This window comes from Calypte anna, chromosome 1 (genome assembly GCF_003957555.1).
Source record: "Calypte anna isolate BGI_N300 chromosome 1, bCalAnn1_v1.p, whole genome shotgun sequence".
NCBI lineage: Eukaryota > Metazoa > Chordata > Aves > Apodiformes > Trochilidae > Calypte > Calypte anna.
The window spans coordinates 137,973,833-138,045,921 of record NC_044244.1 but is presented as its reverse complement, the minus strand read 5'-3'; the positions used below and the strand labels follow the sequence as shown (position 1 = coordinate 138,045,921).

At 40.0% G+C, this 72,089-nt stretch overlaps 2 protein-coding genes across 3 annotated transcripts; both read right to left on the bottom strand.

Moving 5' to 3' along the window:
* Positions 1–20,913: 20,913 nt before the first annotated feature.
* GCC2 (GRIP and coiled-coil domain containing 2) lies at positions 20,914–52,932 on the bottom strand. The gene is made up of 23 exons (XM_030448600.1): positions 52,828–52,932; positions 49,327–49,389; positions 48,597–48,681; positions 47,484–47,551; positions 46,544–46,648; positions 43,286–45,766; positions 42,529–42,598; positions 41,714–41,814; positions 41,531–41,629; positions 39,201–39,320; positions 37,651–37,815; positions 37,171–37,275; positions 36,434–36,596; positions 35,796–35,896; positions 35,588–35,665; positions 34,763–34,900; positions 32,684–32,805; positions 30,807–30,983; positions 29,138–29,355; positions 27,461–27,661; positions 26,783–26,922; positions 25,741–25,942; positions 20,914–24,662 (listed from the first exon to the last, which is right to left on the bottom strand). The coding sequence occupies exons 1-23, from the start codon at positions 52,930–52,932 to the stop codon at positions 24,592–24,594; spliced, it is 5,178 nt and encodes a 1,725-aa protein (XP_030304460.1). The 3' UTR covers positions 20,914–24,591.
* Positions 52,933–60,424: 7,492 nt separating this feature from the next.
* Positions 60,425–67,956, bottom strand: SULT1C4 (sulfotransferase family 1C member 4). 2 transcript variants are annotated; one of them, XM_008496366.2, is made up of 8 exons: positions 67,877–67,956; positions 66,718–66,895; positions 64,441–64,578; positions 63,058–63,155; positions 62,622–62,748; positions 61,515–61,609; positions 61,119–61,299; positions 60,425–60,960 (listed from the first exon to the last, which is right to left on the bottom strand). In XM_008496366.2, exons 2-8 carry the CDS (start codon positions 66,887–66,889, stop codon positions 60,848–60,850), a joined length of 924 nt encoding a protein of 307 aa, XP_008494588.1. In that variant the 5' UTR covers positions 66,890–66,895; positions 67,877–67,956; the 3' UTR covers positions 60,425–60,847. The 2 variants fall into 2 exon arrangements, with proteins under 2 accessions (XP_008494588.1, XP_030310430.1); XM_030454570.1 differs by having other exon boundaries at positions 66,817–66,895.
* Positions 67,957–72,089: the final 4,133 nt, after the last annotated feature.

Below are 72,089 nucleotides of genomic sequence, written 5' to 3'. Positions count from 1 at the left end.
AAATAAAATTATACGGCAATATAGCACAACAGCCACTTTTTAATTAAATTCGGGTCTTTTGCATTAAAAAAAAAGAAAAAAAAAAACCAATCCCAAAACACCCCAACCCAAAGCTGAAGCAGCTTTGTTTTCTGGGTATAAGTGTGACAAAAATGATACAAAATGTACTGGTGCCAGATGTAAAATCCAATCTACAACACCTTCAACTGAAGGGATGTGGCATGGAGCAGGCATGTTGTACCCACTTATCTAAGGAGCAGCTGCTCTTCTTTAGATGCAAGAAAGAACAGATTAGGAAAATAACTTCTAAGCTGAAATAACTGTTATGAGATTGACCTTTCTGTACCATTTGGACAAAACTAACTCAAAACTGCACTAGGTTTCATGTCTACATCTAAAACACAGAAGCAAGCTTTCAAAACCTACAGAATATTTTCCAAGTATTAGCGGGTGTTTTGATTCATTTGGCCATTGATGCTCCACTTGAGGACCCTTGAGTCTAAACCAAGTCCCACTAAACAGAACAATGGTATTTCAACTGACTTTGAGGAGAATTAGGAAAACTTGTAATCCACCAGCACCAAATCAGTTAATTGCCCTAGCTTCTGGCATTTATATGTTATTAGAAATGTTAAACAAGTGATCAAAAATATGGCTTGAGGTATTTGTGTTCCTAATGACATGCCAAAACAACCAAGTATTACCCTGAATTGGTGCAGAATTTTCTATTTACATGCATGCAATCTTCTGAAATTATCACAGAGCTCCAGTAATATTTTTTTTAAGTTAATGATATACTCTCTGCAAATTTTAATGGAATTTGATTCTCAGTAAGGGAAAATCAACTGTATTGCTGATGGTTAATCATTTCAACCTTTATTATAGGAGCTGGCAAAAAGAAAAAAGATAAATCAAGACAACTGTTTTACTGTTTTTAAATGAAGCTCCTTTTTTTTTTTTTTTTTTTTTTTTTTGGGGAGTTTATTTTCTCCATTAGAAGTTCTGTTCCTGTCTAAGCTACAAAACTCTCCCCTGATTGAAAACCTATTACCACAACAACAGCAACAGTCAGAGGGGTATCACAGCAAAATTGCAGGGCTTGGTCACAGATAGTTTTGTACCAGGACACACTGATACCCATTCCCAACAATCATGCCCCAAATCTTAAAGATATAGGAGTAAGGTAAGACAAAAGTGACATTTTTAGGGTTAAAGAGAAATAAAAATCATTGGGGGTGGTAAATGGTCTCAAAACCTGTTCCTCAGATATTTTCGTATCATTGTCAAGCAGCAAAAAAGGAAGCAGCCCCCACAACTTACAGTATCTTTGCAAAAGCTGCTCTAGTTAAAAAAAAAAAAAAACCAGCACTAAATGCAGCTTGTGGTACACCTCATTTCTCTCTTGACATGGAAATACAGAAAAATCCTTTTTCAATCACATTCCTGCAATTTTGAGAGGTGAACACATTTTTTCCCTGTAGAAGACACTTCTGTATTCTAAGAAAACACTTGTGTATTTCTGAGAAAAAAAAAAATGGGGCAATTTAATTCATCCTCCCAGGACTGCTGGCCTCACTTCCCTAAAGACAGAACCAAAGGGGTGATGCCAATAGTGTTTCTGCACAAAGCTCAAGAAAATCAAGCAGTAGGACATTGGCCAGCTAGCTAAAAATGACCTCAGTGTGGCTCTTCATAATTAATGAATAGGCAAACAATTCCTGACATCAGCTGCAGTTTCCTCTCTTCTTCCCCCCCCATACACAAGTTACTAGTGCAATAATTCATAGTGTGGCCTGGTGCTATGGAGGAAAAGGAAGAGAAAGCCACTTCTGTGGGTCAGGTTGATGAAGCAGGGAAGATGTTCTCTGTAAAAGCACACAGCTGTTATCACAGAAAACGGGTATTTACAGAAGGATACACCAGAACTATTAGAACATTAAACATCCTAGCATGCCACAATAAGGTAAGGCATGCTGATAAGCTAAACTAGAAAAAAAATAATTCTCCCAGTGTCAAGAGAAGACAGGAGAGGTGGCATCAGCACCTGGTGACGTTGCCAGGAGGGTTCCCCCACCCACAGCACCATGCAGGTTGCCAGCTGCTGCCTTGTGTAAGACATCCCCAGATGGTGCCACAGTTTCTCCCTGCTCCTTTCCTACTGATACGGAGCAAATTTTGCATTTCCATGCATGAAGCCCATGGGGATAGGCCTGGCTGGAGGGTCTGGAGATCCCAGCTCTCAGCTTCTCTTCAGGTATGGGCAGCAGCATCCTGGTGAGGGTCAGCTGCAACTTTCCAGTATCCAGGGAAAAAAATACCAGCAGTGACAACTTGTGAAGGCAACAGGCAGAACCACACGGCTTTCCACAGTGCTTCTGATGCTGTACTATCATCTACTGAGGTTTTAAAATGTTAGCAATTCTTCTTCATACAGTTCTTGCTTCAGAAGGAAGACTTCAGGAGAGGCATCCTGTATTTTTCTATATACCTGACCAGGCAATTGCTAGTAATATTTTGTAGACAACTTCCTATTGCCACACGTGCTTTTCTACAATGAACAGAGTAATGGAATAAGCTATGGCAGAATCACTTAGGAAAAAAAAAACAACCCCACAACAAATATCTACATTTTTTCCTGCCAACCTGTTTGGCTGGTTTAAATGTTTCACATGCCACAACATAGGTATCTCTCAAGAAAGCTTATAAAGAGAATACAGTAGTACAGATGCAGTTTAACAGCTGTGTGAGCCACGGACAATGAGAGTGAACCCAAGTCCTCTTACTGGGTATGAGTGATGTGCCAGCTCCAGGGACTTGAGTTCTTGGCTCCAGGGAAACAAAAATTTAAACTTGTAATTCGACCTGAGTTAACTCAGCAATTTAACTTAAGTGCTTTGTGTGATCAGGACCATATTGTCTCCAGACTAAATAAATTCCTCCAATTATTTTTAGATATATCCTAACGGTTATGAATTTCTGAAAAAACAAGTGTGTCCTTTCTGTAGATTTTTCATGTTCACCTTAAAAGAAGAATATTTGAGATAAATATTATAAGCTCATTGTCTTCCCTTTTTGCTAATATAAGGAAAAATGGAAAGTTTTCAGTGAATGCAGTTCTGTTAACAACCTTTGAACTCGGGCACTAATGAAACTTCACAACACAATCTGAACATTACAAGTGGATGGCACAGACACTTTTGGGGGGCTTTTTAAACTATATCAACACGAACTTGTGATGAACTTAAACATTTCCGTAGAAGGGGAACAATGTATTTTTAGCATGATGAACTAAGAACTTGCCTTCTATTTCAGGTAGACCCTGGCTCTTTTTTCATCCCTAGGACCAGCTACAAGGACACTATTATTTAAACCATGAACACAGAGTGGATCACTTAGTTTGATGGGAAAACTTTCCATCTGGAACTAAGGACCTGCACATTATGCACACACTTCCATGAAGTGATTAATGATGTGTTAGAAAATCTGGACTCAGCAGTTTTTCATTACATTCTTCCCACACTGTGGCAGAGAGAACTGGTAAATATCTGTAATGCAAACCAAACAAGAAGCACTATGCAACACAGGAGAGAAACATCCTCTGCTTAACATTAGTATCATCGACATGCTTTATGACTACAGGGGTGGGACACCAGAAAACAGTGGTGCTGTTTCAGTGCTGTGGTTCCTCCTGCAGCAGGATGGAGCCCTTCACCCCCTCACCCAAAATTCCTCCCAACACCACGGTGCCACCACCCAACTCACCCAAGTGATGGTTGTATTGGCTCTTCTGGGCATGCAGTGACTGACAACCCAACATCTCCCCCTTCATTTCCTTTCTGTGGACTCTGGTGCTCATTTTTGTTGTATGCATGGAAGTAACAGGGCTGCACATTTTAAACTGTGCTTTTATGGACTTCAGAGAAAATCCATTATGTCAATCAAACCACTACACAGCTACTCAGCCACATGGTATCAAAATCCAGCAGGTAATACTAAACCAGTTTTACCTCAAATGTTGCAAAATGCTTATATTCTAAATCTGCCTGCCTTGGGAATCTGTCCAAGCTGAAACTGAACTGAAAAGACACAGATACCATGCAACAGCATCAAACTCCTTGAATGTCTTTCTTAAATACCGGTTCACAAAGCCATCTGTAAATTAATAAATATCCCAAGGTGAACAGGAAGCTTTCTCATGAAACCTGAGCAATAACACACTATTGTTCCTGGATCCTCTGCCATTTTATCATGTTCTATTAATCTTCCCAGGTGTTATGTCAAGGATCTTCTTAACTGTACTGTTTACCCATCTCTGCAAGGTAATAATAAAAATATTGATTTTCACATTTGTGACTCAGATTCTACATAAGAAATCCAAATTATTGCCCCTTGCAGTATATCAGCTGAGCAATTGCAAGCACAAAAGACCTTCACCCACATCAAAATGAAGCAGTGCCATTAATACATGACACTTAAAATAGCATTTATTTTCTCTGTACTTTTCAAAACAAAGCCCTGTTCCAGCAGTGGATTTAATGAAGTCTGAGTCTGAAGAGCAGTGTCTGTGGAGTTTGCCTCGGATGTGAGCCAACACCAAGGAACATTCTGCCTTCCCCTGAGAACAGTGCTGGGATCTGTACTGACCCAGCCAGAACCCTTCACAAGGGACACCACCATCACTGTTGAAAACCCTCAGACCTTGTCCAGGTCCCACTGAGAAGGTCAGGAACACCGTTCCTATCCTACAGGAAAGAAAACAGAGCTTTTAGTCTCAGACAAAGATTGGATACTCTGACCTTTGGGATTACCAGCAGTTTCTTATTTCCCCCCCCCAGTTTCACCTGATTACAAAGCTATAGCACAACTCATCTCCCAGCCACACTCCGAAGTTAAACCCAGCCTAGGAACAGATGGCTTCATGTCACCACCTGAAGACATCCAGCTCCCAGCATGGCATAGAGAAAGGTTAAATGATGCAATTTGATGAGGGACGTCATTCTGGATGCCTGAGGGAGAAGGGGAGCCTTTTCACGTTGAAAAAAAAGAGAAATTGTAACTGCTGTAGATTTCAACAGAGAGGAATTCATCCCAGGGCTACATGCCCATCAGTTTCCCCCAGAGACTGTCCTGGCTCTATAGGTATCTTTTTTTTTATTTTTTTTTTTTAATGTGAACCTGAAAGAGTTCTTCAGTGTCTGAATGAGCAGGAAATCAGCCAAAAGAATGAGCCCAAACAGCCTTTATATTATTGCAAGCACTTAACAATAAGCTTCTGTTCTTTGATATAATTATAGGAATCACACTTCTTTGACGCATGATGGCAAACGGGCAAGCTGAAGGGGCAAAAGGAGGTAGATTTTTTTCCGGGAGATAAGTACTTCTGTAAATAACACCTACCCTGAGGACCATATTTATAAAACTGTTTCAGCAAGCAAGACTTTTGAAAGTCCACTGTAATCTACTGATGAGAAAAGATCAAAGAAACTAACAGGAAGGCCAGGATGCAATCAAAATATTTGATCAGTGAGAGGTTCCTTATCCGAATCATAAACTCCAGGGTGTTTCAGTGGGAGCTGGAAGAGGAGAAGCTGCTGTGAACACCCAGAAGCAGATGGAGCCCTTTGAGGGGAGCTTCCCCTTATGCCCTGCTGACATCCCCCTCAACCCTCCCTGCCATTTGCAGTGCAGCTATGTGAAACAACCAAGGGTGGAAATTTAATTTGTTCTCCCAAACCCTACCACCTCCCCCACCAAAGTTAAATATTTGGCCTTTGGTTAAACAAAATGGATTTTTTTTTTTTCCTTTTAAAATCAAGTCTCACGATCCCCGTGTGACCCTGGTGGGAAGACAGTGGGAGGAAGGAGACCCCACTGCAGTCCCAGAGCACTGTCAGAGCCCATTGAGCATCAGCTCACTGAAGAGTAGAGATGGTTATAATGAGATTTTAATAACTTCCTTTTCCTTTTTTTCTTTAAAGAACAAGAAAAGAACTACTGAGAGTTTCCTCCTCACACCTTTGTTTTTAAAAAAACATACTTGACAAACATTAAGGATCTACATATTTGGATGCAACTCATATTAAACAACCACTTTGGTGGTTTAATTTTTGAAAGAAATAGCAAATAAATTCTCACTTTCTCTAAAGCCTTTACGTTTACTTGTTAGTGTACTCCCTCGATTATTTGCACATTTTCCTAGGCTTTTCTGACAGCAATATATAGATATCCTTGTAACCAGAGAAGTATGGGAAACTCTGTAAACATCTGACTGAGTACAAACACTTAAAGCTCAGATGCTCTAATAAAAAACAAGAACTTCTATGAAACAAACATTTCCAGATGGTTTAACATAATTTTATACATAGAAGGAGAGATTTATATAAGATGTGACTCAGGCATTGAAAGCCAAAAGAATGTTCTCATTTCCTGAAGCTGGCTAACAAAAAAAAAAAAAAAAAAAGGAAAAAATGTGAATGAAGGAACAAAGATTTCAGAAGTCAGCTTTTCTTTTTAACAGCAGCAGCTTTAAAATGATTGCTTTTAATTCCCTTCTCATGTAGTCAGACTATTGCCTCTCTCTTGCAATTGCATATACTTACATAAAGAAAAAGCATATATCTTTGTGGGATGCTTCAAGAACCAGAAATGTGGCATTCAAGAGGTTTCTGCCCTTCTCCTTTCAGCCCTAGTGAAGCTCACCAGCAGCTCCCACCAAACCCCCAAGCAGCTTGCCTTGTCTTTGAGTACAGCACTTGAGAAACCCAAGCAAGCAGCCACGTGTGCAGGGTCTGACCCTCAGTTATGTCTCTGTACAGTGGGACTCTGCCCACAAGACTTCATGGGCACAACTCTTGCCCCATTTTTTTCCCCTCAAGTGGGTCTGAACAGCACCCAGTTCCTCTGAGACCTGAAAGCAAGGGGTGAAGCAAGGCCCTGGGCACCTTCAGATCATAAGGTCATCTCATGACAACAAGATTTAAACAGGTATCAAAGTGTCACTCTTCTCCGTGCCTTCTCCAACCATAACCTACATGTCACAGGGATGGCACACAGGATTTCCTTTCTTCACATCTCTGAAGGCAAACTTCTGCAAGCAAGTTAGTTCTGTGATAGCTACAAGAAACTCATGGCTGAGGGTGGTTCCCCTTCAGGCAGGGCTGTAAGAGGAAACGAGCTGCAGAAAGAACATACTCAAACATGCTTTCAACAGCAGCAAGCAAAATTACCCAGGCAATCCTCCTTGAACAACTCACAGGCAAGCAATCCCTCTTTCAGTGCAACAGGGCATGGCCATGCCCTTCCTGACATCAGCAAACACTTCTCCCTCTTTCTTTAGATCCAAACACCTCACTGCAGGACTTAGCACTGCTCTCCGAGGCCACAGCTACACAGTCTAGTCCCAAATCCACTCGTGTGCCAAAATGGGTATTTCTACCTTTCCCACATCCCTTCCCCTCCCAACAATCACCATCACTCACACCGTCAAAGGGATTGATTCAGATTATCACAAATGCTGTATGTCTAACAATTCCACTTGCCATGGGTTTTCAGCTGGCTCAGCTTCCTGGTGCCAGTAGGAGAGATATGGGGCAGGAGCGTGCAGGTCACCCTGGTCAGCTGCAGCACAACCATAGCCTTTATTAAAATGTCTCTGTAACTGCTGCCTGCAGGAAAAGCAGCTGCCTTGGCACAGCCCAGAGATGCTGTGTTCTGCTTTGTGACACTGGCCAGAGCAGGGTCTAGGAGATGATAACCGCTGGGTGAAGCTCAGCCCACTTACCACCAGACCCTGGCAAAAAAAAAAAAAAAATTACTTACTCTGGCACAAACATTGGTCTTCCTGCCACAAAACACAAGCCAGGCCTGCTACCAGTGCAGTTCAGAAGCACACAGTGTTTATCTGCAAAGCTGCACACCAAAAATACACTCCTATCAGCAAGCGTTTCCTCACAACAGAGGATTTACCAAAACTGGAGGGTTCTGCAAGTGAAGGCTGCCTGTGCTGATTCAGCCCTGTATCTGCAGGGGCTGCCTTCCCCTGACAGAGCTGGCTGCCTCCCATGCCAACCTGTATTTTTCATCCTCAAACCAGAGGTGGAACACATCAGGAGACATGGAAGGAGGACTCAGGGATGCTGTGGCTCTGACATCCAGTCCCTTGTCCTCAGTAACCCAAGCCAAGCCCCTGCAAAGAGTCCTTACAAAGCATCAAAGACCCCTTTGCCCCTCCTAGGGCAAATTTGAAACTATTTCTCTGAGGTTTTCTCTCCCCACATCAATCCCACAGCTGTTACACATAAGCCTGGGGTCTGGACATGAGCCACCCTGCCATGTTCTTGCCTCCCAAATATTTGCTGGCATTACTGCATTGCTTTGCTGTGGTCTTTTCCAGTGTCCCAAACTACACTGAAACAATATATTAATGCAGAGAACTCTTGTAATTTTGAGCTCAGCAGCATCCCCAAACTGCTCAGGCCACCCAGGAAACTTTAATGAAATCACTAAGTTGCCTTAGTTTCTCAGATTATCCACACCAACTCCCAATCCATGACGTCAGAAATAAACCCCAAAGTTTTAACTCTGCTGTTGTCATCAGTTTAGCTTTTACTCAATCAAAAGGCCATCCATCAATGTGTTCTCAGTTCTTCAAACTATTTAATGCAAGCAGTGATTGAAGCAACATTAAATGTGCCAGGTGACTTAGGATTCACTTCCTTATCTAATTCTGTATAAGTGGCTGATGGGTTTTTTTTAATGAGTTAAAAAGTAGTGAAAAAAAAGGATGAAGAGATCTGAATTCAAGAACTTCTGTTTTAAAATATAAGGAAAGGCAATCAGCATGAAAAATACAGAGCATAAAACCTCATCCTGGGTGCAGGCCTTGTTGTAACAGTTATTTTTCACACACCCTAGGATACTCCAGACCCTGCCATTTTTGCACAGGAGTGTGGTTTCTTGATGCAAACAAGAGGTCCACCTTGCCCATAAACAGTTTTTCACAGGCCACACCATTAGCTTCTGTCTCATGGACCTCACCAATGGTCTCCAGGCACTGAGACAAATTCTTCAAACTGTTTCACATACAGGGCCACCAAGGTACACAAAACGAAACAAGGTAATTACAGTGTATTGCCTTCTTTCTTTCCCCTCCTGTCTTCTCAAAAAAACCACATGTATGCATTTTCATAAAGATTTGGACACGTCAGGAAGTGAAATACTTGAAATAATTGCAAAGGAGTGTCCTAATTTGAAGAAAAATATTAACCCCAGGGCACAGACCTCTGCTGTGTTTTCTCTGTCAAATTGAATTAGGACCTTCCCATCCCTCTTCCACCCTTTCTGCCCCAGCACCAGCCTCAATGATCACAAGCTGTAAGGGTGATGTGCACTATAACACATCGCTAGAACAACAAGGGCAGCAGATCACATATGTGGCTGTTTGATTCATCCTATAGACAATTTATACAAGGGAAGGCTTTGGCTATCAAAACTTGGCTGTCAGTTTGATTTTCCCTGTCATCATCATCAGCCATCATGGAAAATCCTGATGTAAATAATCTCCACACAAATAATCAAGCTGCTTTTAGCACAGCTAATAGTTAAAGCCTCCCTATATTGAAAAGTAATAAGAGACTGCATTATGCTACAGAGTAAAAAAAACCTTTAAACTGTGCTTTGGAATAGAACAAGAGCACAGATGAATCAGGATGTCTAACCTAACACACTTAGCAGGAAGCCACAATTGCAGGAGCTGAAAAGCCTGCCTTAAGTGCTTCAGTAACAAACATTTTATTGCACTTGAAAAAGAATTTGTTAACAATGCAAACCATCCTTCGTGTATTGTGGCCATTAATGGTTCCCCTGCAGTAACTGTATGGAGCCAGATCTAAAAAAAAAAGACCTGTGGGTTACAACTGAGATTTAACTGCAGTACCACATTTACCTTCTTACTTACAGAGTGAGTATATTTACTCTGTATCAGAGTATATAGACAGTACTATCAGGCAGTAACACTAAGTGCCTAGTTTTGAGCTTCTCAGACTACAGTGGACTAAGAGCTGTGAATCCTATGCTAATTTTTCAAATGTAATTATGCTTAAAATAAAGATGAGCTTGCTTTGTTCAGTATTTTACTGTATGCTGGCCTATATTTATTAGTACAAAAAAAAACTTTGTCTGTGCTAGGAAACTACAAAGATAATAATGGTTCAGAACTGCAAGCTGATGTTTTGCTGCCCACAAAACTGCAAGGACACTTTACAAAGCAAGCAGACATGTAGACAGCGAGCTACCAGTCCCAAGCAGCACACCCAGCAATCCTGAATGACAAGACACTACCCAGCATTGCCCCAGCTACAGGGAACACTGCACTCCCCTCCCAGCCCAAACCCCTGACTTCTGGGGCAGAGGCTGATGCTGAAAGCGAGACGGCTTTGCCTCCAGTAACAGGCGTTCAGGTTACAGCACCAGCCTTCGAGTTCCTTTCATTGCAAAACAAAAGCCACAGCAATGACTCGAGCTCAAAAAGTCTCCATGAAGTGGAGGGAAAAATAAAAAAATTAAAAAGAAAGAATAGCATTTCCTGGGACAAAAACAAATTGCATGTGCGTACCTGCTGCCCAGGAGTCTGCTGCCCTGCCATGCACTGAATGTGAAGAGAGACCTCAAGTTGTTGTTCCCTTTTTTGTTTTCTTCCCCAAACTGACGTTCTTTTAACTCCCTAAATCAGAGCAAAATGTCAAGATCCCAGATCCCTTGACAGCACCATATATTTTGTTAAAAAGTGGGTCTGGATGAAGAAATTGCATTTTTGTTGTCTTTTTTCCTCCCCCAAAGAATCAAAGCAAGACAATGCACCAATTGTTAATCTCCTCCCCCCATATTTTACCAGATGAAAACATATCTTACACAAACCTTGCTCTTTCAATTTATTTTTACACTAATGGACTGGAATCATCTACAGAAAACCCCCTTTGGCCAGAAGCCCCACAACTGTTTCTCACAAAGGAGCTGACCCACAGTCTCTCCCTCCCAGGCAAGAAGCACTCCCGGCCAGTATATCCCTCCAGCTGTGCTTCTGCAGGCATCAACTGCATAGCACCTTCACCTCCTTAACTCCAGTGTAGCCCAGTGTCCTAGATACAACAATTCACCTCAAAAAAAAATTGGGGAAAAAAGGCATGGAGGGGGACTGGACTATTTAAGCAAGGGGCCCCACATCCAGTTCTTGCTAGGCAAGCAGTTCATATTCAAAGCCTGTCAGCAGCAGGATGTCAGACTGACCCTCAGCCACAGCAGGATTTGCTCAGCTGGGAGACAGCGTGGCTTGTCCCCACTGCCAGGGAAGGATGCTCCAGCTGCTGGCCATACCCCAGGATGGGTGCTCTCCTGTCACCACTTCCCTGGATATGTTGGCAGAACGACCAGGTGTGCTTTGGGATGAAGAGGCTTCCTCCCAGACAGCGCTGAGTGAGGTGGGGTCCCACCAGAATGTTCTTCCTGCTTCACCTCAGCAAGTTTCTGCAAGTGTGTGCTTTCGCCTGACATTGTCCCAAAATTTCTCGCTGTGCAAGGGGTGCAGCCTTGATCATATCCTGGGAAGCGTGTAGCAGCAGGGCAGCTGGCCCGCTCCCTGACAACTTCAGCAGAACAGATGCCAAATATGCAATTGCTCTATTTACTCGGAGAGGCAGGCTCCACGCCGGAGACAAAGCACCTGTGCAGGGCTGCACAACAAGCAGATCCTCACAGTCACCAGAAACTGAGGCTCACAGTACAAATCCTGACAGCTCGGCCACTTCTGGCAGTGCAGGAAGAAACCTGACCTTGCAAGCACCCCATCACCCGCTAGGAAAGCAAACGGCGGCTGGCACAACTACGTTTAAAATAGTTACCTTAACACACGCAGACAACTGAATGTCGCTACCACGCTTTCCTCAACACGTGGCTGCCCCGCAGCTACAGCTGGTCAAGGCTGGAGAGATCCCAATGCCTTCCCTCCCTTGCTCGAGGGATACTGGGACGCCGAGCCCAGGAGCGGAGCTGGTTCTGCAGCCTCCCGGGCCGAACACCGGCACAGGGTGCTACCAGGATCGCCCCGAGGCGGCTTGGCTTCCCCGCTGCCACAGCTTTTCTCCAAAGGCGTGGTGCAGAGCCGGAGGAATTCGCGGTAGCAATCAGGCGCGGGAAAGATAAGGCGGTCTTTAGCCAGGCTGAAGAGTGAGCTCCAGCAGCCGTCCTGAACCTGCAGCCCAAGCCCAGCATAAAATCGCCCTTTTCCCTTCCCACAAGCCCAGGTTTTAGCATATTAGCGCAGCGCTTTTCAAGTGCTTTAATATGGGGACGTTTCTTCCCAAGAAGCAGCGACGGCGGGCGCGGCTTTGAAATGCCAGGCAATTAGTAGCATAGTTTTTGCTTTCCCTAACCCGCCCCCATTAACCCGTCCCTATTAACCCGTCCCTAAGGTACGACCACTCATTAATTATGGGATCTGCATAAAACTACACGAATCTCACCACATCAGTACTCGGGGTTGTTTAATACCACACCTTTAACACAATCGCCTCCTCCGGGGAAGGACACCTTTTTAACGCCAAGGGCATTAAACCACGTTCAAAACGCGTTACACCGGAGTTTTGCTTATTATTCCCAGTTTGCAGTTGACCAAGCCCCACAGGCCACCCCACCGCTCCCTGCATCATCGCAGCCCCGCAGGGATGCGCCGGGAGAAGGGAAAACTCCGCCGCACCCCCGGCTGCGGCCCCGGCTCTGCCCGCCCGCGCTCCCACCGGAGAGACGCGGAAAAGTTCCCGTACGAAGCGGAAACTTTCCGAAGCGATTGGAAGGCAAGGCTGCAAGCCCCCGGCCTCCTCGCCGGGACCCCGGCACCAGCCCGCCCAAGGGAATCCCCCCTCCCGTCCTTCAGCGTGTTTCCCACCCTCCGGGACCGCAGGGCTGACGCCGGTGCCCGGCGGAGCAGGAGGGCAACGCCTCCCCCGGGGGTACCGCTGGAGGGTCCAAGCAAGCGGGCAGCAGCCGGTGACAGCGGCCCGGCCGCGCCGCGCTCACACAAAGCACCGCCCTCGGCAGCCGCCCGCCGTGGGAGGCGGGAGGTGGGACGAGACGGGACGGGGCGGGCGGCCCCCGCGCTTCTCCTACCTGTTACAGGTCATCCCCGCCGCCGCCGCCACCCCCAGCATCCCGCCAGAGTCCGCTGCCTGTCCGGACCGCCCAGCTGCCCGCCCGCCGCCGCTGCCGACGGGAGGGGCCGGGCCGGGGCGGCCGTAATGGCGCTGGGCGGCCGCACCGCCACCACCCGCACCCGCCGCCGCCGCCAGGGGGCGCGCTCCCCACGCGCCGCCCGTGCCGCCGCCGGCCCCGGCGCCTTGAGCCGCAGGCGGGCCCCGCCCTCCCCCGCAACTCCCCCTTTCGCCCTCTCCGCCCGGGAGAGGCCCCCGGGTTGGCCCGGACGGTGCTGGGGTTCCCCAGATACTCTGCTCCCCCGGCCGGTAAAGGTCGGGAAGTCCCCGCCGAACGCTGGGGATAATTCAGTTGTTGTTTGTTTGTTTGTTTGTTTGTTTAGGGGGAGGTTTGTTGCGGGGAAAGTTTTGCTTCATTTCTTAGCAGAATCACAGGATGGTTGAGGTTGGCAGGAGCCTCTGGAGGTCACATCTTGGGCAGCCTTTCTGCTCAAGCACAGACACCATGAGCCAGTTGCCCAGGACCATGTTGGCATGGCTTTCAAATAGCTTCAAGGCTGGAGATTCCAGAACATCACTGGGCAACCTGTGCCAGTGGTCAGTCACCCTCACTGTAAAAAAAGTGTTTCCTGATGTCCAGAGGCAACCTCCTGTGTTTCAAGTTCTGTCCTCTGCCTCTGGCCCTGTCGCTGGGCACCACTGGAAAGAGCTTGGCTCTGTTCTATTTACACCCTCCCTTTTTGTAAGATCACAGAATCATAGAATTGGCTGGGTTGGAAGGGACCTCAGGGATCATCGAGTCCAACCCTTGATCCACCATTGCAGTTGCTAGACCATGGCACTGAGTGCCACATCCAGTCTCTAAATGTTTATATTACTTGGTAAAACCCCCCCTGAGCCTTTTCTGTTCCAGGCTGGAGAATCCCAGCTCTCTCAGCCTGTCTTTAGGAGACATGCTCCAGTCATGCAACATGCTTTAGGCCTCTTAGTGGCCATTTATTGGGCTCTCTCCAGCATGGCCATGTGTATTGTACTGGGGAGCCCAGACCTGGGCCCAGTTCCCCCCCACCCCGGCACCAGGGTAGTTGCACCTTTGATCAGCCCCACAGGCGATGGGCACACGGCTGGAGGAGCGGGCACAGTCGGAAAGCCTTGCAGGGTCCCTGCAGAGCCTCTGTTGCTGTTCTGTGCTGTTCTGGTTTGTTCTTTTCCAGGACAGAACGTCGCTGCTGAAGTGATTGCAAGTGTTTTAAATATTTCTTACATGTGGTTGCATAGCACAGCGGTGTTTCTGGCAAGAGAGCTGTTGCCTCGCCTTAAGGCATCAAATACTTCTAGGTGAGTGTTTGCCTGCAGCAAGATTCCATTTTTTAAATCAACGTTCTTTAAAAATTTGGGAGTATTAATTACATAGTCACGTGAGAAAAGGCCAGCACCTCGCTAAGGTTACCTTCAGCTACCTGCTTTAGAAAGTAAAGACAAACAAGTAACCTTCAACATGAGAGCTGCCAAACCTGAAGGCAGAGGCCACACTTCCCTTGGAGAGAAACAATCTCACTCCAAACCAGGCAAGTTTCAGAGACCTGCAGATGAATGAAAAGAGCAGTGTAGAACATGCAGGATTTATTAAGCAATCTGTATCACTGCCTGTTGCCATTCATAATATCTGAACAAGGAAGGGGCATGGTGAAATGAAAATGCAAATATTTGGCTGCCAGGATTAATGAGGTCTTTGCGGCTCCAAGACAATGTGTTCAAGGAATATGTGTAACCAGTGAAAATACAAGTGAACACACATCAGAAAGTAACTTGAACTACATGTATGTGGAGTACATCTACTTTGGTAACCATAAAGATGGGGAAAAGAATGTAAGCTTTCAAGAATACAATTAACAAAAGATTATTGATCATTACACCCCAAGCGTGGTTCTGAACAGAACCAGAACTATAAAAACACAGAGACATCAGAGTTGGCTTTTTGATTGTTTGTTTGCTCCTTGGCACAGTTCGGGTTTGCTTGCTAAGTTTAGGAATCCACATAGCAAAATTTTAGCATCACAGGGAATATGTTTCTGTACAAGTAGGGAAAGAAGAGGAAGAGGAAAAAGATGGCAAAAGATGGCATTGCCAGGAAAAGGAGAGGTAATCTCTCCACTTCTCAAATCTCTCCACTCTTCTCAGTGCTGGTGAGGTTACAACTGGGGTGCTGGGGCCAGGTCTGGGCTCCCCAATGCGATACACATGGCCATACTGGAGACAGCCCAATAAATGGCCACTAAGAGAATGTTGCACGACTGGAGCATGTCTGCTGGAAGTCCAGCCTGGAACAGAAAAGGCTCAGGGGGATTTTTACCAATGAATATAAACATCTTACAAAAAGGGAGGGTGTAAATAGAACAGAGCCAAGCTCTTTTCAGTGGTGCCCAGTGACAGGGCCAGAGGCAGGGGACAGAACTTGAAACACAGGAGGTTGCCTCTGGACATCAGGAAACACTTTTTTTACAGTGAGGGTGACTGACCACTGGCACAGGTTGCCCAGTGATGTTCTGGAATCTCCAGCCTTGAAGCTATTTGAAAGCCATGCCAACATGGTCCTGGGCAACTGGCTCATGGTGTCTGTGCTTGAGCAGAAAGGCTGCCCAAGATGTGACCTCCAGAGGCTCCTGCCAACCTCAACCATTCTGTGATTCTGCTAAGAATTCCCCTGCAACAAACCTCCCCCTAAACAAACAAACAAAAGCAACCAAAAAAACCACACACCCACAAAAACCCCCTAAAACCCCCACTCATTTTAATGAGTCTGTCAGCAGAGCTTCCTTATATCATCTAAATAAGTAAGTATTCATTTTGTGCCAGTAGAAGGTTATAGTACCCTTTTGTTCTTTTCTAATCAACTTTGGGCAGTCTGCCATTACTTGTAGGCAGCTTCATGAATGTCTTTAATTAACCTCAGTTTGTTTGCAAGGATTTGGGATCTCTCCCACTGCCCACTCTGGGGAGCTGTACCAGACACTTGCCCCTGGCTGCTGGGACCAGCCAAAGAGCAGCACCTCTGCCCAGCACAGCCTGGAACAGGGGAATGGTGGCTGAGCAGATGTGTAACTACCAGGGCAGCAAGCTCCAAAACAGTAAACTCTGGAAATAATTAACAGGCAGAGCTTGCCAGTGAGCACAGCCATTGCAGTCCTTCTTTTGGAGAGGGAACATTAATAGATTTAATGCCAAGTGAATTGCACTGCGTGCAGTTTTCCAGTGCTTTTAAAGATGACATTCCGAGAGCCTAGCTAGCAATATAATCTCAGAGTAGCCAAGGCATTCATACAGAACAGGAGAGCCTCCACCAAACATGTACATATGCCAAGACCTAAGTACTAGCAGCTTTTGGAAGTGCCATACCAAGAAAAGGCAGGAATTCAGTTTCACAGATTGTGTCCCTAGGCTCTGCATGCTTTGCAACAACTTTGTGCCTTGGCTTTGAAGTCTGATATAATTTTCTGTTGTGTCCTGCTGTACAACAGAAATAACAATTCTTAACTGCTATTAATTCTCAATTACACAGAGCATGCTGGCATTGTAATCAACTTGTACAATTCAGTCGAGAATACTAAGGCAAATAATTTAGTAGGATTCCCAAACACACACTGCAGACTCAAGAGAAAAATAAGGTCACTCTTTCCAGTCCAGTGTAATGAAAGGCTACAATAATTTCCTTCCTATGCAGTTTTTAAAGAATATGGCGATCTGCCTACTTCGTTCTGCTTGCAAATCCATCACAAAGTTAAATATTCTACTGCTATACTGCTAATGTATTTGGCATCAGGAGGGGAAGTGCCATTATCCTCAGCAGGCAAGCAAGGAAACACAGACAGAGAAATCGAAATTAAATCCACAAAGGAAGCATGTGGCAAAGCAGGTACTCTGGACTCTGTCTCCAGACCAGCACAATAATCACAAAATTAGCTTTTTTAATTTCTTCCTTCCATCTTTCCCTGCGCTTTTAAGTAGTCATATGCTTTTGGTGTTCTTTTTCCAGAGCACTTTTAAGTCTTCCATCCGTGTTGAAACACCAACACACAGATCTTCAGCTGGCAGTGTTAGAAGTGCCAGTGTAGAACCTTTTTACCTGTTCAGAGCAATAGACATCAAAAGCTTTGTTGACACCGACAAGGCCATTATTTTAGGCTGGGGGAAGAAATGCAAAAGGGGTAGAAATGCAAAAGGAAGGGATAATGGGGAGACAAACAAGAAAAAAGCTGCTTGATGAAAGAATTTGACTGCCTGTCCCTGATCACCAATGTCACCATTTTTACATCACCTTTTTTTTAATTTCCAGAAAAAGTCTTTTACAGCTTTTCCATACTGATATGAACAGACTTGAGTAAATAACTTTCACCTGTGGTATTTGCTATAGCTTTTGTTGCCTCCCAGAACTTCATGCAACAGCAGATGGTGTGTACTTCCTCATGTTGTTATGATTGCTGAGTGTCTGTTAATATAGCAGCCCTGGGGTTGTGTACTGTAAGATAATAAATTGATTTCAACTGTAAACTGTGTCAGTGTTCCTCATGTCATACCTCCAAAGCTATGCAGTTAAAGCAATAGCAAACGCATCCTTAACCATTTAAATATGGATGATTTTTGAACAGTGTCCAGCTAAGCATCCCCAGCAAAACCTTTAGTGAATTCACAAGTAACAAATTATTTAGGTTTAACGCTCTTGATCACCATTAATAATTTTTCAAAATTCAGCTGTAGAAACAAATAAATGGTGACCACTATTTGATCTCCATGAAAAACTTTGCTATTATGGAGACATTGGAATGATCACTAAAATGAGTCTGTAAAAAGTATATACTTTAAAAAAAAAATACCAAAGTCAAATTTCTGCTTCATGCATTTTAGACATGCTAAGTGTATTTGGCTTCACCTTGTCTTGGGAGATGGAAGGAGACTGTGCAAGAGCAGGGATGCAAGTGTTATATATCAGTCTCAAAACCCTACAAAATTGATCATGAAGATTTCATATTTAGCAGCATAAATTTCTGTGTCATGACAAGGTCAGTAATTGGACAGACACACTTATGTAAGCACCATAAAACAGGTACTTTGAAAAGTAACAGTGACTTTTGGAAATCATGGTATTATTCTTAGGTTTTTATTTAAGCTTGTACTCTTCTTGCACGTAACTGAGGAGTATGGAGATTTGTCCACAGCAATGTTTATTGTTAGTGATACTTTAAAAAACAAAAAAAAAGTTCAGGGTGGCTATTCCAAACTGAAAGCTTAAGTCTACATCAATAGATAAATCCATAAAAAGAGTTAGTGCACAGGAATCCTGTTTATCAAACTATTCTTATTATGGTCTACCTACTGTATGAACAAACAAACAAACAAACAAACCAACCCACCACAGAAACCTCACTCCTTGAGCCACCCCAAATTTCTAACCCACCCACCCAAAATGGTTTTTCAAAGTGATCACTTTGGATTTTCAAAGTGCAGAATCTATGGAACAAATCTGAGAGCAAATCCTGCTGACAAACCCATCCTTCTCTTATGTAGACCTTCTTTTAGCACAAGCATTCCTAGCTATAGCAAAATCGGTAGTATCACCATTAAAAAAATATAATAAATCACTGGTCAGTAACAATAATCTGATAAAACAATGGAAAATTCCTTGTTTATTGTTTTGTATGGTTTGGGGAAATTTTTGCTAATTCCAATATTCTGAGGTCCTCCAAAGAGGGAAGTGTAGCTCAGTCAAGCAGCAGAAGTCAGGCAAATACCTTGGGATAACTGAAGGGGGGAAACAAGAAGCCGGAGCCCAAAGAAATTTAAGTTCATCATTTAAAATTTTAAGCCTTTTGTCACTGTAATTTCCATCCATCTTTGCAGAATGTCACAAAACTTATTGTCCTCTTTTCTGTGTTTTCTGAAAATACTCCTCCTCCTGTAAGAAAAGTATGACATATCCACTATCACCCACTGCTCTGCAAACAACTGGTTTAACCCGTTTCTAAGAGAAGAAGAGAAATGCTAGTTAGGGCAGGGACAGGGAGCCACCACATCAACAACAGGAGCTGGTTTTAGGTTTTTATTCCCTCCAGATACTTCTCTCTGCACTCTTCTGGAGGCCACCCGTCTGCTCCCCTGCAAGGCTTGGCTGCAGCTACAGGTTTAAGTAAATGGTGTGAGTACTTTCAAGAGGAACACTGAATAGTCTGTATAAATATTTGGCTGCTAAAAGCCAGAACGATAAGATTGGCTGTCTCCCTTGGCAAAAGTAATGCCAAGCATCAGGAACTTAACTCTCCAAAGGGGAGTAATGACATAAAAAGAGTACTTAGGTAAAAGCCTTTTTTCTGGAGTTCTGTAATTATTTCCATGGTTTTTACTTTTGAACATTCTGCGTGCTGCAAAGGGCAAGAGATCCAAGAACTAAGACATATTTCCACTCCAGAAATGCTCTGAGTGTTCTCAGAACAAGCTTCGATTTTCAAGCAATTAAGCTTCCAGACAAAACAATAAAACACCCTTAAATCCTATACTCCTATACAGCTGCTAGCCAATGCCTATCAATTTAAAACACTTTGCAAAGGCCATTACCAGAGGACTGGGACTGTGTCCATGCCCAAAATAGCACAGGGGCTTTTTTGTTTCTTTGTTTTTTTGGTTGTTTTGGTTTTTTTTTACACTGATTACTGTTACCTTGCAGTTTGAAGAAGCCTGCAGGCATTCAACTGACAGCAAAAGGAATACATGATTTGCTAATATCCAGGTGGATTTACTTATTGGAGCAGTAACTGATGAGCACTTTTCCACTTTATGGTCCTTGGTCCCCATTATTCAGTCCAACCTGGACCGTCACAGTGAGCTGGGGGAACACAGGATAGGAAGGAAGCTCTTGGAATGAGGACACTTTCTCATCCTTGCAAGACAATATGATAAATGTTAGATCAAGTTCAGTTAGAAAAGCAGTCAGGTTATTCCCCTTCCCATAAGCATAGACACATTCATGTGAAAGCTGTTAGACGATTTAAATACCACAATTTCTTTTTTGACTGTTTTATAGCCATTTGTTTTGTCAACTTCTCACCTTATGATCCCCCTTCTGACCCCATGTCTGTATATAAGCATAGCCTAGCAACAAATGAATGGCAAAAAGATAACCACACCAAGCTCTCACTTAAAACAGTCAATCAGTCAATCAAACAAACCCCCTCTTCCTCCATACAGCATCTATTTTTTGCACTACAAGTGTGCAGATACAGAAAAATTATCACAGGGATTAGGGAAGAGGTAGCCAAAAGCTGAGTGCCCATTTGTAAGGTGGATAGTGCTTAGAATAAAAAATAAGAAGTGCAATTTTTCTAAAAAGCACATTAATACCTTCTCCATCACTCCTTCACATCAGATAATGTCAGATTGTTGGTGACAATCTATTTGAAGTAATTTAATTTAGCTTTTTCTTTTCTCTCTAAAAACCACATAAACCAATTTCTTTTCCTTTTCCATTCATCCAGAAGGATCCATCACTGTCATTGTCTTCCATCACTGTCTGCATTGTCATGCAGTAAAGATTGCAGCTACTATACCAAACCCATCCAATCTTCTCTTTAACGGCACAGTAAACATTCCCCTGTTTTTTACCTTGCACTGGAGTAGCATTTTTTTAGGTAAGACCAGACATACAAGGACAAAGAAAAGCACAGTATTGGGTAAAAGTGATTTTTATTCAAGTGATGGCCTCAAGAAAAGGCCTAAGACATATTTCCAACCAAAAAATTTCTCTATTTAGACTAGCAATTCTGAAATTACTGTAACAAATATATTTTTACCTCTTCATACATTTGGTTCCTCAACTTGTGGGTGGTAACTTCTATTTGCAAGGCTCCTAAGGGAGGTATTTTCACAGTACCAGGAACAGTAGAACTAGCAGGGTAGAACTGGTGCACTGGGCAAAGCCAAGGCATGTGCCAAATGAAGCAGAGGCAGTAAAGTTGCCTTCAAAAACACAGAATAAACTAACAGAGAGTTTTTTAATAATCCCTCACAAATCCAGGATATATTGGCAGTTATCAAAGAAAAAAGAAGCAGGGTGATAACCAGAGGAAGGCTTAAATTCAGAAAATAATCTAACAATGTATACACTCAATTATGTTTTGGGGAAAAAGGGCCACAAAATTAAAAAACCAACTCTGCTCTCCCATGCATCACTTCTAACATGGTTTCCCCTTGTCTATGCTGAATCCCAGAACCCACTGGCCATACCTAAACTGCAGCCTGACAAACTCTGGCCTTTCTGTCTTTCAAATGGAACACATTCTGCTTATACAGATGCATCTCCCTCCTGGGTAAAGGGAAGACAGATGGCACATGACTTGTTTCCAGTATGGCCAGTACAGGTAATTACAAATGCAGGTACAGTGCACACACAGGTCTGTGTACTCAAAATCATTCCCATTATTTGCTTTTAATTAATATATACTCTACACAGCGACAAGAGAGTTGTTTTTGGGGTTGTTTTTAATTATGCCCTTCTCAGGATTGGGTTGAAGGGAAGGTGATAGAAGAGTAAAATTTGGTCCTAAGCTTGTAAACACTTCGGGCAGGGGTTACATTTTCTGGGAAACATCCTAACAAAATATGGGACTGTAAAGAACCCGAAACAAACAAAAGAACCTGAAAGGAAAGTAAGCACAGTACTCTTCCAAAAAGAACACCATAGTATATCAAGATGCAGCACTACTAGTTACAATTTTATATTGCTTTTTGAAAGCAAATCCCAGCTACAGTGCTGCACATTACAAATGCAAATATATGGCATATAAAAAGTTTTCTATGCCAAGTAATCCTGCTTCCAGTCCACATTCTTCTATGCCATTTACTGCAAGTGCATATTAAACTTTGATAAATTTGTTTACAGACAGTTTATTGCCACAAAAGTAAGTTCTGACAATCTTAGCAACAGAACAAAGCTTAATAGCAGTTATTAAAATATCTTTACATTAATTAAGATCTTAATCTTTCACTGTAAAAAAAAATATATATATCTATATAGTAATGCAAGAGGTGACCACTACATTCATAAGTACAATTCTTGAGTTTAACAAAAAACAGTGACCATGCAACTCAGACCTAAATAAGTCAATAAGCAACTGGCATTTAGTATAGCCAGTGATATATGTTACTTGCACACATTTATTCACAGCTTACAATGTTAAATCTACAGTTCTGAAATATGTGTATTTGGAAACTAGCTTGTCACAGCTCTTGAGATAGCTGAGCAGACATGCAGAATAGACTAAATCATGTCAGCTGCAAAGGGAGCTCAAACTAAGAAAGGCAAAGTCCGTACCCTTGCACTCACATGCTTCCATTGTTGAAGTCACAGCAGGAGAGTGACTTGTACTTATTTTCATGCATATTTGAGATCTCTACTGTCTCTCTGTTTTGGCATTCTGTTGAGCACCACTAAGCAAACCAGCTGCAAATAAGGAGTTAGAATTTAGCATCCAAGATGTGGAGCAAATCATAAACACTGAAGACATGGTAACAGTTTCAAAAGCAAATGCAAGAAAACCTAAACGTAGCCTTATGTTTACTATCTACATTTCCAAAGTACTGATACTTAAAAGACTCATCCCCACACTACCATTTATTGGTTCAGTGACCCCTAAGGAGTGTTTTCACTAGCAACACAAACTGTAAAGATTCCAGTTAGAACACACACTGATTGAAAAAAAAAAAAAAAAAAAGAAAAAAAAGAAAAAAAAAAAGTGCTTAAGGCTTTGGAAGTAAAGTATCTAAATAAAGCCTGTTGGCTTTGTTGATTCTGAACAGAAATATAAGCAAGAAAAAAAAAGTAATTAAAAAAATCAACCAAAAGCACAGTTACTGAACAATTTGTTCTTAATCTGTGCTGCCTTTCTGCTGCTTTTATGTCCAGATTTATGAATAAGGTAATATTAAAGGAATGCCTATAGTTTCCTCAGGGGCTTAAATAAGAAAGACAGGAAAGTAAGAATACAAGTAAGAATACTACTTCATACTGGTATCTACACCAGGGGATGATTCAGTGTAAAACAGCAGAGAGAGCAAGAAAACACTGAGAAAAAGATGGAAAGGGTCTTCTTGAAAGGTAACCAGGGTTTAAAAACATGTGCATTCATTTTAATAACTTACAAATAAATTAAGATGATCAAAGACAACATAAACTAGAAAGGAGTAAAAGAAGAAGGAGTTGTGTTGGTAACAGAGGAAGTTATTCTATGGCAGAGAAGTATTTTGCCTGGAAAAAGCCCCAAACATTCAACAACCTGGAACAGACATCATCTTGTCTGTGCATAAGATTTGTGCAAATGACATGTGCAAAAACCAAGAAGTGAGAGAAGAGTACATCTTCAGTCATCAGAACATTTAAAAGATGCATCTATGGACAAAGGTTCTGTCCTTTTTTCTCACAAGTTACTGTCAGGAGTCTGACATACAGACTCAGATTCTTTAGTGTCTTCAGTATGACTGAGTAGCCTTTTCATGTAAGTACAGGCATCACAACAGTATTGAAACATTTCTTCCTAGTCTTGAACACAAACTTAGAACCTCAAGGTAAAAAGCCATAGCTCAAGGTCTTTCTCCCAAAGCTACAGCTCACACAGCTGATTCTTGATGTACTATCCCAAGATTTCCATAGATGCCACTAATACAGTGGCACTAATACAGTAATAGAGATACTACAGTACTGTGCCCTAGATGTGCCAAGCATTATACTTCATATAGTTTTAGGCCCCCTCTACATTTTGTGGACCACTGCCTTCATATTTTCAATCCAGCTTTTGCAACTAAAAAAAGAAAAAAAACCTAAAAATGTAGTCAAGTCAAAGCAGAAAATGCCATTTCTGTTTCTTACTGATCTTACATTTTCGAAGTATCACCAGAGAAGAAATAACTTCCTCAACTTGCAGAGAACCACTCCAACCATATAAATTAGTCAGCTGACAAAAATATGTGAAACAAACTGTAAACACTTCAAAATGCTTGAAGGCTGAAGTCTAGTTATTCCAGTTACTATATTAGATCAAGTTTTTATATCAATATCAAATGTGCCAAAGGTTCAAATTCTGTTTCCAAGCAATTCACAATTAATTTGTCATTTCTCATTATACTTCTGATCATCAGCTTTTAACACTTACAAGAGGATTAAGTTCTCTGCCGCCAAAGCACATTATAGGACAGTTTTTCAGATACTGAGGACTTCTTCCTTAAAAGAATGTAAAAAGCTGAAAATAACACACATAAATAAAAACCTGTAGTTCAATGCTACAACACCAACAGATTGTTCTTCCATATTAATATTTCCTTTTTTTGCCAGTGTGGAATGTGTTTCAAGATCTCATCGCAGTCCTGACCAGCTCTGAAGGTAGGAAGCCCACCCAGAGGCCCGGGAGGTACTATCTTCCTCACCTGAAGGAGGAAGGAAAAAACAAACTGAATTTAATGTTAAACACTGCATAATGTTATTAAATTAACTACTTTCCCCTCCTGCCTCTGTCCTCTTTACTCTCTGTCATTCAGAAGTACTCACCCTCAAGGTGCAAGAGATGGTGATGGACTCTATCACTAAGTCCACTTTACTTCTTTAAAAGAAGCCATTTATCACCTTTCTTCAGAAAAATCCAGTGTTCACGAGAGTGTCAGAACAACATAAAAATGCTGTGGACTTAACTTACATCTCATCTTTCCAAACGCAAAGACTGCCACTGAATGCAATACTTTTCAACTCTCTTTATTCATGTGATTTTGTTCAGAAGTTTTAAGTGCTTATACACACACACACACACACACTACTTACTCTTTATATTAATTTAAAAATAAAGTATAGGTGAGTTGCTAATGAAGTACAAGAAGCTGTAAGTCATTATTGAGAACTGACAAACACTCAAACAGAGCATTTGAAACGAAGCCAGAACATGGTTATACAGCCAGTTCTTGGGTTAATTTCTTGCAAAGGCTTAACTCTTTTCCTTTCCTTCCCTAGTTCCTCTATCTCTTAAACAAAAAGCTTGTTTCCTTGAAAAATTTTTAAAGTTAATATATTGAAACAAGTTGTTAGATCTGCAATATAGCCTCGAAAGGACAACTTTACTTACCTTTTTAGAACATTTGCTATGGAATTTGCTATTAATTTATAGTAACTGCTATTTTCAAGGTAATTTTGACAGAAATCTTTACTCAAAACATGAACACATAAAATTATTGCAACTTATCATCTTCCTAAAATGACAATGTTTCAGAAGAAATGAAAAATTTACCTTAATTTTATTTATACTAGGGAATATTTATTTTGTTTAAAAAAACCTGAATATTAACTTCCCAATAGAGCAGAATGGTTTTATTGCCAGCTGAATGGTATTATGCTGCTAAGCTTTGTTTTTTCTCAGAATCTACAGAAAGGAAAGCACAGAATTCTAATTGCCTTTATTTCCACTTTCTCTCTCTCTCTTTTTTTTTTTTTTTTAACTATGTTTTGAACACCACCTACCTTGGGCAATTGCAACTAGCTTCCCCTTCTCTTCAGGGCTGAGCTGCAACATGGTGTCTATTACCGGGAGAAGCCTTTCTTTCTCACTTCCTGATTTTAGAAATATGAATTGCAATAGAACATTCTTCAGGTATTCTAGATTGGCCACAGACTTTTCTCTCTCTTGATTTCTTTCCAATCTTCTTATTTCACTCTTAAGAAGCTGTAGAAGAGGAAAAAAAATGCAATATTGTTTGCTTTGAACAGAAGTAATTTTAAGAGCTAAAAAGTGAATTAGCCAGCTTGCTTTGAAAACAATAAGGTGTGGATAGCAACATATTATGGACAAAAATCCAGTGTGAACATGTGATAACCCTGTCTAAGAATAACTTTTAACTTGATATAAAATAACTTTTTCTTATAAAATCTGTGCAGCAGTTAGAATTAAATGTAGCACTAACTATTCTGTTTCAGGTGATTAAGAGTTGAACAGTTAATTAAGCATCACTATGGATCAAATTATTGCTCATTAAGACACATGTTATTAAAAGATAGTTTAGCAGGTTTAGACAACATTTTTTTTTTCTCCAGAAAAGGAGATAGGATCAAATCAAACCAAACTCTATTAGTACACGTAACTCTAAACATGCATCTTCTTTTAACTTAAGACAGCTAAAAGAGGTTACAGGAAGAGAAACCAGACAATGCTTCCCTTGGGATTTAAAGGTTTTATCTAAGTGAAAACAGCGAAGGCTGTTTTGTTTACTAACCATTCTAAACTTTTGAGGTTGTTTCTATAGCAGGTTTTACTTTCCCCACCCCCTGCCTAGAAACTGGGGGGGGGGGAAAAAAAACCCAGACTCAAACACCACCCTGTAAAAACCTGATATCAACTCTGGAAGCACTAATTAGTCCTCTGAAATAAAGGCCCTTCCAAATTAAGTTTTGCATCACTCTAATTTACACTGGAATTTTCTGGAACATTTTTGGTGTTAAACATTTGATCTAGGAAATAGACCAAAGGAATTAGAGTTGCTCCCACATTTTCTGCATGTCTGCTGACCTTTATTTGTTCCATTAGGATTGCATTGGTTGCTTCTGAGTCACGAAGTAATTCATTCAAGTGATCAACACTTTTTGCTGTTGTGTTTAGTTTCTGAATCAGTTCATCCTTGGTGAGTTCTGTTTGCCACTGAGATGGTTCTGCAATTAATAGGAAAAGAAAACTGAGAGAAGGAAAAAGCACTTCTACCTACTTTAGACTAACTTAACATTAGGACCTGACTAATATAGTTTTTTAGAAACAAGACCTACACCAATTCCAAATGAAAAATTAACAGGCTCCACTGCTGCTGCTGCATGCTTGTTTTGTGATATGTTTTTGTACATATATTAGAAGGGAAATGGCAAATCAATTTTAATTATGTCAAGATACATGGTTTTAATTTAGCCCTTGTTCCCTACCCATAATAGAGATTTTCAACAGTTCTCCACAAAGTGTTCAGTACACTTTTAGAACACAATTAAATGCTATCATGCATTTTTCTACTTTTTTGGGACTCTTCGACCATGGCTCTTCATTTTGGCTTTCCCTTTCCTAAAATAACCCAACTAGGAATAAATTCCTGTTCTAATAAGCCACATTAAGACGAACAGACATTTTATCCTTCTGTTCATTAGAGTAAAATCAGCTACTAGTCCAGTGGGTTAAGTGTTCCAAAAAGTGACTTTCACTACCTACCAAGTTTTCCTTCTGTTTCTGGGGAGTTCAGAAGTTGTTCCAAGGATGGTACACAAGTGACAGCTGAAGAGACAGACTCTGTGTCTGTCGTTTCCATGCCTTCTCCCTCTTCCCTAGCTACTGTGTGCACATCAAGAACAGGAAGGTCAGCAGTTCGCCGTTCTCTTAAGTTCTTTGTTGCTGGATTTGAAACAGCTGGACCTGAAAGATACTTACTGATGTTTGTCATCAGAATGTAAGTGACAAGAATATTTCATAGCTGTGACTGTCTCACATTGGAGAACAGCACATAAAATAATCTTCAAAAAGCAGGGGGAGGGAAGCTGAAGAAAAAGGAGAAAGTCAGATACAAACACAACATTTATAATAGAAAAATAGCCTTTCTGCTCCAAATAACCCTTCCAATCAAAGCCTCTTTCTAAATCCAAACTTGATTTGCATTTTTTTCATGCAACACTTCCTGAAAATGTTGTAGCTATGACAAAACTGTCAAATATTTTAAATTCAAAACAATTGAAAATTCCTTGTTTATTGTTTTGCATGGTTATGGGGAAATTTTTGTTAATTCCAGTATTCTGAGGTCCTCCAAAGAGGGAAGTGTAGCTCAGTCAAGCAGCAGAAGTCAGGCAAATAGCTTTTCTCTCAACCTGTCCTGTGGGAGGTGTAAATTGTTCTCTTTTAATACTGTGCACACTAACCTGCTACTTCATTACCATAAGGAAAGAGTAACTCTTTAAAGTCTTGGTGCTCCTTGGCAAATGTTGAACTACATCCTAATTTGTAACTTGACAAATATTAAAATAGCATTTGAGCTTGAACACAGTAAAATCTAAATTAGAAGAGGGGTGAAATAGTAGGTATAATCAATAACAAACATTGTTAAATCACCTTTCAATATACTTTTCCTTAGCTTTACCCCTCATACTGGAAGCAGAGGTCCAGTATGCTCCAAAATCCAAGACAAGCTGATATAAAGAACATTGAGTACTTACAAAATAATTTCCCTCCATCTGTGTGACATGCAGGTACTGCAGAAGAAGTAACAGTGATGCAGTTTTGAAAACAAAACAGAAGAGTTCCAGAGGGAAGGGGCCTACAAGGATCATATAATCCAACTGCCTGACCACTTCAGGGCTGACCAAAAGTTAATCCATGTTGTTAAGGGCCCAAATGCCTCTTAAACACTGACAGCCTTGGAGAAGCCTGTTTCAGAGTTAGACCACTATTTTGGTAAAGAAATACTTCCAGTCTGAATGATTTCCATGTGTCCTATCACCAGATATCAGGGAAAAGACCTCAGCACCTCCATCTCCACTTCCCCTCTCCAGGAAGCTGGAGAGTAAGCAATGAGGTCACCCCTCAGCTGCTTTTTCTCCAAACTAGAAAAACACTGAGTCCTCAGATGTTCCTCACAGGACATTCTTTGCAGCCTTTTCACCAGCTTTGTTGACCTCTTCTGGATGCATTCAAGTACCTTATGATTCTGAAGGGACAGTAATAACAATGACTTGTTCCTTAATTGGTATCAGTGGATTGATGTAGTAAGCTCTAGATTTTCCAAAAACAAGTTCTTGGTGTATTACGGAATCACACATTATAAGCATGTTTTAGACTCAGACTCAGGTACACAGATTTCTATCTAACCCAATAAAACTTTGTATTAGGACTGAAAGTTACCTCTGGTGCTTGGTTCACTCTTCAGTTGGAAGAGCTGAGCTTCTACTCTGGACAGTTGCTGCTGAAGTGTCTCTACTGTCTTCCTGTGCTCTTCCTGCAGGTTCCTGACTTGATCTCTGAAATTGTTCCGGAGAGCTTCATTCTGGGCTGTCAGCTGACTCAATGCCTGGGCATGCTCTGTTTTCATAACCATGTTCTCAGATTGTATTGTGCAGAGCCTGTAAAGAGCAAACACACACAACATAAGAAATTAACAGCAAAACACTATCAAAAACACATTTCCAAATTTTTAGAGTTTAAAGCAGTTTTCAGTTTTCATGTGTTTGATTACCTTAGAATGACCATGCAACTTTCACATTTAAATTCCTCTTTTTAAAGGGAAAATATAAGTTACACTTATTACCTATCACACAAATACTCTCTGCTATATAAACTCTCGATTTCTATTTCAAAAAACAAAATTCAGATATCTTTGAAGAAAAAAACCAAACAACTTCTAGAGACACTACGGTCTAAATATTCTTAGATTCTAGAGTTACAACTTGACTGATAATAGTGTCATACAGGGCATATAACTTACCTTATATTCCACTTAACATTTATTTACCAAACACTTATGCAGGACTTCTTAAAATGTTAAGTTTCTAAGAAGCCAAATTTAAATTTTTTAAGATTCAACTTTCAGTGCAAAAGAGGGTAGAAGACCTTCACTTTTAGCAAGAAAAATGTCAGTAACACTTGTATTGTACTTGGTTTGTAGTTAACTCCAGAGACAAAAGAAATTTCTCAAGCAATTGAATGAATCCATGTATGGAAAGACACACATAGGACTTGTCCTTGTAAGCATACAAATTTAAATATAGCAAGAGGAATAAAGAGCTACTCTCTCTGGGTACACAGGAACTTACTGTGATACAGCTTGTTTCCAGAAAAAGTAGGACAACATAATTTAGTTGGATTACAATAAATCATTGCATGACTTTCAGGAACAGATACACAGATAGAGACAAGAAGTCAACATTTGCTAATATTAAGCTGTCATTTCTAATTAATATTTTCATGTGAAATTCTCTGCACCCTAAGCAGAGGAAAAAAGGCAAGGAAGCTGTTTTTTAAGAGGTCAGGTATTAAATGTGTATGCAATTGTTTCAAGAAGCAATAGAGATTAAGCAGATTCCTTTCATTTTGAAGGAAATACCAAATTAACATTGTGGCAGGCATAGAATTAAACCCTAGTACTTTTTATAAGGAAGGAACTTGGTAGATGCAGGACTAGATTTTTTGTCAGTGACATTCTTAGCTCTGCATTTATCTACCTTATTTTTCTAACACAAAACATGTATGAAATTTAGTTGAAAAGTGGAATACAAATGCACTGCTAATAATTTGACTTAAAAATAGTCAACATGCTTAAGAAATGTTAATTTTTATATCAGGTAGAATGCTTGTAGAAATCTCACTCAGTTCCATGATTGGCTACTACATGATTTTCATTGCAGAAACTACTGATAGCTGATGACAACTAGCAAACAATCAATTAGAAAATTCCTTTAACTTCATCAACTGCTGTGTCCTTTCTTTGGAAAGTAGAGATACAGGCCACTGTATTCCCAGCATTTAAATTTCACATGAAATGAAGTATCTACAACTATTCATCATCAGACCATACTTCTCACGGAGTTCTGCTTCTTTTGCAACAGTCTCTTGCAGCATCTTATTGTGTCTTTCCAGCAAGGTGTCGTGTTCAGACTGCAGTGCCTGGAGTTCAGAGGCATTCAGCTGTGAATTATGCTGAGCATCTTGCAGTTTAACTTTAAGTTGATCTATCACTGTTTTTAACTGTTCTCTATAAGGGAAAAAAAGAAGAAACAAACAAACAGAAATTTACAAATAATTATTTCAGAACCTATATTGTACCTACATTTTGGATATCTAACCCAAATTCTTTATTTAATAATTAAATCAATAGAGCACCATCACCAAAATAATCTTAAAATGCAACTGCAGGAGAAACAATGAGGAAAGTTCTGACTGGTTTTCAATATAGGTACAAAGAAGCTTATCACATTCCATCTGAACTGCTGCTGGGAATGTAACTATTGGGGCAGAGTGCAGCTGTTACTGCTTTCTACTTCAAGCTGGTTTGGAGGAACAAGACAGAAAGAGAATAATAAGTGGGACACAGATTGGAGAAACAGTTTCTTAAATACAGGAATATAAATACAGGAGACAAGTGGTTGGAGGAAATTTTGAGCAAAGGATTAGAGAGCAACACCAATCCATAAAAGCAGATAAACTCTGTTGGTCAGAAAATAAATCAAAATCAGAGATACTAGGAGGAAAAAATCTGAAGTCACACACATTCTCCTTTTATGCTTTCTGTATTTATATATGCAGACATCACTGTTATCACATTAATTCTGTATCTGATTAACCCTTAGAGTTAATGTAAATAATTTCTTTGAAAACTGCTCATCATCTGTTTATTGCTTGATTACTTGTCCACTTTGTTTCCAAAGGTGACCCTCATTCACAAAAACCTAGTAATACCAGAACTTCCTAAAATTCTGCAAAAAAAAGAGACAAAGAAATGCAAGTAGTAGTAGTACTTGTAGCTCGCTTGCTTCAAAGAAAAGAAAGGGTGGATGTATTTAAAAAACTGCGAAGTTCTCTAACACAGCGCAAGTCTCCCTCTAGCGGACTGTCCCGCGCAATTGCAGGTACTGTTCTAAGATCTGTGTAGATCTGTGTCAGAAGTGCCCCGTCATCTCGCACAAACACCCGGTCAGACACAAAGGACAATTATAGATAAATTATAAAAATAACTTACAGAAAATAATCTACTTTTACAGTGGGTTCAGGTATTTTCTGAAGTGAATCTGAATTTACCTGGTTTTTGACTATACTTATATTTGATTTTCAGGGAATTTCCAGCAGTGTAACTTTTTCGCAGTGCATTTCCTCATGTAACAGCTGGCAAGACATCAGTATTTTATGAATCTGCTGGCTGAATTGCCAGCCAGAAATTTAGCCACACTAAGCCACTCTTTCCTAAGAAAGTTCAAAGTGAGCTCCGCTGAACAGTACCAATCTGCTTGTTTAAGTTGGAAGTAGCACGTTGCTGCTATAATCAATGTCAGAAAAAATTATGTCAACTCTACACAGATGATGCTGGTAAACTGCTCATAAGAATAATGAGAATCCTCTTAACACCTTACTTCTTCCTGACTATAACAGGTGATTACACAAAAGCACATAAAAAAAAACTAACAACAAATCAACATAGTACCTTCATTGTACAAATTGATGATCTTTCTTCTGTTCGGAGCCACAGTAAGATTACAGATCAGATTAAGTTTATAGAAATAAAGAGTTGTGTTTTTTTTTAACTGAAGTGACTGGAAAGCGAACTGCCTCCCCCTCTGATATTTTCATTATTTAAGCAAACATCTAGATAGTGGAATGCACTTGTTTAATCAGCAAAGGCAAGCACAGCAACCAGACCATCAGTATTTTTCTGTATACATATGAAAAATTTAGGTTTACCTTTCTTGTTTGGCTCCTTCAGATTCTGTCTGAGCAGCAGATTTATTCTTCTGCTGTTTTAGAACATTATGAACACGGACTTTGTAGCTCTCGAATTCAGATGTAACAGATGCTTGTTCAGCCTAACACAGAGAAAACAACCACTTAATAAATTATGCTATCAACTATCACTGCCTTGTATCTCTATAATGAAATGCAGCTTACATTGGAGAAAAAAAAGAACCACCTGTTGCATTTTCTTTTAAAGGGATAATCAGAACTGTGACTACCATAACATCACATTTTTTAGGCTTGAATTGAATATCATATAATATGGACCTGATTTTCAACACACCAGTATTAAAGAAAAGAAAGAATACTTGCAAATTCAAAATCTGCATTCAGATATTCACAAGGAAGGGGTTCTATCAAAACAGCTTTTAATGAAGGCAAAGGTGAAAAAAGGGGATAATTCTGTTTTCTTTTAATACTAGTCAGGTGACAAAAATTTAATATGCCTTGAAGTCATGCGTAATTTTAGGGGGTTGAGTGAGTTTTGTAATGGTGACATGTGGCACAAGATACAATATTCTAGTTGACCATAAAGGTACTTTGTTTGCCTGCTTTTCTAAATTCAGGTGATACACAAGTTTCTGTGGACATCCAGAAAACCACCACATGACACAGTAGCTTCCTCCTTGACTGTACACTATACAGCAAGAATTACTGCCACCCTTCAAGAAATCATGTTGTGTATTTTTCTAAGAAAACAGAGATACAGGTTTTCATTGTTGAACTTAGGAGAAGCTCACAGACTCATTAGTCATCCTTGAAATAGCTGAGTGCTCTCATCTTCAAGAGGAGGATTTTAGAAAGTTTGTCTTCAGCTGAACATTGCACAATGCTAACACTGTCTAGCCACTGCTCTGTTTTTTCTGGAGTCTGTAAGATTTGTGGGCATTTTCTTTAAATTAAACCTTTTTTTAAATTAATCTTTAAATTAATCTATTCTTCCAGTCAAACTATGTGACTAGAATATCCCTAAGTCCTCAGGTACACAGGACTTATATGTTAGCTTGACTCCCTGCTTTGGTGTACACCATTCCTTTAGACAGAATTTTCCTTTGTTAATGACCTTGTAATAATGCCTATTTCTAAGATGTAGGGCACCTGAAGAAGAAGGCTAATCTTCCAACAGCTTCAAGCCATGCCATCATGGAAGGTCTACAGCCTCTCTTGTTTCACAATATCAAACAGCATGCCACCATACAGGAGTACCTTAATTACTCAGTTATGAAGAAAGCATTTCTCAAACCCTGATCAGAATCTACCAGGTTGCAAGCCTCCTGTAGCAGCAACCACAACGTTTGTCCATTTCTGAGAGGCTGCGTTCAACTCGTCTGCAGGATGCATGCCCATCATACTGAAGTGGCTCCAGTGTGCAGTAATCTCCATAAAGACAGTTTGAACAGTCCTACTATATCCTGATCTGTTTGCCTCCAATGCAAACACTAGATTCCAGAACATCTAACACAGTGCCAAACGGACAATAACCCAGAAATAATGAAAAACTCAGCAACAGTGTCAGTAGTTTCACATGGAGCTTGTCTGCCAATGAAGAAGCTGCTCATAAAGCAGTATATTAAAAGATGCCAATATATATTTTCACAGTGTGGTTTTTTTGTTTGTTTGGGTTTGCTTATTTTTTGCGTTTCGTTTTGTTGTTTGCTTTTTTTTAAATAATATCTGTGTTAAGTGAATTTACATAGATTTCAGTCCTTTTTTTGTTTGTTCTTCTCCTCTTTTCTTCTGAGAATTCTTTTTCCCAGAGCGTATACTTGCTGATCATCTTAAATAAACTCAAGACTCCCCAGTACCACCACAAGATTTTCCCTACTAGAACCACAAGTGATACATGACAACCAGGACAGTCTGGTTTGTCCTCTGCAACACCGCCCAAATACATCAAACACTGGAGTAATTCCCAGTCCTTGACAGAGAAAAAGAGAAGAATGAAAGTCCTGCAAAACATTTTGAAAAAAACAGGTAAGAGTGTAGTAAATCTCCTTTCTTAAGTCTGAGTACTAGGTACTAGAGTACCTGGGCTGCTCTGCACTCTTCCTGCAAGGTTGCAATTTTTTGCTGGTAAGCACTCAAGGTACGCTGGTGTTGCTCTGAAGAAGTTCGCAGCTGTTCCTGAACTTTGTGCTTTTCTGACGTTAGCACAGCCACTTGGATCTGAAAAAGTTAGTAGAAAAAGCTTGACTATGTCAGTGTTTTTTTCTTCCCTCTCCAAGGGGACATAACACAGAGAACACAGGATTCTGCCGCAGTAATTCCTCCACAGAAATGTTGAATATAGAATTAAAATCCAATAAAACAGAATAAAAATAGACACAGGTTACCATGCACTTGATTAAAAGTAAAAAAAAAAAAAGTTATTTAAAGAGAATTGAAGATAAAATTACAGCCATGGGGTGGCAGCATTTAGGGAAGCCAACCCCTCTCCATTCCCTCCTACTTCTCATTACATTTGATTCCTGTTCTGCTGAATAAACAGAATTTATACAGATGGACAATGCTTAAGGTTTCTGCAGGCCTTTTTTGTGTTCTTCTGTTTTTTAAATTGAGCAACTTCCATTTTAAAAGAAATTATTTTAAAACATATCCCAGCTACAAGCTTTAAACTACAAGGTCCTCTCTTTAAGTGGGAAAGGAAAGAAGAATGAAGTGTAAACCCATTTAAAGAACATCACAGGGGAAATATTAGGGGAAAACAGCAAACAGACAAAACTCATTTATGAAAAAGAACCAGTAACTTAGTAATAAAAATAATACCTTCCAATTCTTTGGCCTGTATTCCATCCACCTAATACAAAAATTAAATAAGAAACTTTATGATAATAAAGAACTATAGATTCTTGCCTTATACGCTTCCACTTGTTGTTGACTGGCTTCAAGTTCCCCTTTCAGTGATGCCTGCAACATTAGATGGTCATTTTCCTGCATGAAAAAATAATGAGGTTATTAAAAAACCCTCAAACCCCAGCAACTTAATAATGCAGCTACCAGTATGGTTTTTTTATAAGTTAGGTTAAAAATGGAATGCTCAGTCATTAACATCTGGACTTACAGCTTGTTTTGAATCAGCCAGTTCTTTTTTTGTTTTCACCAGGAGCTGTTTAATCTTGGCATTTCTTTCCTCATCCTGTTGCATAGTTGACTGAAGTGACTCTAATGAAGAAAATAGCAGCTAAATGCAAAGGAAACTTCCCCTCCTATATTTACTTAAAATATTGGAAAATATTTAAGCCAATTCTGACAAATTTCGTAAGAGTTGCAAACAAGTAGCTTACAGCAAGTTTAGTATCACATTTCCAAACATCACAAAGATCTTAAAATAAATGTAATTGTTTTAAGATGTACACTTAAGGATAGGAAGAAATTAGTTTTTAACCATATGATAACTAACAAATTTGTATGGGTGTGGTATGTCAGAATAAGAATTCCTGTCAGTCACTGACTTTCAAAACTTAGGATTAAATTAATCAGATAAGAAATAACAATTCCAGTCATGCAATCAAGCTCTTATGTGCTGAATACCAGATCAAGTGACTGATAACTCAGTAATTCCTTTATGGAAAAGTAACTTTGACTATGTAACTACTTGTAAACCTTACTCTCACTCATTGACTTGAGTTGTTTCTGAATTGTGTTTTTTACCATTACTAGCTATACCACAGTGACTCTCACTGTTTATAGTTTACTCACTTATTTCTTCCAGCAGGGTCTCTTGCTTCTGTTTCTGAATTGCTGTTTCTTGCTCAAGATCTTCTATTTTGATGTCTTTATCAGTAATCTTCTGATTAAGTTCTTTTACTAGTCTTTCATAATCAGCTATTTCCATATCCATCAGTGTACTTTTCTGAGCATCCTGCAAGTTACACACAATGAATTTACAGCTTACAACCTGCCTTACTGCTATGAATTATTTTATTCTATTATACTGAGAAACTATATTGCCCAGCCAACAAAAACTTTGTAACTGTCCACAAACAACACCCATCCATCAGGTTTCTACATCTTCAGCAGATAATCTGTCTTCAAACAAGAATCTGTTTTTCAAACAGGAGCTTTGAAAAACCTGTTGCTAATTTTAACAGTTTTACCAGTAGGCATTTAGCATATATTAGTTTCTATCATTTTCAGTCTAAGGGCAGCTTCTGAACTGTGCACCATACAAGTACTCCAGACACCTGAATTCTGTGTCTGTTTCTATTTATGACAGGCCACATATTCCAAGATAAAACAAACAAGCAATAAAAAACTCTAAACCCCAAAGTACAGATCAGCTCTGCAAACCCAAAGCCTGGGGTAAAAGTCCTTATGTTTTCCCTTTTGCAAATGTTGGGCTTTAAAATCCAAAAAAACCCCGGAAGCATTCAAAAAAGCAAACCAGGTCAAAAAGTTGGCAGTTTTCTAAGCACTACCATGAATGGCAACTCTACCTTTCTGGCCAGCTCTAGTTCTTGCATTGTTTTCTGCAGATGTTTCTTTTCCTTCTGAAGTTGCATCTGAAGCTCCTCCATTTCTCGGAGAGCACCACTATGTTCCTGAAATTTAAATATTTCTCAATTATGCAGCCCAATTTTGCAATAGATGGCAGCATCTATTTACACTTAAAGACACACTTAGGCTGTACAAAGATAATTGATTCATTTTTTAGGAAATCACTGGGAATGAAAGAAAAACCGAGAAGATAATGAACTGTTTTTCACATTCTCAAACAATCCTCTATCTGCTCTGAGTGACAGCCTTGCAAAGTTCTTTCAATGAACAAACTAAGCCTTCAAAAAAGACCTAGTTAAGTAGCATGAAGAGAAAGTATGGAATCTTTACTATAAAAACACAGTTTACAAAGGCGTAATAGAAGTCATGCCCTGTGAGAGTACTGCTTCAGCCCACTTGTCATCTCTACAGAGTACTACCTTTGTTTTCTGTTCTTTTAGAAGCTTTTCAGCTTCCAGTTCTTTGTCAGCCTTTGCCTTGGCTCTTTGTAAGTCCAGTAGCTGTGTTTCCAGCAGCTTAGCATTGTGTTGCAGTGTTTCAACACGAGCCAGGAGGTCTTCATTAGCAGAGTGTAACTGATCATGCTGAAATGATCACAGTGGAAAGATAAAAACATAAGCTGAATTCATGTGTGACTTTGACAGATAAGATATTGTCTATATGTGAAAAGCAAACAGCAATGTTCATCCAACTCCCTTACAAACAGCACTATTACAGAAGAGCCTTGTTCACCTTGGTTGTTTTAAACCAGATTAAGAAATAAGCTAAATTAAAGTCACTAGCACAATTTTATTATTTTTGGCAGAGCTTATTGGGCCAGTTTCCTGTGTGATAGCTAGAATTACAAGAAATCTGAAAAAAAAAACCCAATATTTATGCTTTCTGCAAGAATCACCTTCTTCCCACAATAATTTGCAGAGTATCTGCCCAACTTCAGATACAGCTGCTACATTTTTAAATAAAGGATCATTCTATTCATGCCTAAAAAAAGGCTTAACTGCAGTACCACCAAGCCTTCAATGAGATAGTATGAGTACACAGTAAGAACTCCTCCTGTACCTGGACTATTTTTACAATTATTTAAACATTTTTAAACTTAACATCTTCAGCATTTTATCTCTCTGTTAGGCAGATCAGGAATGAATTATAAGTGAAAGCAGTTGCTAATTACCTAAGCAGTGTTTTAATTTACAAAATACTTCATAACAAACATTTTTTCCTAAACTCAGTGCCTGCATATACAACAGAACATATGCTACTATGTCTCATTTCTTCCTGTGCTATTCACTGCTAGCTTCTGTTTATGAGGAATCAGTGGCCAAGGTGGATCTTCAAGGTAACTATGTATGGGTCCTTGGAGTTTAAATCCAAAACCTCAACCCCACTGCAGTTAGCTTTGCAAAAATGTGTCCCACAGCTGTTTAATTACCAGCTTAGACTCTTCGGAATGCCACTACAGTACTCTATAATGCATCCAAAAGTCTCATTCTCGTGAAAGATACAACAAATAGTAATTATTTCAGTATGTTTAAACACTCTGTTGATTAACATTTTGTCTAATAAACACAAGGGAAAAAAAGGACCAGCTTAAAGGTTCCTGTTCTTCATGAGAAGGGTAGGTGTGAAATCAGAGAAATAGTGCAAGTCTGAAACTTTCTTTATATATCTGGTACATTCAGCAGAGTTGTATGTCCAAAGCAAGCCAGAGGTGAATGTCTGTTTTCTGTGTATTGACATGGGGTAAACTGAACCTTTTCTACTGAGAAAGCCAAACATTCTAGGTACAATTACAGGTAAGATACCAGGTGTTGGAAAAAAAGCCCCTGCATTTCAGCACCTCTGCATTTCAATTCACCATCCAAAATGCACTTAGGTTATGAAGCTATCTATGGTAACAATCACTTGAATTTACACTCAGCAGGTAAAATAATTTTTAGTGTAATTACTCAGGCACACATACAGAACTGACCTGCTGGGATGATGCCTGTAGCTGTCTTGTGAGCTCCTCTATCTGATGTTCAAGATTATTTGCTCTGTCTTTTTCAGAATCCAGTTGTTCACCTTGTTTATCATATTCCACCAAAAGATTCTTAACACATACAAACACAAAACCATAATATTTTACAATACAGATTGCATAAGCATATTCTACACCTCAGATGCTAACTTTTTTTCCTAGTATTTCAGCATACAAGTTGTCTTAATGCAACATCAGAAAATATCACAATAACATTTAAGCCATTGCTCCATTACAAACTCTGGGAGAAACACTTTGCAGTTTACAAAATTCTAGAATAAATCAGCTTGGAAGACATCAAGAGGTCTACATTTAACCTCCTGTTTAAAAGCAGGGTCAGTCATATGATCAGACCAGGTTGCTCAGAGCTTTGTACTGCCAAGTATTTCCAAAGACCTGCCTCCAAGGATGGAGATGACATGACACCTCTGGAGAAGCTGTTCCAAAGCTCAACCACCCTCATATAGTAAAAATGTTTACCCATGTATCCAGCTAGAATCTCTAATTTCAGTTTAGGAATACTGCCTCTCATCTTGCACTGCCATTAATAACTTGACTCTACTTCCTTAATAACAATTTTGTAGGTTCTGGAAGGCTGGTATCAGGTCCTCTTCAAGTCTTCTCCAGGCTGAGCAATTCTCTGCCTTATATATCACTTATTCCAGTCCCTCGACTATCCTGCTCAGCTTTCACTGAAGTAAGTTCAGGCTATCAATGTCTTCATTGTATTTGTAGGGAGGAGAAGGACAAGACTGATTGCAATACTCTCCATGATGTCATACAATCATTTAGGTAGGAGAAGACCCAAGATCATTGCGTCCAACCATTAACACTGCCAAGTCCCACTAAACCACATCCCCAAGTGTCACATCTACACATCTTTTAAATATGCCCAGGGATGATAACTCAACCACTTCCACTGGTAGACTGTTCCAGTGCTTGATAACCCTTTTGGTGAAGAACTTCTTTGTAATATCCAATCTAAACCTCCCCTCATACAACTTGAGGCCATTTCCTCTTGTCCTCTCACTAGTTACTGGGAAGAAGACCAACCCTTAGCTCACTACAATCTCCTTTCAGGTAGCTGTACAAAGTGATAAGGTCTCCCCTGAGCTTCCTCTCCTCCAGGCTAAACAACCTCAGTTCCCTCAGTCACTCCTTGTAAGGCTTGGTCTCTACACCTTTCAACTTCATAAGAGCGTGGACCGAAGAGATATAATCACTTCCCTAGACCTACCAGCTATATTACTGTTCTCGAAGTCCAGGATGCTGTGGACAATTCTGGTACTATAACAGAGTTTCTGCATTTCTAGCTCACTCCCTACCAAAATCCTGAAACTCTTTTCAGCAGCAACACAGTTCCCAGCTTGTATCAAGGAGCTTCTTGCTCCCACGTGAAGAACTTTACATCTGCCTTTGTACCATCACCTGCAACTCTGAATGGAATCTCTGCCCTCAAGTCCACTGAGTGTTTACAATTAGTAATTATCAGAGTACTTCATGAATGTGTATACCACCTTCTTCAGGTCTATTAAACAGGACAGGTCTCAGCACAGACTCCATTTGATATTAGCACCCAGTACAAGCCATTAATTGGTACTCTCTGAACCAAACCATGCACCTTTTTAAAATTTATTTTTCGAAGTACTTATTCAGCTGTTTACCAATTTAGATTATCATGTCCTAGTTTGGACACAAGAGTACTGTGCGTACTGTGAGAGAGCATCAAAAGCTTTCCTAAAGTAAAGATAAGTGACATCACTGTTCTCATCTCACCCATAACACCAGCTGCTTTATCATGACAGGCAATCAGATTAATTGGATACAATTTACCCTTGCTGAATCCATGCTGACTGTCCCCAGTCACCAGCTTCTGCTACATGTGCCCAGAGGTGTGCTCCAAGAGGACCCACTGCCAGAGCATTGTCAGTTTATGTCTTTATCACTTAAGAACTTTCTAACTGATCTCAAATATAATGTACTTTGAAAAACTCATAAGGATTTTATGGTTTGGTTGATCAACATGTTGTTTGATGTGTATGATGATAGATATGAAAGGTTTAAAAATACCATCCAGTAGAAAGGATGTACCTTGTTTTCTTCTGACAGCAGCCACACAGTCCTGTTACTAGAACCTTACATTTCTTAATTTGTACTCAACTGCACTGACACAATCATTTTGCCTAACATACTTGTGCAAGTAAATAGCAATATATATTCAGGCTAGGCTTCAAAAGCAAAGTATTTTCTGACAGCTTTTGTAAATACAGTACTACTCTCACCTTATAGCTTTCAGCTCCTTGAATGACATCTTTCATTGAAGCAGACAACTGATCTTTTTCTGATCGAACCAACTCCAATTCTTCCCTCAGAGCCTGTGTCTTATTAAACAGAAACGTGTGTTATTAAAACAGAACTCCCCCCCTGCAGAATGTTCTTTTTGTATAAGGAAGCAGTCAGGGTACCTCTTTTCGGCTGGCATCTAATTCTTTCTTTGCTTTCACAGCAACCACCTTAATTTTATTTAGCTTCTCTCCTTTTTCTGCAGATTCTTTTTCCAGCATTTCTACAAACAAATAAATAAGAAAGTGAAAAAATACACCTTCCCTCTACCTCAAGAAATGAAATGAAATGAAATCAGAACACAAATACCAGCATGACTTGGAATAAAAAATATAAAGCATGGGCAGATGTTGAAATGTTTCATTCATTTAAATATTAAAATTTAATTTGAAGCTAGAACATCCAGCCATACAGACAGCTTAGGGACAATCTTCCCTTGTTTCAGAGATTTCCATTACAGTTAATGGTTAAAAGCCATATTTCTGTCTACTTCTACATACAGCTGTGACAAGTCAGAACCATTTTCTTTTTAATGGGTTGAAATAACTCCAATGAGGCCACTGTTGTTTTGGAAAAGGGTTGTTTTCTTCCCCCTCTTTGGGAATTCTAGGGATTTGTATTGAAACAATTATTTCCCATAGTTTAAAAAAAGAAAAAAAAAAAAAAAAAAAAAGGGTGAAACCCACTGAAACCCACTAGACTGTTCCTAGCCAAATGTACACAGGAATTAAAAAACTAAGAAATATCAAACGATAACTGACTTAAGACTGCTAACACTTTTTTAAATCCCTAGTGGAAGGAATACGAAGTTGCATTGGTATTTACTTCATCACCTTCCTTTGCTTGTAAGAAATATGGGACAGTCACACAGAGAAAGAAAAACTAAATTCAAAAAACCTTTAACTGTTTATATAAGAGAGAATTGAGAGAGAAATACCAATTTTTTCTTGAAGCTCTGCTACTGAAGACTGTTGATCGGTTTTCTCAGTCAATGTCACCATCGAAATCTGCATTATAAACAAAGATACAAGAAATATTACAAAAATTTCTTTGTGTTATCTTTTTTTACCCTATACACCTCAAAAAATGTCAGCTAAAGCTGAGCTGCACCTGTGTTCTTACTATGAAGAAAGTTTTTATGTACAATTTCATATCAGCTTGGTAACTGAAAAGTATACTTAATTTTAAAAGGAAAACATTCCAGCCTTTTAACAGCTGTTTTTTACCCTGTCCAAGGACAAAAAAAAGGGAAACAATTTTTTCTGCAGCTGTTAAGTTTTATATAACCAAGAATCACTATGACCTGAAGTTAGAAATAGCTAAGACAGAACAAGCAGTTTTGTTTGAAGTGGATATCATAGAAAGTTAGGAGTTAGAAATTATGAGGTCAGTAAGTCCATAAAGTTAAATCATCACTTGGAGGGGTATTACTAGGAAGAGAGGGTCAAAAAAACCAAATTCTGTCAAAATAGGACTATGACTGGTTTTGTTTGGTTTTTGTTTCTTTTTTCCCTAGGGAGGAAACAGGGAATTGTGAGGTGCTAGGGAACTCAGAAGCATATGCTTTCTTGAAAGAAAACTCACTTTGAGGCCAAGGAAAAAAGAAAAAAAGAGAGAATTGAAAGTATTTTTTGAACCTTAATTCTGAAGACTTTAGAGGTTTAAGTCTGTATACTTCAATAACAAAATATAACCTTTAGAGAACTCAGTTCGTCTTTCACATTTCTAAGTTCAGTTTCCTTTTGTTCCAGAATGAAATTTAAGTTGCCTTGTTTTTCTGATCCTTTTTGCTGGTCCTGTATTTGGCTTTCATAAGTAGCAAGTTTTTGAGTGATCTCTTTAATATTGGCTAAAAGATCTTGATTTTCAGTCATTGTTTTTTCACTGGCATTCTTCAGCTCCTGGATATCACGCTGGAGCGCTTCTTTTTCAGCCAACACTCCTTCCAATTCTTCTCTTAAGAGATCCTTTTCCTTTTCAAAGTGGTATCTATGTTCTGTGTATTGAGATGCATTTTCTTCCACTAGTCTCTCAACTTCCTGCTGCAAATGAAGAACTTCCTCCTTGTTCTGCACAGCAAGGCACTGCTCTTCTTTTATTTTTGCCAAGCACTCATTTGCCATCTGTAACAAGTCCAGAGAATCATATTCTTCCTGAGCACCTGAAACACTGGATCCCACTTGCTCAAGTAAGTGGCACAGCTGAGTTCTTACAAGGGATCTGTGCGCTTGTTCATCTTCAAGTAATGCTGATACATGGTCTTTTTCTGCAGCCATCAATTGTAGCTTCTTTTCCAAGTTTTCAAATTGCTCTTTCAACACTAGCAAACCATCTTTTTCAGCTGTCATCTTTTTCAGCTCTTGACTTAATTCACCTTTTTCCTGAATTATTTTATTGTTTTCTTCACGAAGAGTATATGCTTCAGAGGAAAGGTTCTCCCTTTCACGCACTAGAGATTCAATCTGGTTTTCCAGTAGATCTAGTGTTTGAACATTTTCACTCTTCCTAGTTAAAGCTTCATTCAGTCTTTCTGTTAATTCCTCCACCTTTTTCTTCAGGTCACTATTGTCCTGGTTAGCAACATTTACCTCTTGCTGAAGTTCTTTAACTTTTCCTTCTTCTCGCATGCATCTTTCCTGAAGTGTTTCTCTCTCTTCACTCAAACATTTTACTTGGTTTAAGATCTCCTTGTTTTGATCAGTAAGAGCAATGATCTTGTCTTCCAGTTCTTTCATAGCAGTCTCTTTTTGGTCCATGGAGCTTGTTATAGTGTTATTCTCCTCCTGAAGACTAACAATTTTACATTTAAGTTCTTCTAACTCTAGCTGGTTAGCTGACAACTTCTCTGTTTCTTTCTGGAGGCGATTCACAGTTTCAAGAAGAACATCCTTTTCATTGAAAGCAGCCCGGAGTTTTTGTTGCAATTCGCTGACGTCAGAAGCTTGCTGTTGTCTCATTGATTCTAACTCCTGGCTGATTTTTCCAGCAGATTCCCCTAACTCAGTCTGTAGAGTTTCCATTGTTTCTCTCAGGCTGTTGTAATTGGACACTGCTTCTTCTTTCTCCTGAGTTAGCGTTTCAAGTTGTTCTCGAAGTTCCTGAATTTCAAAAACTAATGCTACCTTTTCTTTTTCAGAATCTGATAATAACGTTTCATTTAGTTCTGAAATTTCTCTCTGATGTTGCTCTTTCAGTGTTTCAGTCTCTATCTTATGTGCTTTTATAGCAGTTTCACAGTGCTGCCTTGCTGCTTGAAGCTCTGATTTTAGTTTTTCAATTACACAACAGTAATCTTCTTTACTAAGCTGCAATTCATTTATCTTAAAATCCAAGTCTTCCCGCTCATGAAAATACTCATCCTTTACACGATGCATTTCCTCTTCCAGTTTTAGTTTAACATTACTCATGTAAGTTAACTCATCTTTTAATATACTATGTTGGGATTGGAGCTCTTCCAAACTATGCTCCAGATGCCTGATCTTTTCTTCCATTTTTGCTTCTACACAAAGCTCTTCTTGTGTATCTACAATATCCATTTTGTTTCCCACATTTTTATTCAAGACTTCTCTCAACTGAGCCAAGTCATATTCACGCTGGTCAGTATGAGCACACATCTCATCCTTTGCCTTTTTTTCTCTTATTAATCTCTCTTCTGCCAAACTGTGCTGTAACTGATTTATCTGATTTTGCTTTTCTTCATTTTCTTTAGATGATAGCTCAATCCGATGCATCAGCTCTGACACCTCTTCCTGATGGGCACTTTTTAATTTTTTCAGCTCTTCATTCAGATTTTTTATTTCATTATGGTAAGACTGGGAGTTGCTGTCAATAGTTTCTTGTAAATTTGCCACTTCTTTGCTTTTGTCATCATTCACAGTTTCCAGCTGCTTGCTCAAACAGAGAATTTGCTCCTCATAAGTAGATTTAATTCTTTGGACATCATCTTGCAATCTTTTTACTTCTTTTTGACTATCACTATGACATTCAACCTGTTCCACCAGCTCCATCTGTTTCTTCACTTGTTCCTCTAATTCTGTTTTCAGCTTTGTTAATTCCTCATTATGTTTGCATTGTGCATTTGCTAATTCACTCTTTAGAGCTCTTATTTCTTCCAGACAGTCAATACTCGTTTGCTCCAGTTGCTTCTGCAATTCTTCAGTCTTAGCCACTGCATCCTAATAAAATAAGCAAATTATTAAATACTGGTAATTCAGCACACAAAATTTCCAAATAAATAGTTTATAATAATTGTTTATAATTATATAATTGTTTACAATTATTGTTTATAATAATTACAAGATTTAGGAACCCTCAATTAAAAAACTACAGCGTTTTTAAAACACCTATGATGACAACTCACTTCAGAAGATGCTGCAGAGAATACCAAAACATTTACAGAATGAGAAAGGAAAACTAAGTTTTAAATCACATTTACCACCATAATTTCACAAAATGGTCATGACAGACTTCAGCTTTAGCAGCTATTCTGGTAATGTATTACAGACCAAATTACTTCTAGTGTATCCAGTTCAAGTATTTGAATACAGCAATGCTCATCAATTGCAAGCAAATCACTCTTCACAGATAAAGTGATATAAAACAGTTGTGGCTGACAGGCTCCTCCCTGAGAATATCTGAATACAAACCTCCTACAACCCATGGAAAAACAGAGCTGACTGATGGAACCCATCACATATGTAGGCTACTAATGCAGACTGTTCTTTGTGAACAGCTGTGCATCTATCTGGTGCATCTCTATTTATTGTTAGTCCTACAAAACCATAAATTAAAGGGTACAGAGAAAATATGCTTCAAATATTGAAGCCTTTTTAAAGGTAAAGCACAACACAGATAAGTGAAGAAAAACATTAAAATCAGAGTGAAATATACAACAAGCAAAACTAGAAAATAAATGTAATTCTGATTTTTTTTAGTAACGGTCATTTCAGTACCTCTGCTTCTTGCTTTCTTTGAGTGTTCTCTTTTTTCAGAGCAATGCACTGCTGCTGACTTTCAGCTTTTTCCAGAAGCACAACATCCAGTCTTTCTGTGAGAGCCTAATTTTAAGGGAGAAAGATCACTGAAAGAAGTGGTTTTGTTGTTTGTTTTTTTTTAACAATAGAAGCCTGAGTGATTTTTTGAAAACTGTAGGAACTCACAGTCATGGTCATGACTTTTTTTTTCAATTAAACAGATCAAGTGATTTGAAAAGTTACTTTTAGCCCAAGTACGACAGATATGGAATAGGTAAATTATAACAATGATGTTGGATGATAGATTCTGTTCAAAATCGTATCAGATAATTTTTATCACCAGGTGGTGGAGGTGGAGAGCAGCTGCACCTCAACAGAAAAGAAATCTCCATCCATATTATTAAAAACAATTTTCAAGTTGATAAAATCCTTCAATTTCACAAGCAGTCTATGACCCTTACTTTGAGAAAAACAGATGCTCTTGCCACTTAGAAAAAAAAACAGTTACTTGCCTAAAAGCATTTATTGGGATATACAACTTTAACTAGTGTTTCTGATCTCATCAAATGACTGCCTCAGAAGTTCTTTAAATGGCTGAAGTCTTTCCTCAGTGGTCACTTTAAAATAAGCAAAAGCTTGTCTAACTGGCTTAAAGCTGGTTACCACACAGGAAAAAAAACAAATCTTGAAACAGTACTAGTCTGTACTGTTCCTCACAGAACTAGTATTGTTTTCTGAGAGTGGGAGTAAGGATGTGGGGGGAGGAGAAAAAAAGAGATTTTAGGAAGTGTCTTGAATTCCCAAAATTTATTACATTCAATTTGAATAACAGTTTAAAAACTAGTTTGTATTTACAAGATTATTCTGTAGATTTAGATAACATTATGTAATACCTTAGAAACCCACTATGTGTTCCTACCTGAATAATATCATCAGCTCCTCCAGTAGCTGCTTTAGATCTGAGCTCTTCAATTTCTTTCTCTAGTTCTTAAAAAGTAAAGAAATTTCACAGCATGAATTGATGTTCCATCACAGTAGCAAGTTACTAGTAAATCCAGTGCCTAACAACACTCCTAATCAATCAGAGATCCCTTTTACTTCATTGTTTTTCTTCACTGCTGAATGATAGAGAGGCTTAACGGAAAGAGAACAAACATTTAGTACTACGTCTCCTGTCCTGACAATTAGCATGGCCTCCTGAGGAAGGAAAGCTTCCTTATTTGGATGGAGGGACAACAATTCTTCTGATGATTGTTTTACCTTCTATTTCATGTTCAATTTAAGCCAGAGAAAAGAGATTCAGTTCCTATTGGTTCTCTAAAAATAGGCAGCAGGTAGAAGAATATTTTATGAGTAACCCCACTAAGAAATGCCTAGTGCAGCCCATCCCTACTGTTAGTGTTTCACTGGGCAGCTACCAGCATGAGCATAAGTAACTCCAAACAAGGAGAAGTGACATCGGTCCAAGTAGTGGGCCACTGGATGAAAAGGGAAAACAGAGAGGAGAGGGACAGTGCATGAGAGTGCAGATCTACACATGATACTTTTAGGTGATTAACACAAAATTTTGTTTGGTATATTTTGCAATTTCTTGTTAAAGAAGCAAAAGTTCTATTAAAAAGTAGTTAACTGCTTTAAAGAAGCCATTGCACAGTATACTAGTTAGGTAAAATCAAAGCTATTGCCTCTCCCATCTGCTTCCCAAAAAGCAACAGGTATCCCTGCAACTGATACAGGGAACAGACAATGTCAAAACCTACTCCAACTCTTACACATATTGCATTGTTCTACCACACCATACTGCCAGATTAAAAGTAATACCTGACAAAAGCAATGCTTCTTTTTCTTCCCTTCTTTGCTCTACGGACTTCAGTCCTTATCCTCCCACATAAAATAGTGACAAAACAGAAAAAAAAATCTAGGATATTTGCCTAGAATTCAAACCTACCTAGCAAAAAATATTAGTGATATTAGCAAAGATCAGATAGTGCCAAGCATTAAGGCAGAAACTGTTCTCTTTCCAGTAAGGTACCTGTACATCTTGACTTCACTTTCTGTATAAGCATCACTTGCTTTTTTGCAAACTTGATGAGATCTTCTTTGGGCAACATGTCCAGCTGTAAAACAGTACATATTAGAGAAGCCAGCTTCCTCGAACTCAGAGGTAAACAGAAAACATAGCATTTTAGCACCTGACTTGCAAGAAGCTAAATTTTAGGACAAGAAACTGTCTTACCACACAGTTTCAAGAACAGTAACAGTCCAATTTATTAATGTTCTGTTAGCCAACTCTGATATTTTCAGCACAGTAATAGAAACTATTCGTAATTCTGTACTTTTCCAAAATCATTCCAGAGCACACAACTGGGCAGTACCAGTTAGAACGGAAACTTCAGCTGGGAAGGGTTATATTTCAGTAATATAATATGACTAATGTTTTGAAAATAGCATGTTGACCTAATATTGACATTGTTTAAATTTACTGCCAACATATGCAAGGAAGTATTCTATAAGAAACAGACTACTGCCAAAGCTGGATGCTACTATTATTTTATCAAATATTACAACAGGAAGTGAAATAGGAAACTTTGTCCCCCTTATGTTTTCCAGAACACCTTAGCCTAGTGTTCCTAAGTAACTTTTTCAATAAGTCCAGAAACAGGAGATTGTTTAAAAATACCTTCATATTAGTCACAGGTTGTATGCTAAGCTGTAACCCTTTCTAAGATTGCTATTCAAACAGATTTGTGACAACTGCTTACCTTTGATTTCCCTGATCCTGGTGTAACAGAAGACGCCACCATCTCTTGTCCAGCATCTTGAACCTACAGCAAAATAAAGCACAGTCTGTAGTAACTGGACTTTTTAATGCAAAACTACCAAAGGAACCAATTGAAAGCCTAAAAGCACTGGGAATAAACAAATACAGTGAGAGCTCAAGAAAAAAAAATAATTTAGGACTACTTGGAAGGGTAATTGAAAAAAACTGATAAAGATCTATCTGGGTAAGTGCAATACAACAGAATAGAAAACTCCTGACTTCTAAACCTAAACAGTACGATCTTATGATTCTGTTACTCAGACATCTAGAGTTGATATACAACTGAAAACATTTTATTTACAAGAGGTTACACAGGCATAACTCACTATCTTGTTCTTAAATAAAAAACCCAAAACATTTAGTAGGCATAAAACAACCATCTTGTAGGGGAGTAGAAGTTAAATCAAAATTTGGGAACTTTTTAAGGACACAGGAGCCTCAACTTTTTTTTCCTTTCTTAAACACACTTGTTATGGCTAGAGTTGTTGGCCTAACAAATCTATTTGAAAAGATTGCCAAGTCCAGGCTCTTTATAAAAAAATGTAACCCTTTCCACCCCTTTTTTTAAAAAAAACCCAACAGCACTTTAATTGCTGGCACTTGAATTTCCAATGTATTTTAAAAGGCCCTGCAAATCCTGGACTCCCTGTTCCTAACACACATGCATAAAGCCATCTACTGTAAAGCTCCACAGACCAAATCTGGCAGACTCTGTATTACTTTACTGTGGTTTATATGAGATGAACTTGCCTACGCTGGACAACATGAAGAAACATACTGAACTAAAATGGGGCAAAGGAAACCAGAACAGGCACGTCCAACACATTAAGGGTAGCATTTCCAAGCTTTGACCTTCACTCTGCTCTTTCCTTCATACTATCACACGTGTGTAAAAGTTAAGAAGCATACATATAAATATTTGTATTTTTATATATAGAAGTGCTTGCATATGTATGTATGCATGCAAACATACATTCAATTTTATTTTGCTATGTTCTTCATTCTGAGAAAACCTCCTCATAAAAGAAATGAAGGAAAAAACCCAAACCTAGATCTAAACACTACTAGAATGGAGAATCATTAACAATTTAAGAGACAGCAGCTGATACAGATAATAAGAAAGGCCATCATTAGACATTAATTCAACTACAGAGCAGGGACAGAGGCAGATAGTTCTCTCTCTCTCCCCCAGGAGAGGCTGCATCTGGAATATTGTATTCTGGGCCCCTCAGTTCCAGAAGGACAGGGAACTGCTTGAGAGAGTCCTGCACAGAGCCACAAAGATGACGAAGAGAATGGAACATCTCCCTTATGAGGAAAGGCTGAGGGAGCTGGGGCTCTTCTGCTTGGAGGAGACTGAGGGGTGACCTCATTAATGTTTATAAATATGTAAAGGGTGAATGTGAGAATAATGGAGCCAGGCTCTTCTCAGTGATGACCAATGATAGGACAAGGGGTAATGGATGCAAGTTGGAGCACAGGAGGTTCTGTGTAAACATAAAAAAAAAAGCTTTTTTCACCGTGAGGATGACAGAACACCTGAACAGGCTGCTCAGAAGAGGTTGTAGGGTCTCCTTCTCTGCAGACACTCAAAACCCACCTGGAAGTGTTCCTGTATGACCTACATTAGGTGATCCTGCTCTGGCAGAGGGGTTGGACTAGATGATCTCTCAAGATCCCTTCCAACCCCTAACATTCTGTGATTCTGTCACCTCCATATCACACAGGTCAGGTTTTTTTTAGATAGCAAAAGCAAACTTATCAGAAGATAACGTGTTTGTTAAACGTAAAAACATTAAAAAAAAACACTATGAAATTTCAATTTCAGACTTTCTTCATACACTAAACTTCATCAACGCCTACATCCTTAATATTTCAGCACTGCAACTAGCAAAACACTTACTACAAGCAGCATTCTTACAGTGTAATTATGTACAACAAAGTGCATGTGCTGTTTAGAAAATGATAGCACATGTCTCTCCAGACTACAGTAAGGTCAGCTGAACACCTTACTTTCACTGTCCTTTAAACGAATATGCAAAGAGGAAGAATCATTTAAGACACTGACTCCAGTTTTGCTGTTCTAGTAACAGAAACCAGAAGCTGTTCATGTGGACTGATTCATGTGTTTGAATTGGAAAAGTAACAAGGAAGCTGAGTTACTAAAACCCCTTAACTTTTCAGCAATCAGTTGCATCCAAGCAGTGCACCAGCAGATGGTAAGTACACTTCTAAGCACAATCCTGAATCCTGCAAAGATTCTCAAGTTTCTATAGCACCGCTCTGAAACTGGGGTACACTTCCATCCTTTACTCGTATAATTGATTTTTTTTAAAAAACTACTTCACCTACACTAAGGTGCTCCAAACCACAGTTTAACATGTTCCGTGCATTTTAATTACTATCTATCCCTTACTTTTTCTTTTTTAGAAAGTCTGACATATAGATGCAACACATTCATTAGACTGACGTGTGGCAATAGTGACCATTGTGAAGTGATTTTCTGAGGAGTGTGCACCTTTTAGACATCACCAACTCACATCAAATTAACTTAAACCGCAACTTGAGTTGTGATCACTTCAGCAGAGGCTCAGAAACTACCAGGAGAGCTAATTTACTGTATGAATTTTAAACTCTTCAATGTTGTCTTTGGATTTGCCTTGGTGGTTACAAAAGCTACACCAGATACATACACTTCAGTGACTTTATTTGCAGCTGTTGGCCAGTGTTTCATAATACTATTAACACATCAGATCATCTAAGTAGAAAAAGAATGCTTGTTCACACATGAGCAGTTTGAAAGGGTAACCACTGAACACATTCCCTGTAAGCCATGACTGCTTGTTCCCTTGACTCAGCACTGGCTGTTCTTCCCCCTACAAGCAGGATGACATCCCAACCTTCTACCAGGAGGCCCTAAACCACCCTTGAAGTCCGCACGGGCGCTCACACTGCCGCAGGGCGAAAAACAGATCACCCATTTCCAACCCCCACACAGACACGGCGCGGCAGGCCCCGCGCCGCACACCCCCAGCCCCCATCAGAGCGGCAGCCCACGGGTGCTACGACACCCCCGGGGGAAGGCGGAGAGGAGGCGAACGGGTGCTCAGCGGGCCCTGAGGCGAGCGGCGCCGCCGGCCAGGCAAGACAGCCCCGGGCGCTGCCAGCCACCCACCAACGGCCGCCAACGACCACCAACGGCCGCCGGGGGCGTGCACGATGGCGGCTGGGGGAGAGGGGGAAAGGAGAGAGGGGGTGACGTGTGCGGGCCTTGCGGGAGGGGCAGGAGGCTGGCGCGCAGCCCAAGGTCACGCATCCCCCCCCGCTCTCACTTCCGCGATGGACTCCCCCGAACAGCTCCGCACCAACCCCCTAACCACCCCCTCTACCCCCCCCCCCCCCCCCGGCTTCCCTTCTCCAGCCGCGCCGCCTGCCCCGTTACCTCCATGGCGGAGCCGGTTGGCTGCAGGGGCGGGGAGATCGCGGCGGCACCGCAGCCGCTGTCACCGCCGTTACATCCTCCCCAACCCACTTCCGCCTCCGTCATCCCCGCACGCCCGGTCACGCAGCGCAGCGCAGCCCCTCCCCGAACCGGCCTGAGGAGGGGAGAACCGGGCGGGACACGCCCCCAGCACGTGGCGCCGGCAGTTTCAAGCCTGAGTGGCGCGTGGGGTGCGGGTGGGTGGGTGTTTGTCCCTATGGAGCTGATGTCGCTTGACGGGGTTTCTGCTGTGGCCGTGCTGGTTCGGCGGCACATCCGGCCTGAACAGGGGGCTGAAGGCAGGAGGTGTAGGTAGCGAGACCGCCCGCACGCTCTGTCCGTCTGATACAAAGTAGCACAGGGGATGGGAAACGGCCGCAACGCGACTGCAACCCGGTCTTTCCTGTTCTGAAGGGCTCCGAGGGGTGGGCGCTGCTGCCGGGGCACCTAAAAGTGTGCGTGTGTGTGTGTGTGTGTGTGTGGGCGGCTGTTTTTAGGCAAACCTGGCTCTCTGTCACCTTGAGGAGGGTATGTGCTCAGACAGATACTGAAGGATTTAGGGGACAGAGTGGCTGAGAGCAGCCAGGCAGAAAGGGACCTGGGAGTCTGGATTGACAGGAAGCTGAACATGAGCCAGCAGTGTGCCCAGGTGGCCAAGAAAGCCAATGGCATCCTGGGCTGGCCCAGGAACAGCGTGGCCAGCAGGTCCAGGGAAGGGATTCTGCCCATGTGCTCAGCCCTGGTGAGGCCACAGCTTGAGTCCTGTGTCCAGTTCTGGGCCCCTCAGCCCCTCAGGAAGGAGATCGAGGTGCTGGAACAGGTCCAGAGAAGAGCAAGGAGGCTGTGAAGGGATCCAGCACAAGTCCTGTGAGGAAGGGCTGAGGGAGCTGGGGGTGTTCAGCCTGGAGAAGAGGAGGCTCACGGGAGACCTCATCACTCTCTACAACTCCCTGAAAGGAGGGGGTAGCTAGGGGGGGTCGATTTCTTCTCCCAGGCAACTCTCAGCAAGACAAGAGGGCATGGTCTTAAGTTGTGCCAGGGGAGGTTTAGGTTGGATATTAGAAAGAATTTCTTTACGGAGAGGGTGATCAGGCATTGGAATGGGCTGCCCAGGGAAGTAGTGGATTCTCCGTTCCTGGAGATATTTAAAAAGAGACTGGATGTGGCACTCAGTGTCATGGTCTGGTAACCGGAAGGGTAGTGGATCAAGGGTTGGACTTGATGATCTCAGAGGTCCCTTCCAACCCAGCCAATTCTATGATTCTATGAATCTGTGGTCTCACTGGAAGCAGAGTGATCATTTGTCAAAGGTCAGCCATGAAGGAGCATACCAGTCCTTCAAAATGCACCGGGTATTGTGCCTTGTAGTTGTGTTAATGTGCCATTTTTATGGCTATTTAGATAGGTGTTTAAGGGTAGAAATACCTACTTCAAAATGTGCAGATTTTTTATTGTGATCTTGCAGGTACTTTGATAGTGCCTGAATTAGTGTTGACATTTCATTATAAGTAATTGGTGTATTAATCTATTTACAGCTCACTGGAGAAATACTGAATAACTGAATTAATTATGGTGTCATGAGAGAATATCCATTATTTTAATAAAAAGAGTGTCGTATTCATCAAAATGTTGCTCTCTGAATAGTAATTTGTATTTTTCCAAGTCTGCTTATTGTCAGTCTTTCAAAATTAAAATGACAAATCATGGCAACAGGCAGAAAGAAATTGCTTCCTTTTTTCCCCCTCCCCCTCCGCATGCATTACTATACATTATATATAGTATATTTTAATACCTGCAGGTACACAACTGCAGCAGGAGAAAATGGTTCCATGCTCTTACAAGGGATGCTTGCAAAGAAGACCTCTCTAACCAAACCACAAGAAGTTGGTTTTCCATTACTTCTCTTCTTACACTTTTTAGAAGCCCCACAGGGTGCTAAACTGATTAAATCTTCCTTACCCCACCCTCTTTAGCAGACTCTGAAATGGAGACCTACGCCTGCACTGCTGTGCTCTAACATGGGGGTTTTGCACAGCTTCAAGAAGAGCCTTTCTAGATAGAGCCCTTCCACTAACATCCTGTGGCAAAAGCTTTTCACCCTAAACTGTGCTGTCCTGTCTTGTCCTTCCAGTCTCCAGTTATGTTGGACATCTGGAGAGAACACTATAGGAAAGCTGCTTTTTAATTTTTATTAAAAAAACCCAAACCAACAAACAACAAAAAAACCCCAACAAAAACAAAGTTTCGTGTAATTTTTTTCTTTCCTCCTATCCCCCCAAAAACACATATTGTGATCCCACTCTTGGTTCATCTCAGTATTCTGTGAGGAAATTGATTTTGGAGGCTGTCCAAGGCAGATACACAAAGGGTTTTCAGGTGTATGTGTACAGAAGACAGTGAGCTACCAGCGGCTCATTCAGCAGGGGCTTTCTGAAGACTGATCCTGTCTGGAGAGCATGCAGTCCTGGAGAGAGCTCCCTGCTCCTCTGGGCTACGTATTTGACAGTGACAGACAGTTCTACCCTTCCACCCCCATTCATTTAGGGAAACAGAATTTAGGTGTAATATACAAACAGGAGCGTCTTGGCAGTCTTTCATTCTGGTCTTGAATTGCAAAGCATCCTGATGAGTGAATGGTCGAAGCGTTAAGGAAGTTTCTAGAATAACAAGAAGAAAAAAGGTTGAGGACTTTTGGGTGTTGGTCACAGAATCAGAGAATTGTCATGGTTGGAAAAGACCTCTAAGATCACATTCAGCCTTCGATATTTCCCCCAGTAAAATAAGTAAAATATATTTATGAATATATCACAATGCCCCTAGACCATGTCCCGAAATGCCTCATCTACACGGTTTTAAAATACTTCCAGGGATGGTGATTCCACCACCTCCATGGGCAGCCCATTCTAACTTCTCTCAGTAAGGAAATTCTTCCTCATACCAGTCTAAACCTCCGCTGGTGCAACTTCAGCCCATTTCCTCCAGTCCTATCATTATTTACTTGTGAGAGGAGGCCAACACCCACCTCTCTACAACCTCCTTCAAGGTAGTTGTAGAGAGCAATATGGTCTCCTCTCAGCCTGTTACAATAAAGTACAAGTTGCTCCATATTTTGTGGGGAAAATATGTTTATTTGCACCTTCAATAATCTTACATAATTTTCTTAAATTCTTTATGAGTTATATGCCCTACCTATCCAGAAGGAGCCAGTAACATGATATGTATTGCATGCAAGTAATCTAAGACAAGTGAGCAAAACAAGAATAATTTGTGTGCTCCAAATATTTTACAATTTTATTATCTTTGTAAAAGATAATGAGTTTGTCTTATTAACTAGCATTGTTTATGCAAAGCAAGATTACCAAGACATTTACCAGATGTGTTGGGACAGAGCATAACAAACTTTAAATTCCATTCACTGAGAAGCTGAGTTCCAAAAGACTGTAATTAACCCATACATCAAGGCAGGGTACAAATTCTTGTTCACTATCTTTTGACTTATTAGACCTGTAAGAATTTTCTGAAGAGCACGGAATGAAAAAATTCCTGTAATTCTGCAACTATGGAATGTGTTTCCAGCACACAAGAGTTGATGCTTCAAATACTTGCCACAGTAGAATCTGCCTTTCCAAAAGTTTCTGTAGGTCATGACCTCTTTTGTTTGTGAACCATGCCAGTCAGCATTCTTGCTTTGGGCTACTTTTAGGGCTTTTCTCCATGCCAAATCAGCGTAAAGGAAGGCAGGGTATGCATTTACAGCATGTTAACTATTCTCCTTTGGAAACTTAAAATATTCTCTCTGCCCTGTGCAAATGAACTGTAAATCATTTGCCCGTCTATGGCCATTTTATTGGGTTGGTTTTGGGTTCAGTACATTCTAACTGGAGTGGAATGTTAAAGGCTATAGAAAAAGTTAAGAAAGCGTTAAAGAGGAGGCTAATCTGAATGCTTATATGAGTAAGTAGGATGCAAGGGCAGAACTATCCTATGTTTTTATGTCAAAACTAGTTTGTGTGTGAAATATTTGGTTAGGTACTGAGAAATTGTATATGTATTCTTTAATTCTGGTCTTTAATTACAATAGGAAACAGAAAGGGAAGAAACTTGGTGTTCTGTTACTTGTCGGCATACCCCACCAAGACTGTTGAAAGAGAAGTGTGAAACTGAAACAAGGAAACTATCATTTTGTTTGAGCTGGCAGGGTTGGGCCTCCCTAAGGCCCAACTATTCCATTGTTAACAGGACATGAAAGCCCCATTAACCACACAGAGATAGCAGCAGAGAGTGAGGAGTTATAGGTACAGTAACAAGTTACTGCAAATCATGAGGCCCACTAATAACATTTTAAAAACTATTAGTTTAGATGTCTAGCCTAAGACTCTACCCATGCCTATATTGCCAGTACCAAAGCAGGACTCAGTGGGGCTTGCTTTTGACATAATCCCTCTGTCTCTGGGGTCATGGTAGGTGGCTCTATTTCAACTGTGAGCCTCCACACAGTCCTAAAGGGGTCCTACACTGCTAATAAATAACAACTTGCAGCAGGCTATGCCAAAGCCTTTTTTGCAAAATAATCCAAGAGTAATTTGCCTCTTCAACATGAACCACAGGACACTGCTGTGTGGCAGCATTCCTGATCCACCTACACAGTGGATTGGTCTGGAGGGCAAGTGGAGCCTTTGTATCCAGCCTAAGCCCACGGCTTTAGGTCTGGCAGCAGTTTGGTTGCATCCTATGAGTATGAAGGGTTTAACTTTCTCTCTCAGTGTGCCTCTAGTTCACCTACAGTCTACAATGGGTCAGGGCTTGCATCACTCATTGAGGATGTTTGTGATATGGAAGTTTCTGTCCAGGCTTGAAATATAATGTTAACACACCTCTGGTGGATTCCAGATTTAATAATTAACCTTGTTGTAAAGATAAGGCTCTTTGTGATTGTGTTGACATAAATCATTATGAAAAACATGTAGCATATATTATGGGGTAGGATACCCATATCCTGTATGGACAGGACAAATGACACAAGAACTCTTTCCCATTTATGGTCTGTTTCCTAACTGGAGAAACACTGACTTTCAATCCAAGCCTGAAGCAGATTATTTACAGTAAAATAAGAGAAAAGAAAAGCAGTGTCTATCTGTGCTTAAATGCTAGCTAAGAACAGCTCCCTTCCCTTTGTCTATCTTTATTGTTGTGAAACTTGGTGCTTCTTCCACTCTGTTTTTATAATGGTTACATTCCACGTGAAATGGTTCCCTTAGTTGCTAGTCAGACAAGCTGAAGGATGATTGTGACTACCCTAGAATTAACATAGCAGTTCCTGTTAAAAAGTCTGTATTGAAGCTGGAATCTTGTCATTCCTCTGGGGGGATTTGTTTTGGTTGTTGTTAATGCAGAACTACAAACAGGCATGGAAACAGTCAACATTTATTTATCAACATTGATATTCAAAAATTTGTTAGAGATCAATAACAAAGTTTCTCAAATATCAAAACTCTGCAGGTGCACTTCATTGTAAAAGAAGGGACATGAAGCACTGAAGATATTGCACCTGTGTAAGAAAATTGGTAAAGTCATGCATCTGTGTGACTGGATGAAAATAAAAGCAGAGATGTATATTCAGGCCATACGTCTCATAGAGCTTTCTATGGAGCTCTATCACCAATGTAAACAAACCCACTTGTTTGTACCAGAAGCTTGACAATATTTTGCATTTATGTGAACTAATTCAGCTGAACATGTACAGTCTCATTCTTCAGGTGCTCGTTGGTTTACATTATGCAAAAATAAATCAAACCTCTTATCAACTTACTATTAGTCAACAAGCTCTGTATGCAAACAACTTTAAGCTCTTCTCTACACAACAACTGATAAAACTAAAGGACTGCACTCTGACATGTGCTGATTCTTATCTGCTTTTCAGATCTGTTTTTCAGATCAGCTGAGTTGTAGCTGGGTCAAGAGTTACCTAAGTCAGTGAGAGCAAAGGTGACTTTCCCAATGTGGTACGAGCCCCTTGTTCTATGGTGCCTCTACCCTTGCAGTGACTGTGTAGCTCCCTTTCAGACCAGGCTTCATCCACCATCAGCATTTAGCACTTCTGACAGATTCAGATATTTCAAAGGAGGAGCAAATCAGTCATCTGAGTGACCTTTTGTGCAGCACCACTTATAAAATGTCACCAAGCAGCTGAGTTAAGCATGTTTTCCATTTACTGATGGCTCTTATGACACTGAATGAGGATTAGATTGACAAACTGAGCTGACTCATGTGGTTTCAAGGAGCAACCTAAGAGGATGAAAACTTGTCAGACAGCAGGCAACACCTTTTCCTCATACTGGCAATAGTAAGATAGCAAATCAGTAATCATAAACAAAAACCAAAGAAGTAGCAGAAATCTCCCCAGACTGATAGTTAGCCTTGCTGTGATGAACAGCAGCACCTCTGCCAGATTGTTTTTTCCTCAGATAGTGGGTTTACTGAGACATTCTTTGTGGACAGGACCTTTAGGTCTGTTGATCTAAAGCCCTTCAATTGCCTAGGTTTACACTAGTGTAGCAGAGGGATGTTTCTGGTCTCAGTGTTACCTGCAGGTTTTGGGGGAAACTCAATGGGTCAGAAATGGACAATATAACTGCTACATTTAACAAGAAGCTTTTAGTTTGTTTTCAAACTTGAGGGAAGATACTGCTGGCTTTTAGAAAAATACATTCATTTAAGATATATGGATTAAATTGGCAGCCTGAAATGGACTGTGTATGTTGACAGCTCCTATTGCTAAGTCCTTGGAATTCTCCACAGGTCAAGGAGAAAACAGTCACAGCAAACATTTTCTGTGTTAAATTAGACTAAAGTAGACTAAATGAGACTAAGAGAGCTTTTGTTCTCCAGCTGCTGTCAGCTATGTTCTTTTCCCTGTGACATTTAGCATGCGAACCCAGTTAAACAGGAACACATTGGGTCTTTTTGTGTGTGTGCCAGCCTCAATGGTGGCACTTTAAAACCAAAAAGTGGACTGGTAACAGTTGTCTATAATTACATGGGCTACAAATTGCTTTAGTTAATTTCCTTCAAGCTCAAAGCATGGCTATAGTGCTGGTACTAATGCTAAAGCAGAACTGGTCTTTATTTGATAATACTGACCAGGCCCTATTGCAACTAAGAGCCCTCCAATGGGATGGTTGGTTAATAGTAGAAGAGTGAAAGAAGGGAGGATGTAATAACATGACATGTCTGACAAACTGACTCTTGACCAGGTCTGTAACAATTTTCAGAATTCTCCTAAGGTTAATAGAAGATTATGCTATCCATTCCAAAAGGCAACACTGAGAAAACCTTGTCTTGATGCAGTAGGAGGTAGTGCTTCCACAACTGGATACACGCCTCTACGTAGCCCTTCTGCAAGTTTTATCAAATGAAGTAATGGGTGTTTGGTTTTTTTTTTAAATATTGCTTTCCTCTCAATGGCATGTCTAATGTCCAGCTTAAAATCAGAGAAAAAGAAAATAATTCTTCTTTCTGTGCTTCTATTGCTCTGTTTATACCAGACCGCCTTTAAATTTCTTTATTATTATTGATTAATGTTCATGCAATGTATATGATGCATATGTACTATATGTTCATACATCTTGTAATGCCCACAGCTGTTGCACTCTTCCTTTCTGTTGGAAGTTGATTTGAAGATGCTGACAGCATCAACTGCAGTTTTACAAAGACATAAATTCAAAGAATGTCTGAAATATTTTTGTTAATGCTGAAAATTACTGTCGGAGGGATGAATGAGAAGTATCCAGTGGGAATATTTTCCTCAGGGAGATGACTCCAAGTTTCCAGATAAATTGGGCACTCTCATGATAATGAAAAAACAGTGGTGTTTGAAAGATGGGGATACTGGAATCTCAGGGGTGTAGGCATTTTGTGAAGGAACAGCAAAGTTTATAAAGTGAAGCTGAAGATCACAGAGAATAATTCCCACTTCTAATAATCACAATTCCATGCGAAAAACAAGAGAGGTATCAGCCATTTTCTTCTTGTAATCTTCATCAAATTTCTCATTTTGTGCAACAGTGAAATAATTCTTCCAGTCCCCCACAGCTCCTAAAAACATCAAAGCAAAAAAAGAAAAAAAGATTAGTTCACCAGTATTTCCTGAAGCCAAATAGCCATGACTCACTAGATGCTTGTACTTCAAGGCTTATTTCAAACAGAATGACAATCAGGAAGACAGAGTTCATGCCAGTAACAAGCCTCAGTACCTTTTCTCATGAATGGTGAAATAGAGTGATCCATTATTCCCTCAAAATCCTTAGTGTAGTTTGCCATGGGATTTTCTTTCATTATTTCAAATGAAGTGTTGTAGACTATCTTGTTGAGAACTTCCTCATTTATGTCCTTCTCCAGGAACTTCACAATTTTCTGAATTTCTTGTTTGGGATTCTGCAGAGAGAATAACATGGGATAAGATACAAAGCCAAGGAAAGCAAAGAAATCAAACATCCTATTGAAATTGAAATTGTTTTCAGGGTAAGATGATCAGGTTATCTGAAGACTATCAATACAGCTGACATTTTATTAGAAAACTGTTGATCACAGATAGTATCCACTACATTTCCAAATTTCAGAGCTCTATAAACCAACATTCAGCCTTTTACCTCCTTCATATCTTCATAGAAGAGGTAGAGAATACGGTGTTTGTCTTTTGCCTTCCACCATCCTTTTACATGATCATACCAGGAACCCCAGAGCACTGAAAAAGGAGTAATATCATCAGCATCTATCAATGTCCAAATTATCTTTAGGTGTCTTTGGCATTCCTGTTTCCCTCATAACCAGCGGCAGGGCATTTCCCAGTTGGTTTTGAACCACTGTGGCCATGACTGATGTGCTTGGTGCTTATCACAACATCTGTGCTATTAATCCCTCAGGCATACAGATGCTCAGAGCAGAATTCATCTGTGACTTTAGATGGCAACAAATGCAGATGCTTACTCTTGCATTAAAAAATTGGGCTGCCTTTGCAGTCGATGGAAAGGAACAGACATTTCATCTGGTGATTTCAACAGTGATTCAGCTGGTCAGCTGGACAAGACTGTTCTTAACTGAGAGTAGCAGGGTTGTTACTGGTTTTGTTTGTTTGGTTGGTTTGTTTTTTTGTTTTGGTTGGGGTTTTTTGGTGTGTTTTTTTGTTTGTTTGTTTTTTAATGAGAAAATGTGTGGGAAAACAGTCTGCGGAGGCTTAAGGATTCCATGTACACATCAATATGATTGCAGGAAAATCGTTTATTAGCAACTTGCACTCACTTTATATAGAGAAGCCTTGTCTACACCATCTTATCATGCAGGTGGCTTTGTATTCCAATTACACATACCATTCTCACGGAAAGATTCTTCTCACATAATTATTTTCCTCTTCTGTTGCCAATTAGTTATCTCTTTCCCATTAGCTTATTCTCAGGCCTCTAACTAGGCCTCAATAACCATTAACCCAATGTGGCCTAAATTGAAGTAAGTCAGGATTGCTCACAACTTGTATATTTCTGAACTGTTTCCCCAACAAAAATGAGAATGTAAAGATAGAATTACTCCTTTAGGTAGTAATAAAACCCCATGGATTCAGATAACTTACTACTGAAAAAACTTCAATAGGTATTCTTCTGTAGCGTGTCAGGCCTGGATTTCAAACCATTGATAAAATAAAGAAATTTTAAAGATTTTTTAAATGAACAGAATCTCATATACAATTTATTGCAGTTCATCACCTTTTCCATTCATGAATTTCTCCACAAACTCATCCCAAGTTCCTGGTTCAGGCATTCCTTTATTCATTCTGTGGAAATGGTAGTATGATACCAGGTTGTCTTTTGCATTTCTTGCGACATAGATGACCTTTATTGATATGAAAAGAGAGAAAAAAAAAATTACATATGTTTATATAGATATTGACCATCTCCTGGTATTTCCTCTTGAAGCCTGATGGCAGAGGCTGAAGAGATTTGCTTTGAAATTGCCATTTTCTGAAACCCAACACAGGCAACTCAGTCATTACTTCTGTAGTTCACACAGGCTTTGCACATAAAAGCAAAAATATCTGGGGAGATTCCAGGTTTCACAAAGGTTCTGGAAACCATATTAAGCCCTGGTTTGTCACTTTCCTTGCAGGTGAAGTAGGATTGAGTCCTACCTCTTTAGCCTTACCTTACAGTTTTGTTCCCAGAAGGAAGGAGGCACCAGCTGCACGGGGAGATGCGTTTTTATTGTTCGTGGAGAAGGCATAGCTTCAGCTAACTCCAGACCTGTGGGATGTTTCATTGTGAGATGAGACTTGTTCTTTAAATTCCCCCTAGCACCACTTTTCTACTCTAATATTTGGGATTGTGACTGTGGCTTTTCAGAAATTCACCTTGCAACAGTCACTAGTTTTCAAACCCATTACACAGCAATGTAACATACACAATTTGCATAAGCATGTTCAGTATTTCTAAATAAATTTTAACCTATGTATTCAAGGAGGAAACGGGGAACACTGATTCATATCTTCTTGCTTTCTTGGGTCTGTGTCTAACTCCTGCATTCCAAGGATTCTTCTGCTAGTATTCATCCAATTATGAATGCTAATTTATATCTACACCACAATTTTTAAAACTTGCAATATTCAGTGATTGTCTTGCACTTCTCAGGTAAGAAATTTTTGTTTCTTTCTATGAAGGAATAAGAATAATAGACTGACTGACTTGACTTTGTGTATCAGATGTAAAGAGAGAGTAGGAGGATGATGAAGAGTGGATTTTGATTATATATATATATATATATGAGAGTACTTGAGTAATATTTAGAAAGGTGTTATCCCCTTCCCCCCTAGTTTTATGACCTCTATACTTTGTTTTTACTATCATTGTCTATCATCCTATGTCACCCTCTACCATTTTTTCTTGCCTCTCTCCATGTCAACAAGTTCTAGCTCAGAAGACAAAAAGTAGCACTTCTGCAGAGATAGTCAAGTTTTAGCTTCAAAGGTGAAGACAGTCTGGCTTAAAGATTTCTGTGGAACAGGAGCTCTTGCTCCTGTTTAGGAAACTGTCTGCTAAATGGTGACGCCTGCCCATTGCCTGAAAGCCTCAAACCTTGTTTAGATGACTAGGCTCTAGAATTTAACAGCAGTTACTCAAATCAGTAGCAAAACCACTGAAATCCACCTTTTGGGAATACATCCATGACATAAGTTTGTCTTCCATAAAGCCCCTAATCAGAGAATAGGATTCAATTGCTCCCATGTTGCCATTTTATGCATATCTGCTGGTTTTTGTATCGTAGAGTATCCTACACAGCTTTCAGATCCTTCTGCAGAATAGCAGGGCTTTAGGCAGCACCTGAGTTACACCTGCCAGCCTTGCATCAGCTTGAGTAGCATTCATGTTCATGTTAAAGCAACTCAGCTGCCACTTAATACCAAACGCAGTGTATAGTTGTGTGACAAAGCAAGAGGGACATTTCTTAGGACACTTGTGGCATCAGCACTGTGTGCTTCTTTTGTCTCATTTTGTCTAAGATACTTTTTTTTTTTTTTTGTATAATACTCACCTGAGTATCTTGCAGATGGAGGATTTTGGAAAGACCACTCAAGGAAAGGCTGGCGTTTGCAAGTAGTGTCGCGTCTACACTTCTCAACATCTCCATTTTGTTGAATCATATCAACTATCTCCTGTGTCCATGTGGTACCTGAAAATGGCCATGTTTAGTGGCTTCCCTCAGGGATAGCCAAGAGTCTCTTCTGACAGGGAAGCAAAAGCCAGAAGTACAGAGTCCGTACTGAAGGAGCAAAGAGCAGCACAGAAGATGATGGGCAAAGTGGAAAGAGAGGATAAGGGAAGAAAAATGCATGATTAGCAATGCAAAGGTAATTGCCAAAGCACAGTTTCAGGGATTCCATTTTACCAAGGCTTCTTCTTGCCAACAGAAATAGCCTCCACCCCCATGCCAGTAATGAAAAAAATCTCTAGGATCATAGAAACACAGAATGTTAGGGAAGGGACCTCTGGAGATCTTCCAGTCCACTCCCCCTGCCAGGGCAGGTTCACCAAGAGTAGGTCTTACAGGATGGTGTCCAGGTGAGCTTTGAATATCTTCAGAGAAGGAGACTCTACCACCTCTTTGGGCAGCTCATTCCAGTGCTTTGTTACTGTCAAAGTAAAGAAATTCCTCTTCTTGTTTAGATGGAACATCAGTTGTTACTGATCTCCAACTAGACTATGCCACTAATGACAACCCTCTGAGCTTTATCTTTGAGCCAGTTTTTAATCCAACCCACTGCCCATTCATCTAACCCATACTTCCTAAGATGTGGGATGTGTAGTCAAGCTGTGGGAGATGTAGTCAAAACCCTTACTGAAGTCAAGGTAGACAACATCCACTCCCCCCTCCTCCTCATCTATCCCTCCAGTCATGCCATTGTAGAAGGCTATCAGACATGACTTTCCCTTGGTGAATCCATGTTGACTGCTTCTGATGACTTTTTTCCCTCCACATGCTTTGAGGAAAAAAAACCAAACCACATTGTTATTTGCAGATTGTGTTATTTGCAGAGAGGAATGAAATTCCCTCCTCTCAGTTTTCATACCTCACAAAAAAAATCAAATATTTCAATATATTTTTCCTCTTGAATCGGAAAGAAAAAAAATTACCTGAAATATGAGTGAGTAAAGAGTTCACATAGTTTGAAAATGTAGAGAAGTTTCAGTATTTTCAGAGTAACAATATGAAGGTACTGAAGGTACAATATGAAGGTACTGTCACTGCAACATTACACCTGCCTGAGCCACTGCAACAACTTGTGTTACAGTATTTATTGTGTCTCTCCTGTGCCTCTCTTCCCTCAGAGTTACTATCACTGGGTTGATTACGTCTCCTCTGAGGTACCATGGCAGGTCAGCTCGAGAACACAGTAAGGGATCACTTGGGAAGCAGTGTGGGCAGGAAACCCATCCCTTCTCAGCATCATAGAATCATAGAAAGCTTGCATTGCACATCTCTGACAGGAACAACACAAAGTTAAATGGACTCCTGACTTCATTTCTTTTCAGTTTAATGTCTGAGGGGCTTTAATCCAGGATGGGTAATTTAACATTGTTTTTCCTTCAGTATACAGGAAACAAAAGTTTTCAGTTTGTTTGTTTGTTTGTTTTTTGTTTTCTTTTCTTTTTGGGGTGCGTGTGTGTATGACAATGTTGGTTTTTTCTGCTGAAAAAAAGCACTTAAAATTTCTTGCTAATTGAAGTAATTATTATTTTTTTCTAATAATCAAGTGCTTCTGAATCTGAATAGATTTAATAGATCCCTAAATAGACCACTAGATGATATATGCTTCTATGCATAGAGGATTAATATTGATGCTCTGATGAATTTGGTTATTTCCTTAAAATAATTAACCCATTTCTAGAAACCGGTACCAGATTACACATTAAATAATTCCACAAAATACATATATAATCCACAGTTGTTCAGTCAGCTTCCATTATTTCATAGTAATGTTGCCTTTTTCTTAGGCTTTGTTCAATCAATACTGATTGGTGGAAAACTTTTATTGTTGTCATAAATATATATGTATACAATCTAAATCAAAGAAAACATTCCAGTATCAGTAATTAGACTCTGACCATTTGTACTTCAATAAAAATAGATGGTTGCTACTTCTGCCAAAGAAGTCAGAAGTCACCAGTCACAGCTGACAGAGGCTCATGTCTTTAAAATGTGTCTATTTTGGGATTAAACAAATATTACTCACAATAGAAAAACGTGATTTAAAATTCCAACAATAAGCACTATCCCAAACCTATCTAGATGTTTCCTACCCACACCAACCTGCTTTTGCATAGGTTGCAATGAGCAGATCATCAGGTCTGGCTTTGAACTTCTGCACTTGGTCAAACGTTCTGTGTACTGGTTCTATAAGGACAACACCTTCCAATTCAACTAATGCAGATCGGGACACTGTCTGTTCCAGACTCAATTTTTCCATTTTGTCCAGGGCCATTGAGCACTGCATGAAGAAAGAAAGGCTTGGAATTAACACAGTTGCTCTGAAAAAAAAGTCAAAATTTACTCCCATAGAAGGCTGTCTATTCCCGAGGGCTCTTTTAGTGACTGAGTTCCATGTCCTCTGATTTATTTGGATGTGATTTGGCCTTTCTGGATCCATATCCAGGATCTTTAAAGTTATATCTAATTTTCAGAAATGCTTGGTATATTGCTCTTGGTGGTTCTCAGCATCTCTAAAAATCACTCTGTTTACTCAGATACAGAAAGAGAAAAAAAGCCATTATTCCCATCTTCAAACATTTTACCAAACATATTTAAGTAAAATTCTGACTGCAAGTATGTGGCCTTTGAAAGGCAAGGAAAAGTAATCAGAGGTGTGATTCAGAAGAAGGTAGAACATTAACAGCTCCCTTTGAAGTCACCATACAGGACTTAACCCTCCCTTAAAGAAAATAAACAGAAACACCTGATAATACCCATTCAGCCTCATACTCATGTATATGTTTATGGAGTATTTCTGTGTTTTGTTCCTGGTGCTTTTCACTCTTAGAACTCTTTGCTAAATATTGATATTTGTTGCAGACAAATAACCTCTACTAGATAGAGTATTAACCAGAAGTTGCTAGGATTTAATTATTTTAATAGATCTAGTTAATTCTACTGCCTATTGTACACTGCTATTGTAACTATTTACTGATTTCTAGATTTCTCTCAAGGAGACCTCTTCTTAGCCATAATCTTCAGAGCTTTGGACGAGAGCAAAGTCAGGGGAAAGTTCTGCTTAAAGGGGGCTACAGAAATCCTCTCAATATCAGCCAGAAAAAAAAGACATTTCCATCCCAATAGCAAACATTGCCAAAATATTTAATTTCCTTGTTTACTCGCACCAATTCAGTTGAACAGAGTGAGAAGCTGGGCTGGGGGCTGTGCAGTGACCCAAGAAATTAATAAAACAAAACAAAAAATGCAGTAAGATACTTACCAGAGGGTTTTTCCCACTCTAATGTCTTCAGTCCTTGGCTGTATTGATTACTGTGCTCCGAGATAGATAGTCAAACACAGGTAGCGTGAAAGCTTGGGTGGAGTTTCTGTTCCTTCTACGAGTGTGAGGAGAGCAAAGGAGGAGGCACAGCAGCAGCCAACAGCTGAACAGTTTTTCTGGCTTGGTTTGTGAACTCCTTTTTAATTTGTGAAGGAAAAATACTTTGAATTCTCAGCTAAAGTATGATTCTTTACTGGTAACAATATTACCTGCCCATCATTAGCTCCAGGAAGGTTATTTTATTGTCTCTTTCGTTGTCAACAGTCCTGGAATAATTAATTTTCTTCCTAAATTTCAAAATATTTTTATTATTTGTTAATATCTAAGATCAACAAGAATAATGAATTAAGAGTAACTGGAACTGAATTTCACCCTTTAATGTCCATGCTCATTTAATAGACGTCTAAGGGTCTGTTTCATTGCTGCAGCCAGCCATTTATGTTTACTACCACTTTCTAGACAGGTTCACTTCTTAACTAGCCTGGGAGTTAGGGATCACCACATGTTTAGTAATACTCTCTTATAATATTAAGTCCATGCCTCTTTAAGTCCATATGAGATACTGGGAGAAACAAGGACATGCCCCAGACTAGCCACAAGCAGCACAGCAACATCGGATGCCAAAAGTATGTCAATGGCATTTTTCTACCTGGTTCATAGCAGCTGCAGAATTCCTGAAATGTTTGCTTGCATCAGGAAAAGCTGTTCTTGGGCAAAAGGTAAGTGACTGCAGCCAAACTCAAGCAAGTTTGAATAGATTGTGTTCACAGAAGAAAATTATTCTGAAACAGCACTACTGTCAAGCATTGATTCTGTCTATGGCTGAAGGCATTTGAGCACCATGAGTCCTCAAGGTCCTTTTTGGTCATTCTGTGGACGGTTTGGCCACATTTGTATCTCAAATGGCTTTCTGTTGTGTGATTTTTTAAAAAGACGTTCCATATATCCTAACCAAACGAGAAGGTGGCCGTCCTTGCAGTAATCCTGCCCTCATATGCAGAATTCCTCAGCATGAAAAGGGGAATCTAAAAAGTGTTTCAGATGACCAAATGTGTGCAGACTTGCTCTGCAGAGTCCATGAAATGTAAGGATTATCTTTCTATTGATTGCAGGAGGAGCACAGCTATCTAGCTTGCAAAGTCTCACTTATATCTTAAGGCAAAGGAGGGAAGTGCGGAGGGAGTGAGGGGTGAGAGGTGCCCCAGGGGTGAGGGGTGAAGTGAGAATGAGCTGATGCAGGGCTCTTCTGGATCTCTGCAAGAAAGGCCTGCCAACAAATGCCTTAACAAAATAACCCTTTTAATGAAACAGAGTTAGGTGAAGAATATAGATAGTGACTCAATCCCTTCTTATGCTGGGAACCTTGCGTTTCTGCAGCATCAGATGGAGGCTGGGTGTGTTTTTCACAGGACATGCTTAGGAGGTGACCTCCTTAATCTGGAAAGAAGTTTCTCCTTTTTGATCATTCAATCTTTTACACAGTTTTCTTACAGGAGAACAACTCTGTTCATGTAGGACATTCGCAGGAGAACTTGTTCTCTGCAGGCTCCTGTTAAGGTGAGATTGCTGAGTTTGTCCTTCAGCCAAGGGACCTCAGCAGCATGGAACAGGCTGTGCCTACGGGAGGTGACTGTGATGTGGATCCTTGACAGCTCGATGTACAGTATCTCCAGCTCAGGATTATCACTTTCCACCCTTCAGTCCACATGCATGCAATTACTTTCCTCACATGACTCACAGATCAGAGGTAGCAGGTCCTCCTAGAGGGGCTGTGGAAGTCAGTGTAATTGGTTCAGTGTTTCCTAAATGATTTCAGGAGATGTTTCAAAAGAATAGGGGGAAAAAAACCCAAGAAACTGAGGAACTGCTTAATTAGCTTTAAAGCAACCACTTGATCTTTCTCTGGCTCTGACATCAGGCTTTTCTTTTGAAGGCTAGCAACACAGGAACTAACAAATAGCACAGAACAAGCAGAGAATATATGGTTAAGGTATAATATTTCTTCTTCTGGTAGTGTTGTTTTGTTTTGTTTCTTTTTTTTTTGTCTAGTTGTTGTTTTTTTTTCTTAATGTGAGCATTACTTACAAGTTCTGTCAAGGGAGGATTTGCCATTTTCCCCTCTGTGTTAAGCCCGTGCTCTTTCTGTTTGTCCTTCTCACACCTGCACCTGGCAGTTCATTTTCTGCTTTGAAATGGTATCCACCCCCTCTTTTAGTTACACAACCATCCTGAGAATGCAATAATCCTCAAAACACATCAGCTGCTGTGTCTGAACAAGGAAAATACCAAGAGCTGCTTATGGAGTGGTTCTTTTTTATTACACCTGTGAACCTGAGTAGCCTGTAAACAGCACACTGTGCCTGATAAGCTGGACTGAGGTCAAAACCTGCTGCCTGCAGGTGCTTTAAAACTGCTTTCAAAGTAGGCAATGGGTGATGGATTTCTCTTGTTGTGAAACAGGGAGGTGAGAAGTGAACAAGTCAGCCCAGGAACTGGATTTCTTGGCTGAAATCATGTTTTACTGAGCCACTCTAAAAAAAGACCAGGCACCCTCTGCAAAGTGCTTCCTCCAACTTTCCATTGACTGCTTGAGTGCAAAGTGCTGGCAGGTGTTTCCCTCAGTAAAACATATTTAATATATTTAATTATATTTTATTTTATCTTGTTTAAGCTTTATTTTATCTTGGCTGAAAACACTTAGATCACTACCAGGAGTGGAAAGCTCCAGGTAACTCAACAGAAGCAATAATGGGAAGAGACTTCTGGGTACTCACAGCATGGAAACAAGTAACTGTGAATCAGGAATATGTTTGTCCTTGGAAATATCCTTGCTGTATTGAGGTAGTTAGGGTGGGGTTTCCTTGGTAGGAACTGAAAAGAAAAACATATGTCCAGGGGACCCTCAGATATTTGGTGGATTCAGGACCCTATTAAGACACACTGCTGCTGCTGTGCTTCAGGGCTGTCCATCCCACACTGTGCTGTTCTTCACATGACCATGACCACTTATTAGAGCTGAGATACACAAGTATTACTGGCTGGAAAATCTGTGTGGAGTTAAGCAAAGATAAACAGCACTGCAGTGGAGTTGAAACCAGAAGAAAGGAGATCAGTAAAGACAAAGTTATCTCCTGTTAGACCTTCAGACTCTGTGTTGTTTTTTCATGTTCTTCAAGGGAGATCTCATTTAAAATCTCTTCTTTCATTCCTATATTTTATGTTTAAGTTTTCTATCATGAAAAAAATAGCAAAAGGATTATCTAATAAGTTATTTTTCCAATTGTTGCCTGAAACCTTTAACTTTTTTAAAAAAACATCAGTAGTGCATTTCATGTTAAGGACAATTCTGCCATGATACCTCTGGCAAAAGGTTCTGTTTTATTAATTAATGGAAATCCCTAACATATCTGTATTAACTCCATTTACTCTCCCTGTGAATAGTGTTCCAGGGATCATTTGTATATAGAGAAAGAACATTCAAAAGCATGGGGATAACTAAAAATCTCACTGAATTTCACATCAAAATAAAAAACATCTGACAGAAATGTGTCTTGGACGAGATCTGTCTCAGGCAAGTAGACATGAAAAATAAAGAGTTTAAGGGAAAAGAAGGCTGTTTTTCTAAATTTTATGTTGTATTTGAATGTATTTAACTTAAATTTTAATAAAAATAATTTTTTTACTGGGAGAGTAGTTAGGCATGGGAACTGGCTTCCCAGGAAGGTGGTGGAATTACCATCCCTGGATGTATTTCAAACACATGTAGATGAGGCACTTCAGGACATGCTCCAGTGGGCATAGTGATACAGATATTGATAAATACATTTTATTTATTTTACTGGGGGGAGCGTTCACAGTTGGACACAGTGATCTTAGAGGTCTTTTCCAACAGTGACAATTCTGTGATTCTTTAATAACAGGGCTTTGCTAACAGTCCTACTAACAGAAGGACATTCAGATTAGAAATAGTGTGTTTTATTTTAGTATTTGCACAGGATCAGACTTGAACTGGGATGAAGACTAGAAATCCTAAATCAATATCAAGCACTATAGAATGGTTTTAAGTCTAATTTTCATCAGATTTTGCCTATATCTCGCTGTCAATATTATCTAGTGTACTATGTCTTATAAATTAAAATCTGTATTAAAATCT

Coding starts and splice junctions, on each gene's coding strand:
- GCC2 (XM_030448600.1), bottom strand. CDS start 52,932: ATGACGGAGGCGGAAGTGGGTTGGGGAGGATGTAACGGCGGTGACAGC. Junction 48,682..49,326: donor CAGGATCAGGGAAATCAAAG/GTAAGCAGTTGT, acceptor ACTGTTTTACAG/CTGGACATGTTGCCCAAAGA. Junction 37,816..39,200: donor TACAGGCATCATCCCAGCAG/GTCAGTTCTGTA, acceptor TGATCATTTCAG/CATGATCAGTTACACTCTGC.
- SULT1C4 (XM_008496366.2), bottom strand. CDS start 66,889: ATGGCCCTGGACAAAATGGAAAAATTGAGTCTGGAACAGACAGTGTCC. Junction 61,610..62,621: donor GAAATTCATGAATGGAAAAG/GTGATGAACTGC, acceptor CTCCTTTTTCAG/TGCTCTGGGGTTCCTGGTAT. Junction 60,961..61,118: donor TTCACCATTCATGAGAAAAG/GTACTGAGGCTT, acceptor TGATGTTTTTAG/GAGCTGTGGGGGACTGGAAG.